Below are 71938 nucleotides of genomic sequence, written 5' to 3' on the forward strand. Positions count from 1 at the left end.
GAGGGGCAGGAACAGGCCGGGCCGGGCTGGCGACGCGCACCATTAGCTTGGTGCGTGGAGCAGGAACGGGCCGGACCGGGCTGACGATGCGCACCCCTGGCTTGGTGCGTGGAGCAGGAACGGGCCGTACCGGGCTGACGACTCGCACCCCTGGCTTGGTGCGAGTGGCAGGAACAGGCCGGGCCGGGCCGGGCTGGCGATGCGCACCGTAGGCTTGGTGCGAGGGGCAGGAACAGGCCGGGCCGGGCTGGCGACGCGCACCATTAGCTTGGTGCGGGGGGCAGGAACAGGCCGGACCGGGCTGGCGACGCGCACCATTAGCTTGGTGCGGGGAGCAGGAACAGGCCGGGCCGGGCTGGCAACGCGCACCATTAGCTTGGTGCGGGGGGCAGGAACAGGCCGGGCCGGGCTGGCGACGCGCACCATTAGCTTGGTGCGGGGAGCAGGAACAGGCCGGGCCGGGCTGGCGACGCGCACCATTAGCTTAGTGCGGGGAGCAGGAACGGGCCGTACCGGGCTGGCGACGCGCACCGTAGGCTTGGTGCGAGGGGCAGGAACAGGCCGGGCCGGGCTGGCGACGCGCACCATCAACTTAGTGCGGGGAGCAGGAACGGGCCGGACCGGACTGGTGACACACACCACTTGCTTGGTGTGAGGAGCGGGACTGGGTTTCTTCATAACCCTCCGCTCCCTCAGCTGCCTACACAGTTCCTCTCGCCGTGCCTCTACTCTCTCCCTCTCCCTTATCGCCTCCAGTAGCTCCTCCCTCTGAACCCCTAACTCCTGCTCCCTCTGGACCAATAGCCCCCTTAACCTGGTGGCCTCCTCACCTAACCTCCCAATACGCCCTGTAGCTGCCTCCTGCTGCCCCGTCGCCCATGCCGTGTGCCCCCCCCTAAAATTTTTTTGGGGTTGCCTCTCGTCTGTCCGACGACGACACTGTTGACGCCGTTGCTCCTCTCTCCGGCGCGCCTCCACCGTCTCCTCCCACGGACGGCGATCCATCCCGGTCTGGATTTCCTCCCAGGTCCAGGACCCCTGCCCGTCCAAGATCTGCTCCCACGTCCAGGCTGTCTGCTCCTGGGCACGCTGCTTGGTCCTGTTTTGGTGGGATCTTCTGTCACGATCGTCGAAGGAGGAGGACCAAGGCGCAGCGTGATATTCGTACATACTTATTTTTATTTAATGAATACACGAACAACAAAACAACAAACGATAACGTGACGTCCTAGGTCTAACACAACCTACTTGGAACAAGATCCCACAACTACTGTGGGAAAACAGCCTGTCTAAATGTGGTTCCCAATCAGAGACAACCAGCAACAGCTGACACTCGTTGCCTCTGATTGAGAACCACTCTGGCCAACATAGAAATACACCAACTAGAAACTACAACACAGAACACAAACACATAGAATCTACACACCCTGGCTCAACATATAGAGTCCCCAGAGCCAGGGTGTGACAGTAAGCATTTCACTGTAAGGTCTACACCTATTGTATTCGGCGCATGTGGCAAATAAAATGTGATTTGATTTGATTTGAAACAAGCCACTTATGATTCCCCACGTATCTTGTCATTCTTGGTAGCCATCTGGCCATCCAGATTCACAACAACACGCTGACGCTGACACGCACATCATTTTCGTGACGATGTCAGCTAACCCATCTATGCAAACCTGCTGATTAGAAGGTCCTGTGTAGATTATATTTTCAACCAGCAACTATCAGGAAATAACACTGATCAAATGTTTTCACGCTTTCAGTACTAGTTTAATCAGCTGTTGTACAATATGAAACATAAAACACTGGACAAACAGAATTTTGACTGCACTGGGCCTTTAAGACATTTTTTGTTGGTCCAGTGGCCTTGCTTATTTCTGCAAAATATGATCGGAATAGCTTCTGTAAATGCTGAGATAAATAACCACTTTTTTTAACCAGGTTGGTCTCTTGAGATAAAAATCTAATTTTCAAGACAGACCTGGACCAAGACAGCAGCCCAGCATCAATACATCAGTTACAGACAAACAGACACATGACATCAACAAGACGCAGAAACATGAATACAAAAAGCAGCACGGTTGTACATTACACAAGTCAGAAAAATTATATTAAAGTGCAATATGTCAAATCAGGGCCATTACAGTATCAAATATCAAATAGTATCAAATACTTCAACGTTTCAACGCCAACTAGTGACAGGGTGACAACTAGAAACAACTACATGCCTCAACAACCTGTTAATCTATTTGTCCTTTGAACACCTCTAGGGACACCAGGGCCTGGAGTTTTAGGTTGGCTTGGAGTGAATTCCAAGACCAGAGGGCTGAGTAATGAAAATACTAATTTACATTTACATCATTTAGCAGACGCTCTTATTAAGAGCGACTTACACATTGGTGCATTCAACTTAAGATAGCCTGTGGGACAACCACTTTTTATTTATTTAATTTTTTATGGGGGGTGGGGGAAGAAGGATTACTTTATACTATTCCAGGTATTCCTTAAAGAGGTAGGGTTTCAAATGTCTCCAGAAGGTGGTCAGTGACTCCGCTGTCCTGGCGTCGTGGGGGACCTTGTTCCACCATTGGGGTGCCAGAGCAGCGAATAGCTTTGACTGGGCTGAGCGGGAACTGTGCTTCCGTAGAGGTAGGGGAGCTAGCAGGCCAGAGGTGGATGAACGTAGTGCCCTCGTTTGGGTGTAGGATCAGAGCCTGAAGGTAAGGAGGTGCCGTTCCCCTCACAGCTCCGTAGGCAAGCACCATGGTCTTGTAGTAGATGCGAGCCTCAACTGGAAGCCAGTGGAGTGTGCGGAGGAGCGGGGTGACATGAGAGAACTTGGGAAGGTTGAACACCAGACGGGCTGCAGCGTTCTGGATAAATTATAGGGGTTTAATGGCACAGGCAGGGAGCCCAGCCAACAGCGAGTTGCAGTAATCCAGACGGGAGATGACAAGTGCCTGGATTAGGACCTGTGCCGCTTTTTGTGTAAGGTAGGGTCGTACTCTGCAAATGTTGTAGAGCATGAACCTGCAGGATCTGGTCACCGCTTTGATGTTAGCCGAGAACGACAGGGTGTTGTCCAGGGTCACGCCAAGGTTCTTTGCACTCTGGGAGGAGGACACAATGGAGTTGTCAACCGTGATGGCGAGATCATGGAGCGGGCATTCCTTCCCTGGGAGGAAGAGCAGCTCCGTCTTGCCGAGGTTCAGCTTGAGGTGGTGATCCGACATCCACACTGATATGTCTGCCAGACATGCAGAGATGCGATTCACCACCTGGGGGAAAGGAGAAAATTAATTGTGTGTCGTCTGCGTAGCAATGATAGGAGAGACCATGTGAGGATATGACAGAGCCAAGTGAGTTGGTGTATAGAGAGAATAGGAGAGGGCCTAGAACTGAGTCCTGGGGGACACCAGTGGTGAGAGCATGTGGTGCGGAGACAGATTCTCGCCACGCCACCTGGTAGGAGCGACCTGTCAGGTAGGACGCAATCCAAGAGTGAGCAGCGCCGGAGATGCCCAACTCGGAGAGGGTGGAGAGGAGGATCTGATGGTTCACAGTATCAAAGGCAGCGGATAGGTCTAGAAGGATTAGAGCAGAGGAGAGAGAGTTAGCTTTAGCAGTGCGGAGAGCCTCCGTGACACAGAGAAGAGCAGTCTCAGTTGAATGACCAGCCTTGAAACCTGACTGGTTTGGATCAAGAAGGTCATTCTGAGAGAGATAGCAGGAGAGTTGGCTAGAGACGGCACGCTCAAGAGTTTTGGAGAGAAAAGAAAGAAGGGATACTGGTCTGTAGTTGTTGACATCGGAGGGATCGAGTGTAGGTTTTTTGAGGAGGGGTGCAACTCTCGCTCTCTTGAAGACGGAAGGGACATGGCCAGCGGTCAAGGATGAGTTGATGAGCGAGGTGAGGTAAGGGAGAAGGTCTCCGGAAATGGTCTGGAGAAGAGAGGAGGGGATAGGGTCAAGCGGGCAGGTTGTTGGGCGGCCGGCCGTCACAAGTCGCAAGATTTCATCTGGAGAGAGAGGGGAGAAAGAAGTCAAAGCATAGGGTAGGGTAGTGTGAGCAGGACCAGCGGTGTCATTTGACTAAATAAATGAGGATCGGATGTCGTCAACCTTCTTTTCAAAATGGTTGACGAAGTCATCCACAGAGAGGGAGGAGGGAGGGGGAGGAGTAGGAGGATTCAGCAGGGAGGAGAAGGTGGGAAAGAGCTTCCTAGGGTTAGAGGCAGAGGCTTGAAATTTTGAGTGGTAGAAAGTGTCTTTAGCAGCGGAAACAGAGGAAGAGAATGTAGAGAGGAGGGAGTGAAAAGATGACAGGTCCGCAGGGAGTCTAGTTTTCCTCCATTTCCGCTCGGCTGCCCGGAGCCCTCTTCTGTGAGCTCGCAATGAGTCATCAAGCCACGGAGCAGGAGGGGAGGACCGAGCCGGCCGGGAGGATAGGGGACATAGAGAGTCAAAAGATGCAGAAAGGGAGGAGAGGAGGGTTGAAAATACTCCTCTTTTTTTTCCATGTGCTGTTCTAATTTTCGGGACTGTTAGCATACTCAGACATTTTTTTCCAGTCACCAATTATTCAATATTTCAGTGTGTCCTAGGCCATATAATTTTACATACGACTATTTGAGCCAATCATTATAAAAATTACTTGAGTTAGGTAGATGCTAAGATGCATTTTTTTTTATCTCCGAAAATGCCATCCAGATGCTGTAGGCTAATATTAACAAAAGGTCAAGGTCACAGTGATTGAACATGTTCAGTAGGTCCCATACACCCTTACATATTGGTGAAGATGCTGAAAAAGCATTTTGATTGAAATTGGTTCAGTGGGTACTGAGGGAACATAGGGCTGAGGGAACAAAGGGTTGAGGGAACAAATGGTTGAGGGATCAAAGGGTTGAGGGATCAAAGGGTTGAGGGAACAAAGGGTTGAGGGAACATATGGCTGAGGGATGGGACCACCCATACGTAAAAATGTATGCACGCATGACTGTAAGTCGCTTTGGATAAAAGCGTCTGCTAAATGGCATATTTATTTATTATATTTAACATATGGCTGCAGGAACACAGGGTTGAGGGAACATAGGCCTGAGGAAACATAGGATTGAGGGATTTTGGGCTGAGGTAACATAGGGTTGAGGGAACACAGGGTTGAGGGAACATAGGGTTGAGGGAACATAGGGTTGAGGGATAATAGGGCAGAGGGACAATAGGGCAGAGGGAGAATAGGGTTGACAGATCATAGGGTGTGAGGAGCACACCCACTTTTTCCGGCGTAACGGCTACGTGCACATCACGTGGTAGACGCCGCTGCACGGAGACAGTTAAGAACAGCCGCTGAAGTAGCAGATTGCGGGAGGCGAGTTTCTTGCTAGGGTGTAACGAACAAAATGGGAGTCGAAATTGAGACAATAACCCCGGGCGATGGTAAAATATTTTTTATGCATATCTTCGCTTAAGATTTATGATGGATTTCCGTTCTTTCAAATTAATTAATAATCGTTTCTGACTTCTTCTCATGCCCGTTATCCTGTTTTTCTAAGCGCTTTTTCTTCCACAGGAAGGACTTTCCCTAAAAAAGGACAGACGTGTGTCGTGCATTATGTTGGTGAGTTTGGGAGATTTTCTGAGGTTTATGCATGTACCACTGCAAATTCCAAACGTTTCTTTGATTCATTCATTATTTTGATAGGCCGCATGTTGTATCAGTAGCCTTGGCGAATGGGTGTATTTTTGTCTCGGGCTCTATTGGCTGTGTAGGAATACTATATTTTTTAATTCAAGGGAATTTCATTAGGATGCAATTGCAAATACAACTGTAGCTGGCCACCCATCCATGTGTTGCATTAAAGCTTTTTGTACAGGGAGGCTGCTTCTTTGTATTGGAATGCAGTTATAGGAACATTGGAACATCGCGTGCGAGAAGTCTCTACTACTTTGTTACATTGTTGCCGCCTGTCACCATCGGTGGTTGTAGTATGGTAAAAGCAATTTAATGTGTCTGTCTTGAAAGCCTTCAGACGTCGGCCGACGCAGAGTTAAGTCCGAGACACCGACAAGACGGTGAGGGATTTAAACCATGTCTGATTTCCTGCCTAAATTTGATAGAACGGATTATCGCAGTCTGGAGTGACTCGTTTCCTTTTAATTGTTTACTAATTAGTTTAATGGAACAATCCCAATAGGATAATAGGTGCAGTGGTTGATTTATTTTTTTCAGTTAGATTGACATTGCCATTTGATAAGAGCGTCTTCTAAATGACTTAAATGTAAATGTTATGTTAAAGGTAGACTCAGTGATGCTCATCTGATACATATCTGCTGTGCTGGTCATGGCAACGTCATGTCGCTGAGTCTACTTTTAAGACCGTCTCCTATTTGCACAGTCTACTCAATGAAAGGGGCATTTAGGCTAGTTGTTACATTCAACAACCATACTGTTTAACCTCAAAGAAATACAACTGAAAATGTTATTGAATTCCATCCCTAATAGATAATTAAATAGAGAGACGTGCAGCAGGGTCATTGAATCTGGCCACTGTACAGCACGCCAGCGATTAGCGCCCTCCCGGCCTGATTGGCGTTAATAACAGTACATAGCGGATGGCTCCTTGGATGTACAGTATGCCTGTCTGCAGACGCCCAGTTATGGCCCCATTTTCCAGTCTTTTTTTCCCACCTCAGAGACCGCTGCAGGGGCTATTTCTGCAATCCTTGGAATCCCTTATTCTGACTTGATTAGATTAGTTTATCAGTCGCATGCACAGGGTCGCAGATGTAATTGCAGGGTACAGCTCCAACAGTGCAGGTCAAAAAGAGACGTGAATAAAACAATAATTATAATAATCTATACATATTTACAACTGTAACAATGATGTATGTCCATTGGGGGACAGTATTTGTCTGTCTGCTTGAGCTCAAGTTCATTTTGGTTTTAGTACAGGACTTGCACCCCCAGTTCAGTCCTGAAATTATTGCTTTAAAACATAGACAGACCATCTCTGTTACAGATTGTCAAAATAAATCCTTTCTGCTCTGTTCTCATTTCCTCCTTCCTGTTCAGGCTCCCTGACAGATGGACGCAAGTTTGACTCCTCCCGTGACCGGGACAAGCCCTTTAGGTTTAAAATAGGAAAACAGGAAGTGATCCGTGGCTGGGAAGAGGGAATGGTGCAGGTGGGTGTACTGTGCAGATGTCTCTGGTGTCTATCTGCCTCTAATTCTAGGAAGTACATGAGAAGGGTTTTGCATTGAAATTACCACATCTCCTTGTAACTGAGAGGTTGCAATTTAGACATGCAGTAACACAGAAAATCCCATCTGTGTATGAGGGAATGTATATGTATTTGCAGTGCAGTCACTTACAGTGCCTTCAAAGTATTCACACCCCTTAGCTTCTTCCACATTTTATCTTACAAGGTGGGATTATAATTGATTGATTTGTAGTTTTTTTTTAAACGTTCTACACAAAATACTGTCTACACAAAATAAAGTGAAAGAAATTCTAACATTTTGTAAGAAATTCATGAAAAATAAAACACTCTTGATTTTACATACGTATTCAACCCCCTGAGTCAATACATATTAGAATCACCTTAGGCAGTGACTACAGCTGTGAGTCTTTCTGGGTAAGTCTCTAAGAGTTTTGCACACCTGGATTGTACAATATTTGCACATTATTCTTTTAAAATGTCAAGCTCTGTCAAATTGGTTGTTGATCATTGCTAGACAACCATTTTCAGGTCTTGCCATAGATTTTCATGCAGATTTAAATCAAAACTGTAACTCGGCCACTCAGGAACATTCACTGTCTTCTTGGTAAGCAACTCCGGTGTAGATTTGGCCTTGTGTTTTAGGTTATTGCCCTACTGAAAGGTGAATACATCTCCCAGTCTCTGGTGGGAAGCAGACTGAACCAGGTTTTCCTCTAGGATTTTGCCTGTGCTTAGCTCCATTCCATTTATTTTTATCCTGGAAAAACTCCCCAGTCCTTAACAATTACAAGCATACCCATAACATGATGCAGCCACTAGTATGCTTGAAAATATGGAGAGTGGTCCAATACAACACTTTTGTATTCATGACAAAAAGGGAATTGCTTTGCCATATTTTTGTGTAGTTTTACTTTAATGTCTTGTTGCAAACAGGATGCATGTTTTGGAATATTTTTTATTTTGTACAGGCATCATTCTTTTCCCTTCTATCATTTAGGTTAGTATTTTGGAGTAACTACAATGTTGTTGATCCATTCTCAGTTTTCTCCTATCACAGCCATTAAACTCTGTAACTGTTTGTTTTAAAGTTCTCATTGGCCTCATTGTGAAATCCCTGAGTGGATTCCTTCTTCTCCGGCAACTGAGTTAGGAAGGACGCCTTAATAACTTCACTATGCTCAAAGGGATATTTAATGTTTTATTTTTTACCCATCTACCAATAGGTGCCCTTTGCGAGGCATTGGAAAACCTCCCTGGTCTTTTGTGTTTGAAATTCACTGCTCGACTGAGGGACCGTGCAATTATCTGTATGTGTGGGGTACAGAGATGAGACAGTCATTCATGATAAACACTATTTCACACAGTGACTCCTGAATTTATTTAGGCTTGCCATAACAAAGGTGTTGAATACTTATTGACTCAAGACATTTCATGTTTTCATTTGTAATGAATTTATAAACATTTCTACAAACATACAGTGAGGGGAAAAAAGTATTTGATCCCTTGCTGATTTTGTACGTTTGCCCACTGACAAAGAAATGACAGGCTATAATTTTAATGGTAGGTTTATTTGAACAGTGAGAGACAGAATAACAACAAAAAAATCCAGAAAAACGCATGTCAAAAATGTTATAAATTGATTTGCATTTTAATGAGGGAAATAAGTATTTGACCCCCTCTCAATCAGAAAGATTTCTGGCTCCCAGGTGTCTTTTATACAGGTAACGAGCTGAGATTAGGAGCACACTCTTAAAGGGAGTGCTCCTAATCTCAGCTTGTTACCTGTATAAAAGGCACCTGTCCACAGAAGCAATCAATCAATCAGATTCCAAACTCTCCACCATGGCCAAGACCAAAGAGCTCTCCAATGATGTCAGGGACCTACACAAGGCTGGAATGGGCTACAAGACCATCGCCAAGCAGCTTGGTGAGAAGGTGACAACAGTTGGTGCGATTATTCGCAAATGGAAGAAACACAAAATAACTGTCAATCTCCCCGGCCTGGGGCTCCATGCAAGATCTTACATCGTGGAGTTGCAATGATCATGAGAACGGTCAGGAACCAGCCCAGAACTACACAGGAGGATATTGTCAATGATCTCAAGGCAGCTGGGACCATAGTCACCAAGAAAACAATTGGTAACACACTACGCCGTGAAGGACTGAAATCCTGCAGCGCCCGCAAGGTCCCCCTGCTCAAGAAAGCACATATACATGCCCGTCTGAAGTTTGCCAATGAACATCTGAATGATTCAGAAGAGAACTGGGTGAAAGTGTTGTGGTCAGATGAGACCAAAATGGAGCTCTTTGGCATCAACTCAACTCACCGTGTTTGGAGGAGGAGGAATGCTGCCTATGACCCCAAGAACACCATCCCCACTGTCAAACATGGAGGTGGAAACATTATGCTTTGGGGGTGTTTTTCTGCTAAGGGGACAGGACAACTTCACTGCATCAAAGGGACGATGGACGGGGCCATGTACCGTCAAATCTTGGGTGAGAACCTCCTTCCCTCAGCCAGGGCATTGAAAATGGGTCGTGGATGGGTATTCCAGCATGACAATGACCCAAAACACACGGCCAAGGCAACAAAGGAGTGGCTCAAGAAGAAGCACATTAAGGTCCTGGAGTAGCCTAGCCAGTCTCCAGACCTTAATCCCATAGAAAATCTGTGGAGGGAACTGAAGGTTCGAGTTGCCAAACGTCAGCCTCGAAACCTTTATGACTTGGAGAAGATCTGCAAAGAGGAGTGGGACAAAATCCCTCCTGAGATGTGTGCAAACCTGGTGGCCAACTACAAGAAACGTCTGACCTCTGTGATTGCCAACAAGGGTTTTGCCACCAAGTACTAAGTCATGTTTTGCAGAGGGGTCAAATACTTATTTCCCTCATTAAAATGCAATGTGTTTTTCTGGATTTTTTTGTTGTTATTCTGTCTCTCACTGTTCAAATAAACCTACCATTAAAATTATAGACTGATCATTTCTTTGTCAGTGGGCAAACGTACAAAATCAGCAGGGGATCAAATACTTTTTTCCCTCACTGTAAGCAGCAATTGACCCAAGCCCAGATGCTCACTATTTGAATACTAAACAGAGGATGGTGTGTGTAGGGGAGTTGTTTGTCATGTTTTTTTTTTTTTCACCTTTATTTAACCAGGTAAACCAGTTGAGAACAAGTTCTCATTTACAACTGCGACCTGGCCAAGATAAAGCAAAGCAGTGCGATAAAAACAACAACACAGAGTTACATATGGGGTAAAACAAAGTCAAAAATACAACAGAAATACATATAATATACAGTGTGTGCAAATTTAGCAAGTTATGGAGGTAAGGCAATAAAATAGGCTATAGTGCAAAATAATTACAATTAGTATTAACACTGGAATGATAGATGTGCAAGAGATGACGTGCAAATAGAGATACTGGGGTACAAATGAGCAAAATAAATAACAATATAGGGATGAGGTAGTTGGGCGGGCTAATTTCAGATGGGCTGTGTACAGGTGCAGTGATCGGTAAGGTGCTCTGACAACTGATGCTTAAAGTTAGTGAGGGAGATAAGTGTCTCCAGCTTCAGAGATTTTTGCAATTTGTTCCAGTCATTGGCAGCAGAGAACTGGAAGGAATTGCGGCCAAAGGAGGTGTTGGCTTTGGGGATGACCAGTGAGATATACCCGCTGGAGTGCAGACTACGGGTGGGTGTTGCTATGGTGACCAATGAGCTAAGATAAGGCGGGGATTTGCCTAGCAGTGATTTATAGATGGCCTGGAGCCAGTGGGTTTGGCGACGAATATGTAGTGAGGACCAGCCAACAAGAGCGTACAGGTCACAGTGGTGGGTATTATATGGGGCTTTGGAGACAAAACGGATGGCACTGTGATAGACTACATCCAATTTGCTGAGTAGAGTGTTGGAGGCTATTTTGTAAATGACATCGCCGAAGTCAAGGATCGGTAGGATAGTCAGTTTTACGAGGGCATGTTTGGCAGCATGAGTGAAGGAGGCTTTGTTGCGAAATAGGAAACCGATTCTAGATTTAACTTTGGATTGGAGATTCTTAATGTGAGTCTGGAAGGAGAGTTTACAGTCTAACCAGACACCTAGATATTTGTAGTTGTCCACATACTCTAGGTCAGACCCGTCGAGAGTAGTGATTCTAGTCGGGTGGGCGGGTGCAAGCAGCGTTCGGTTGAAGAGCATGCATTTAGTTGTTGTAAGTGTGGGGACTCTGATGAAAATGCTGAGGGCTCTTGTGGAGTGCCATTAGCTGGGAGAATACCTAGCCCACACAACAAGACTAATACGGGCACATCTGAATCTGTTGCACTAACCAATTGCCTGTCAATAGCCCAGACAAAATGCTTTGAGGTACACAAGGTCTCAGTTCTCTCCCTCCTGTTGCACACATCTCCCTTTTAATCTTCTGCAGCTACACTTCACATGGCTGTAAAACAAAGAGGGCAGACTGTGTGCACTGCCCCATGCAACTACTTCAGTGTTTTATAGACCCCACCAAGCATGTCATATGTTCAGATAACACCATGTATCAGTGGTGGAAAAAGTACCCAATTGTCATACTTGAGTAAAAGTACCTTAATAGAAAATTAAGTAAAAGTCAGCCAGTAAAATGCTACTTGAGTAAAAGTCTAAAAGTATTTGTTTTTAAATATACTTAAATATCAAAAGTATAAATCATTTCAAATGCCTTATTAAGCAAACCAGACTGCACCATTTTTTATTTATTTACAGATAGCCAGGGGCACACTGCAACATCATTTACATGACAGACAAAATTAGATTTTTTCTCTCCAAAAAATCACATTTGTAGGATTTTTAATGAATTTATTTGCAAATTATGGTGGAAAATAAGTATTTGGTCAATAACAAAAGTTTCTCAGTACTTTGTTATATACCCTTTGTTGGCAATGACACAGGTCAAACATTTTCTGTAAGTCTTCACAAGGTTTTCACACACTGTTGCTGGTATTTTGGCCCATTCCTCCATGCAGATCTCCTCTAGAGCAGTGATGTTTTGGGGCTGTCGCTGGGCAACACGGACTTTCAACTCCCTCCAAAGATTTTCTATGGGGTTGAGATCTGGAGACTGGCTAGGCCACTCCAGGACCTTGAAATGCTTCTTACGAAGCCACTCCTTCGTTGCCCGGGCGGTGTGTTTGGGATCATTGTCATGCTGAAAGACCCAGCCACGTTTCATCTTCAATGCCCTTGCTGATGGAAGGAGGTTTTCACTCAAAATCTCACGATACATGGCCCCATTCATTCTTTCCTTTACACGGATCAGTCGTCCTGGTCCCTTTGCAGAAAAACAGCCCCAAAGCATGATGTTTCCACCCTTATGCTTCACAGTAGGTATGGTGTTCTTTGGATGCAACTCAGCATTCTTTGTTCTCCAAACACGACGAGTTGAGTTTTTACCAAAAAGTTATATTTTGGTTTCATATGCCCATATGCCATTCTCCCAATCCTCTTCTGGATCATCCAAATGCACTCTAGCAAACTTCAGACGGGCCTGGACATGTACTGGCTTAAGCAGGGGGACACGTCTGGCACTGCAGGATTTGAGTCCCTGGCGGTGTAGTGTGTTACTGATGGTAGGCTTTGTTACTTTGGTCCCAGCTCTCTGCAGGTCATTCACTAGGTGAGATCTTGCGTGGAGCCCCAGATCGAGGGAGATTATCAGTGGTCTTGTATGTCTTCCATTTCCTAATAATTGCTCCCACAGTTGATTTCTTCAAACCAAGCTGCTTACCTATTGCAGATTCAGTCTTCCCAGCCTGGTGCAGGTCTACCATTTTGTTTCTGGTGTCCTTTGACAGCTCTTTAGTCTTGGCCATAGTGGAGTTTGGAGTGTGACTGTTTGAGGTTGTGGACAGGTGTCTTTTATACTGATAACAAGTGCAAACATGTGCCATTAATACAGGTAACGAGTGGAAGACAGAGGAGCCTATTAAAGAATTTGTTACAGGTCTGTGAGAGCCAGAAATCTTGCTTGTTTGTAGGTGACCAAATAATTATTTTGCAAATAAATTCATAAAAAATCCTACAATGTGATTTTCTGGATTTTTTTTCTCAATTTGTCTGTCATAGTTGACGTGTACCTATGATGAAAATTACAGGCCTCTCTCATCTTTTTAAGTGGGAGAACTTGCACAATTGGTGGCTGACTAAATACTTTTTTTTCCCCACTGTACCCCAAAAAACGACTTAGGTAAAAGTAAAACTTAAGTACTTTACACCACTGCTATGCATGAAGACCATTTTCCTGTACCTGGAACAGTGAAATTCATTAAACAATTTAAATGCATTTCCTCTGGATAATCTTGACCAAGGGTATCATATACAGTGCCTTCAGAAAGTATTCACACCACTTTACCTTTTCCACATTTTGTTGTTAACAGCCAGAATTTTAAATGGATAAATTACAATTTTTGTCGTCACTGGCCTACACACACACACAATACCCCATAATGTCAAAGTGGAATTACAGCGAGGGGAAAAAAGTATTTGATCCCCTGCTGATTTTGTACTTTTGCCCACTGACAAAGAAATTATCAGTCTATAATTTTAATGGTAGGTTTATTTGAACAGTGAGAGACAGAATAACAACAAAAAAATCCAGAAAAACGCATGTCAAAAATGTTATAAATTGATTTGCATTTTAATGAGGGAAATAAGTATTTAACCCCTCTGCAAAACATGACTTAGTACTTGGTGGCAAAACCCTTGTTGGCAATCACAGAGGTCAGACGTTTCTTGTAGTTGGCCACCAGGTTTGCACACATCTCAGGAGGGATTTTGTCCCACTCCTCTTTGCAGATCTTCTCCAAGTCATTAAGGTTTCGAGGCTGACATTTGGCAACTCGAACCTTCAGCTCCCTCCACAGATTTTCTATGGGATTAAGGTCTGGAGACTGGCTACTCCAGGACCTTAATGTGCTTCTTCTTGAGACACTCCTTTGTTGCCTTGGCCGTGTGTTTTGGGTCATTGTCATGCTGGAATACCCATCCACGACCCATTTTCAATGCCCTGGCTGAGGGAAGGAGGTTCTCACCCAAGATTTGACGGTACATGGCCCCGTCCATCGTCCCTTTGATGCGGTGAAGTTGTCCTGTCCCCTTAGCAGAAAAACACCCCCAAAGCATAATGTTTCCACCTCCATGTTTGACAGTGGGGATGGTGTTCTTGGGGTCATAGGCAGCATTCCTCCTCCTCCAAACACGGCGAGTTGAGTTGATGCCAAAGAGCTCCATTTTGGTCTCATCTGACCACAACACTTTCACCCAGTTCTCTTCTGAATCATTCAGATGTTCATTGGCAAACGTCAGACGGGCATGTATATGTGCTTTCTTGAGCAGGGGGACCTTGCGGGCGCTGCAGGATTTCAGTCCTTCACGGCGTAGTGTGTTACCAATTGTTTTCTTGGTGACTATGGTCCCAGCTGCCTTGAGATCATTGACAAGATCCTCCTGTGTAGTTCTGGGCTGATTCCTGACCGTTCTCATGATCATTGCAACTCCACGAGGTGAGATCTTGCATGGAGCCCCAGGCCGGGGGAGATTGACAGTTATTTTGTGTTTCTTCCATTTGCGAATAATCGCACCAACTGTTGTCACTTTCTCACCAAGCTGCTTGGCGATGGTCTTGTAGCCCATTCCAGCCTTGTGTAGGTCCCTGACATCATTGGAGAGCTCTTTGGTCTTGGCCATGGTGGAGAGTTTGGAATCTGATTGATTGATTGCTTCTGTGGATAGGTGTCTTTTATACAGGTAACAAGCTGAGATTAGGAGCACTCCCTTTAAGAGTGTGCTCCTAATCTCAGCTCGTTACCTGTATAAAAGACACCTGGGAGCCAGAAATCTTTCTGATTGAGAGGGGGTCAAATACTTATTTCCCTCATTAAAATGCAAATCAATTTATAACATTTTTGACATGTGTTTTTCTGGATTTTTTTGTTGTTATTCTGTCTCTCACTGTTCAAATAAACCTACCATTAAAATTATAGACTGATCATTTCTTTGTCAGTGGGCAAACGTACAAAATCAGCAGGGGATCAAATACTTTTTTCCCTCACTGTAAGTCTAACCAAAAAGTGATGCATAATTAATAAGATTTTAGCAACAAAGTTGTCAACAGTTTCAATGAATGCTTCTCTCAAAAATGAACCATAGGTCAGGCACAGATACGCTGAGATAAGCTATGTCCTCTCTCCCTTTCTTGTCCTGCAGATGAGTGTCGGTCAGAGGGCCAAGCTGACCTGCTCGCCTGACTTTGCTTACGGGGCGAAGGGTCACCCGGGGATCATCCCACCCAACGCCACCCTCATCTTTGATGTTGAGCTACTAAGCCTTGAATGAAGCATCTCCACTGCCTTTTATTTCATTTTTTTGTAAGTACTTTTTGAAGAATTTCAAAGTATTTTGTTATTCTCAGTTGAAGTAATAGTACAAATGCATCTGGTTTGCGTAGTTCAGTCCTGTATATGTCACCTACAAGTCTGGTATGGTTTTAGCAATGGTTTTGATCTAATTCCTTTCTCCTCCTCTTTGTGTCTTTTGCAGGTCACTTCCTACATTGGAAACATATAGAGAAGCTAGGAGAGTCTGCACTTGATTCTATAAGAAGATTGAGTCTATAGTTCCAACACTTTGGTCAATATTTTATCCATGAATACAATATCTGTGTTTTTGTCAGTAGCTAGGTTTCCATCCAATTGTCGACAGATTTTCATGCGAATATTCTAAATGTACATTTTCCCACCGAGATGTTTTCATCAAATTGACTTGTTGCAGATAAATGGTTGTGCGTGATGATGTATTGCACATAAAAATAACCTTTGCAGTTACATTTCCATATACTGATTTATATGGGTTTTCATTACATTTTCAACTCTACTGATGTTTTTTTCACCAAAAATGTTGCGTTATAGCAAATGTGCCCACTGGTATTGGCACGTGTGCTCTAGCCAACAGCTCGCAGATACAGTGCGGGTATAGCCTACAAAAGAGCGAGATTATATATTTTTTGTCAAACGGCAGCCAAGCATCGATCTTCATGTCACCAGAATAAGACCCTCGATATTTATTGAAAGGAGCATCAAGCTCATCACCGTGCACTTTCACCACCCTGTGAAGGTCATTATAACAGCCTAATAAACTGCATGCTTTCCTGAGTCGTAGTGGGAGGACCACACAACATATCATCGCGTGACTTCAAGTTTACTTCGAGATGATAGTTATCAATATTTGCGCATAAAAGCAGAATTAATTTGACCGACACAAAAAGATCCCACCTTGTGTAGCTTATTTTGTTTAGTCGACATTTGGAAAGTTCACAGACAAATTTGCTGTTTCCATCAGGCCTGTGACATGTACTTTACTCGCATAAAAAGTTTGGATGGAAACCTGGTTACTGACTCAGTAATTTTTTCTTCTTCTTTCAATTCATCCTGTTAACACCTATGGACCATAACCTTACAAATCTCGATGTTCTTAATCTTGAATTTTTGAATTGTGCTTTACTTTTGCTTTGTTTCTCAAATTATTGGTTGTGCATGGTTATGAATAATACAAAATACCAATGAAATATTAGCATCGACATTAATATATTTGTAAGAGTACCTATCACTAACATGGACGGCTGGTGCTTGAGTGAATCTTAAAGGGAAAATGCACTCAAACAATCTTTTGGTATTTTTTTTTCATTAGTCCATTGTTGATTCAGTCCCAAAATGTTTTGCATGTCAGCAGTCAAGATATTGGACTTTCAAGAAGCAAAGTGTCACCGGCCACATCATGATGATGAAAATGCTTAGAATGTTTTTGAGTGGATTTTCCCTTTTTAACCGAGGAACAAACATTTAAAAGAATATGAAAAGCACATATTTGCATCCACACCTCTCCCAGCTGAAAGTAGAACAAATATGAATTGATTTTGTTTTGTGTAATGTTGAGTGGCATAGGTGTAGTAAAATATTGAGTCATGGGATACCTTACCTATCAAACAAAATTCTTATTTTATACTGTTAAGTTATCTAGACCTTTCATAGATAGTGATATTTTCTTTCATTTTCATTGTTAATTTTATTAGGAACTAGTACAGTAGAGAATTGTTGTATCACCACCTAGCCCAGTCTGCTTGTTAATAATATCCTGATCTATAGGTGTTTAATGCTTGCATTTGAATAACTTATTATAGTTTTTTCTTTCCAAGTCAAATCTTTAACCCCATTGAGAGCTTTAAACGTGTTATTATTAGTGTAAAGATGGGGGAACCGTATAGATCCAGTTCTCGGGCGCACGCAGTTCGAAGAGAAACTTCTTAGTTTACTTAGCAGTGGATATGATCACATGCAACTTCAAATGCAGCTAGTGCAAGTTAACAAACACGTAATCAGATGGTTATCATCTATAACATTGCAGATGTCATCTGGAGGATTGAATACCTAGTCAGTGAGGCAAGGTCAAATATCACAAATAGAGCTAGATAAAGCCAGAAGAATAATATACTTGTTAAACATGGCTATAACCATTGTGTGTTTTCATGGTCATCACTCACTCACTGTTAAGTTTGCCAAGGTCCCGACATCGGCGTTAGCTATTCTGCTACAGAGTTTTTTTTAATGTCGGGAAAGTGACTTTTGATGGTAAACAGAAAATGGCTCTGTAGTATACTCTCATAAATTGGAGTAGTGATGATGCCTTTCTTAGAAGTGAAATGCTTGAAATTCAGGGTTGTGGAATCGATTCAATTGTGACCTCCCCACCTTATTTTGTTTCACAACTTGCCATTATATTTTTCAGATGCTAACTTTCTAACTAAGAATGACTTATACTGTACTGTACCTGTAATGTAAGGGTAAATATTTTGTCAGTGTCATTAAGATTGACCACACTGCCTAAATGAAATGCTGTGTTGTTGTATTCAGGTGACCGAGGCATCCATGTTTTGTATCACATTAAATCAAATCTGTTGAAATAGAGTCAATTATAATGCAGAAAGAACCTTTTCAGATGCTGGCCATCGTTGCTCTTGATGTTACAATTTTCTAGGCGTGTGGCACAAAAAACAGTCTTATGTAATGTCTATTTGTGTGCTGAGTTACATACGCAGGCAAAACCAATTATGAACTGCTTTGGGAAGAAAAAAAGAAAATCCCTCTCTGCTCTACCATTAACCTAGAGGACATTGGGTATCTGGGTGTCGTAAAAAGTAGGACATTGGTGGTAGACTATACTGTTGCACTGATATTGGTGGGTATATGGGTATGCATACATTTGATTTATCCTGACTAGGTGAATTAATGGATTATCTGGCATCAAGGATGAAACAATTTTAAAGTATCTGGGTGTTGAATTAGTCTATTTTGCTATAGAAGCTGAATCTGTGGAATAGCTAAACCTTAAGAGTGACCATTCATGTTCATATAGATTAGAACAGGGGTATTCAACTCTTCCCCAACAAGGTCTGGAGCCTGCTGGTTTTCTGTTCTACCTGATAGTTAAGTGCACACACCTGGTGTGCCAGGTCTAAATCAGTCCCTGATTAGAGGGGGACAATGGCTTCATTACATTACATTTTAGTCATTTAGCAGACGCTCTTATCCAGAGCGACTTACAGTTAGTGAGTGCATAAATCTTTTCATACTGGCCCCCAGTGGGAATCGAACCCACAACCCTGGCGTTGCAAAAGCCATGCTCTACCAACTGAGCTACACGGGGCCTTCGAGGTCCAGAGTTGAGTTTGAGGGGATTAGAATATACAGGTAACTTCTAAAATACAGGAAACACTTGAGTAAATGAGGGAAACAAAGTATATTGAAAGCAGGTGCTTCCACATAGGTGTGGTTCCTGAGTTAATTAAGCAATTAACATCCCATCATGCTTAGGGTCATGTATAAAAATGCCCAGTTGCCCATTGTGTGCGTGTGTGCGTGCGTGCGCATTCATTCATTCTGGATCCCCATTAGCTGCTGCCTTGTGTGTGTGACCACATCTCAACCCTATTGAACACTTATGGTATATTCTGGAGCAGTGCCTGAGACAGTGTTTTCCATCAACAAAACACCAAATGATAGAATTTCTTGTGGAAGAATGGTGTCGCATCCTTCCAATAGCTACAGACACTTGTCAAATCTATACCAAGGTGCATTGAAGCTGTTCTGGTGTCTCATGGTGGCCCAATGCCCTATTAAGGCACATTGTGTTGTTGTTTCCTTTATTTTGGCAGTTACCTGTATATGAACCATAAGTCATAGCAAGCCTAAGGCTACACAGGCAGCCCAAATCTGATCTTTTGCCCAATTATTGGCAAAATATCTGATCTGATTGGTCAAAAGACCAATTATTGGCAAAATATCAGAATTAGACTGCCTGTGTAAACGCAGCCATAGAGGAGTGGCATAATTGTTCCACCGTCTGCACTACTCAATTGTCATACTTGAGTAAAAGTAAAGATACCTTAATAGAAAATTACTAAAGTAAAAGTGAAAGTCATCCAGTAAAGTATTACTTGAGTAAAAGTAGGCTATCTGGTTTTAAATGTACTTAAGTACAGTGGTGGAAAAAGTACTCAATTGGCATACTTGAGTAAAAGTAAATGCTATACATCAAATTCCTTATATTAAGCAAACCAGACGGCACATTTAAAAAAAAAAATTATATACACTCCAACACTCAGACATAATTGACAAACGCAGTATTTCTGTAAAGTGAGTGTGCCAGATTGGAGGCAGTAGGGATGGCAATGTATTATATAGATAGGTGTGTGAATTGGACCATATTGCTGTCCTGCCTAAGTGTTCGAAATGCAGCAAGTACTTTTGCGTGTCAGGGAAAATGTATGGGAGTAAAACGTATATATATTCTTTAGGAATGTAGTGGAGTAAAAGTTAATGTTGTCAAAAATATAAATAGTAAAGTTAACTACAGAAACCCCTAAAAACTACTTAAGTAGTACTTCAAAGTATTTTTGCGTAGTTAGTTACTTTACACCACTGACTACTAGCCTATGCTCATATTTTTCACCCATTTACAGTTCCTGTCTGAGCGAACTAAATGCACATATTCTGTCTATAACCACCCCAGATTTCTCAATTTCAACAGTGTACTTGCAAAGATATTCATCATGCATTCATTATGTAGCTAGCTATGCGTTGAGTAAGTAATATTCTTGTGACAACTTCAACAACAGCAGCTGATAGGCCGTCATTGGTTTACGTCACCAGTGATTGAGTTGCGTTTGTCGACCAGGAAATTAGCGGTTAGGTGACTCAGAATATCACTCTATAGCTCAGTAATATCATTTCTCAGCAGCAGTGGTGTCGTCCAAAGTACGAAGCAGAAAAAGAGAAGTGTATTCGAACTAATATATTGACAACCAAAACTTTTAAGGTGAGTTTACATATTTCCAAAAACATCTCCCGTTAGCTAGCTAATATAATTGAAATCGAATGTAAATCATGAATAAGGGCTAATAGCTAGCTACCTATCTAACTGTTAGCGAAGCAAGGTTGTGATTGGTTAAACCAAGTTAGTGTTCACCAGCGATGTGTTAGTCGAGATTAGATGAACAAAGAAAGTGTTGTCTTGATACATTGATTAAGCTAGCTAACTGTCGAACCTAACTAGCTAGCTACTACTAATTATCGCTTATCGTTTAGCAACAACTTCGTTTTCTTAGCTGATTAAATCATATAGTTTAGCTAGTATATAACGTGAACAGTTAGTTAACTAACTAAACACGTTTGCTAACTAAGTAGTTAATATATGTACCGTCCAATGGTGTCATTGTTAGTCATAGTAAGTAAGGCTATTAAAGTTAGCCTAGCCAGTGAAGTAGCTAACTAGCTAGCTAACGTTAACTGTCGTTGTTTACAGCTGTTTAACTCAATGTTTGAAATCCCTGACTCATGATATTATCTGCTTTCTTGACACATTCTGGAGAATGTAAAATGTCACACTAGAGATCTGTGTAGAGCTATCAACTGTAACCTAGCTCCAGGGACATAGATTTAACGTTAGAGAGTTAGGCAAACTTTTAGAATGTTGAATATTGTTCAAATTCTAGACATTCAGTTACATAGCATTGTTGAAATATTCCCCATGTAATGTTGATGGGGAGCTAACATGGCTGGCATAGAATGTTGAAATGTATCATCCAGAAACCGCATTGGTCCAACTCTCTAAATATCCATATAATTTATTACAGGTGTCTAACTAGAACTAGCTGTAACCAGGCTTAGGAAAATGTGGTTAATAGGTTAATGTTTGGCACAATATCAACCTTCTGTTTTAGAATCGTATAGTGTGGGTGAACCTCTAGACACTGATCAGCACTGAAACGGGTTCATTAATATGTTTATAGTATTGTGCAGTAGGACTTCGAAGGAGAAGATTCTGAATGGGCAGCTAGGCCTATATCTTTAAAAACTTGGTATATACTGGTTGAAAAAGAGGAGGGTGAGTGCTGCCATAGTGGTGCGCTGGACATAAAACAGTACATACATAAGTTATAACAGACCTTGTGATCATTGTCATAGTTTTCCTCCTCCCCCACCATCCCTGCTCTCTGGCCATGATTACCACAGCCCCCTTTCTCAACCATGTCAATAGACCAGAATACGTTGCCAAGGGGATAACATTCCTCATGTATCTAGCTAATTCGTTCAGGCTCAAGGAAGTGCTGAAGTTTGCCCCTCTGTAGCTGCTGCTGGACATGTCGGGGTAGTGGCTAGACCAAAACCCAGTTTACAAAAATGGACGTTAGTATTTCCTACAGAGCGACTGAAGTTGCATTTCTCAGGATATTCTTGTCAGAAGCACATTGTGCAAGACACACATCTTGTGTCCCTATTTGAGTCTTAAAGTTAATATATTCTTGCTAAGGAATTCCACCCAACTCAGTCCTAAAAGAAAACTTGTAGTTCCTAGTTGAGGACGAAAATAAGGTTATTTTCCAAGCTTACCCGGGAATAACCCAGCCCATGTTTCTGAATGGTGAATGAGATAAAAGGAACAGTTTAAATGAAAACCTGGAAAGTGCCTTGGTGCTCAATGACATAATGGAGTGTTTGTCTCCCTGGTCTGTGAATGGGATGCGTAGTCTGGGCCTGAGCGGGAAATTCCTCAGTAATGTGATTGTGGTCGGCATGTTTAGCTTGGCTCTGGGATTGTGCAGAATGTTCACATTATTATGCTTATTTTTATCCGTATTACTGTGTAGTAGTGTCAACTTGTTAGTAGGGTTATGTCTTTTCACAAGTGTGTGGTTGTCTTGTACAGTGGGGGAAAAAAGTATTTAGTCAGCCACCAATTGTGCAAGTTCTCCCACTTAAAAAGATGAGAGAGGCCTGTAATTTTCATCATAGGTACACGTCAACTATGACAGACAAAATGAGAAAAAAAATCCAGAAAATCACATTGTAGGATTTTTTATGAATTTATTTGCAAATTATGGTGGAAAATAAGTATTTGGTCAATAACAAAAGTTTCTCAATACTTTGTTATATACCCTTTGTTGGCAATGACAAAGGTCAAACGTTTTCTGTAAGTCTTCACAAGGTTTTCACACACTGTTGCTGGTATTTTGGCCCATTCCTCCATGCAGATCTCCTCTAGAGCAGTGATGTTTTGGGGCTGTCGCTGGGCAACACGGACTTTCAACTCCCTCCAAAGATTTTCTATGGGGTTGAGATCTGGAGACTGGCTAGGCCACTCCAGGACCTTGAAATGCTTCTTACGAAGCCACTCCTTTGTTGCCCGGGCGGTGTGTTTGGGATCATTGTCATGCTGAAAGACCCAGCCACGTTTCATCTTCAATGCCCTTGTTGATGGAAGGAGGTTTTCACTCAAAATCTCACGATACATGGCCCCATTCATTCTTTCCTTTACACGGATCAGTCGTCCTGGTCCCTTTGCAGAAAAACAGCCCCAAAGCATGATGTTTCCACCCCCATGCTTCACAGTAGGTATGGTGTTCTTTGGATGCAACTCAGCATTCTTTGTCCTCCAAACACGACGTGTTGAGTTTTTACCAAAAAGTTATATTTTGGTTTCATCTGACCATATGACATTCTCCCAATCCTCTTCTGGATCATCCAAATGCACTTTAGCAAACTTCAGACGGGCCTGGACATGTACTGGCTTAAGCAGGGGGGACACGTCTGGCACTGCAGGATTTGTGTCCCTGGCGGCGTAGTGTGTTACTGATGGTAGGCTTTGTTACTTTGGTCCCAGCTCTCTGCAGGTCATTCACTAGGTCCCCCCGTGTGGTTCTGGAATTTTTGCTCACCATTCTTGTGATCATTTTGACCCCACTGTGTGAGATCTTGCGTGGAGCCCCAGATCGAGGGAGATTATCAGTGGTCTTGTATGTCTTCCATTTCCTAATAATTGCTCCCACAGTTGATTTCTTCAAACCAAGCTGCTTACCTATTGCAGATTCAGTCTTCCCAGCCTGGTGCAGGTCTACAATTTTGTTTCTGGTGTCCTTTGACAGCTCTTTGGTCTTGGCCATAGTGGAGTTTGGAGTGTGACTGTTTGAGGTTGTGGACAGGTGTCTTTTATACTGATAACAAGTTCAAACAGGTGCCATTAATACAGGTAACGAGTGGAGGACAGAGGAGCCTCTTAAAGAAGAAGTTACAGGTCTGTGAGAGCCAGAAATCTTGCTTGTTTGTAGGTGACCAAATACTTATTTTCCACCATAATTTGCAAATAAATTCATAAAAAATCCTACAATGTGATTTTCTGGATTTTTTTCCCTCAATTTGTCTGTCATAGTTGACGTGTACCTATGATGAAAATTACAGGCCTCTCTCATCTTTTTAAGTGGGAGAACGTGCACAATTGGTGGCTGACTAAATACTTTTTTCCCCCACTGTATGTTGGTCTTTTAGCGGAACAAGGATTTGGTTGTATTCAGGATTTGGTTCTATTCATTTGGCAGTATTATGCATTTAGGAGTAAGTGTAATTTTCATCAATGTTGTGGGATAGGGTTTATACATGTGTAGAAGTGTTTTTCCTTCTAAGTAAGCTGTGTGTTGTATAGTTCATTTAGTCGTGTGTTCTGTAGTGTTTCATTGCCTACCTCTAAGTTCCTATTTCCTGTTCCTAGCGTACAGCAGATCTTGTGATCTTTTCACAAAATATGGTGTCACTGTCAGTAATAGAGAAGTGACAAAGGAACAGCACTTCTTGGACTTTTCCTTTCTCAACCATATTCTAAAGAATAAGTTGTTGTGGGTCACCAACTTATAAACCTATTATTGACAGTGATTGATTCTGATCTTGTACTGGAAATGTGAGCATACCAGTTCATGTCTTCCTGGAATGACCCCCGTATGGCTCAGGTGACGTCATAACCATCGGTCCTAAACTCCACCTGTGAATTCAATGTACGCATACACCAACACCATCAGAAAAGCACAATGGTGAAAGCCCTTGTCCTTAAAGGCAAGGTGTGTATGTTTAAGTTGCATAATGATTAGTCATTCATAAGTGACAGGGCTCACACTCTTGGGCATGGTATCTACTGTATCAGGTTTCGTTGAGTTTCTGCTACGCCCTGTGCTACAGCTGATCTCTATTTACTCTGTATAATGAAAGTGTGTACTCTGTCGTGATGAACTGTCATTCCCTCTCCCTCCCTCTTTCTCTGTTTCATGTCCTACATTTCCTTCTCTTTCTCTGTTTCATGTCCTACCTTTCCTCTTTCTATGTTTCATGTCCTACCTTTCCTTCTCTTTCTGTTTCATGTCCTACCTTTCCTTCTCTTTCTGTTTCATGTCCTACCTTTCCTTCTCTTTCTATGTTTCATGTCCTACCTTTCCTTCTCTTTCTATGTTTCATGTTCTACCTTTCCTTCTCTTTCTATGTTTCATGTCCTACCTTTCCTTCTCTTTCTATGTTTCATGTCCTACCTTTCCCTTTCTTTCTAATGAGTGTAATATAAGTGAGCCCTTAGTTGCTTATTACCTCTGGCTGTACCACTTCCAGTAAAAGGGAATTTGCACTGTCATCCTGTTTGTCTCTTGCTATTCAATTAGGCCTAGATCCATTAGTTTTGCTCTGTCTTCCTCAGCCATATGATGATAGTTTCCCATGATCACTTCTGTGCTTTTGTTTACCAGCTTTGAGAGCGCAAGTACTTGTCTGTATTCACCCTCAGTACGTTGCACCACAGATCAAATCAGGCCTGCCACATACCAGGCAGATGCCACAACAAGCTTCCTCATATTTTTCAGTGTTTGCTAATAGGTTTCAGTTTAACTTTCTTGGTTTTAGTACAGTTGCTAGCAACTTTTTTTATGTCCGTCAGTGTTTTCTTCTTGATAGTAGACGACCGGATATCAAAAGTGGCTCATTGAGATATTTTGGCTGTGTGCTCGTTCAGTGGCTGGGGACAAGGCAGAAAGCAGGTTGAGGCTGCATAACATGTTTTATAACCAATGAAGTGCCTGGGGGATGGCTGTGTGTGAACGATGACACATTCTGCCTGCTGTGTATGTTTTGACTGTTAGCTTAAGCCTTAGTCTATAGGCTACAGTCAGTTTCTAAATGGTTAGTTCTAGAACTAGCTCAGCCTATGTGGATAATAAGGGTTCCTCTGACTTGTTTGTTTGGTCTTGTAGGGTGTGAGGTTTCTGACCACCCACCCACTCCTTAGCCTACATCACATCTTTCTGTTGCCATTAGCTACCTTTCTCTCTCTTTTTCGTCTCCCAATAATGAAACGATGAGCAATGATGAAGGAAGGGGGCTTGATGTGCAGAAACGGATCATGGTGGATTAGTGGTGAAACACTTAATTGAAAAACAGGAATGTCATTAAGAGCATTATGGTTCTGGAGTCTCAATGCCATGCCATGTCTGTCACACTGTCATAGCTGATTATGGTCACGGTCTATCGACAGACAGACCAACTGCTGTGTACTCCAACCAGCTGTCTGTGTGGTCGAAACTCCATCATTCCCCCTCTTTGGACCTGTCCTCACCCTCAGTTTCAGCTAGTGATTCTCATCAAAGGTTAGCAGTTGATGGGTGAGATCTCCTTTGTATTGATGCAGATTTTACTCCTCGCATGCCAACTCTTAAACGGTTTATTTTGTTTTTATCCCCCACAGAATGTCGCTGTATCCATCCCTCGAGGACCTTAAGGTGGACAAGGTCATGAAAGTAAGGCAAACCCAGTAGCGGACAGAATATTCAACCATTTTGAAGTAGGCTACTCAGAGCTCCTCTCGGCTGATCAAGTACTCTTCCTGATAACAATGAAGCTAGAGGGAGGCTAAAACCAAAATAAACATTTCAATGAAATTGGCCTTGCTCTTTGTTAAATAGAGTGTAAGAAAAATTTGAGCAGTACTCTGAAGCTTACGCCATAGTGTTCTAGGGTCCATTACACTCTCTAGTAACATTTTGTCTTCTAAATAAATGTTGTAATGCATATCAGTCCAGCTGCATATTATTGTAAGGTGTGACAACCTTTTTCCCTTTCCTGTTTTTTTCCCTTCCAATAAGAATGAGGTGGCTGTTCTTACACATATTTGTACTTATTTGCATGTGCTAGCTTAATGGTATTGTGTATATAGGCGGGGGAGAAGTCCTCTTATACTATAGGAGTCGTATTGAGTTTCAGTATGGCAACTTAATACACTGCTCTACTGTCTTTCTCCCTAGGCCCAAGCCCAATTTGCCCATACCACTGCTACCCCAGTTATTGCTGAGGGGACCTACCCAACCATCACTGAGGGGACCTACCAGCCACAGGCTGCTGGGCTGGGGATGCCATCAACAAGTAGGTCCCTGGGTCTGTGAGGCCTTTACCAAGATCACATACCATATTTTATAGATTCCCTGTTTGTTGCCCACTTCCAGACCAGGACCCATATTCACCAAGCATCTCAGAGTAGGAGTGCTTATTTAGGATCTGTTTTGTCTTTTAAATCATAATAAGAGAGGGGACCGGATTCTAGATCAGCACTCTGAGATGCCTTGTGAACACAGGCCCTGATCTCTCACTCTCTCCCTCTCCAACTTTGTCTCTTCTCAGTCTATTCTTAGATGGGAAAGGCCTTCCTGCTCTATCGTGTGCTGTGGTATTGAGGGGAGATAAATACATGCGTAGAGAGAGGATGGGAGTGAGTGGGGGTATGGGCTCTTAGGCATACCAGGGGAGTGAATGTCATTTCCCTCAGCTCAGCCTCAGCTCCTACTCAGTGGCTCTCACTCTCCTCTCAGCCTCAGGGTCTTTCTTTGAGTGAGGGTGAAATGGGCAGGGAGACTGCAGTGAGCAGTCCCTCAATGCAGGGAGTCCAATGGAGGGAGGGAGGATGCAGAGGTACAAGATAAAAGGAAGGTAGAAGATGGACAGGGGGCCCAGGGGAGGAAAATATGTGGTTTTCTGCTCTTTCTCACTCGTTCTCCTCTTTCACTCTTGCTCTCTCTGTCTCACTCTCTCCGGTTCTCTCTCAGGATGGGATGTCCTCTGGGCTTTTGTTTTCTTCCAGTGGAGCTAGCTTAGGGTTGCCATGGAGAAGGCTGGCCTGGCAGCAGGGCTGAGGATGGGGGATGGGAGTTTTTTCCTCAGGCCTGAAGGGGACAGACCGGAAAGGAGGTGAAGGAAATGGCCCTGACATCATCACTAGACTATACAGCCCAAACACAGCTCCCACTCCTGCCCTCTTCCCTCCCCCTTCTTCTCTCCCCCTCTTCCCCAGCTACCCTCCTTTCCTCACTTCCTCCTGTCATTCTTCATGTCTCATCTCTGCATCCCTTCTTGTTCCTCTCCCTTCATTTCCTCATATCCCTCTTTCAGCCTTCATATCCTTTCTTCTTTTTATATATATTCCTTCTCTTAATTCTTCTTCTTACCATCTCTCAAATATCCCTCTGTCTGATTCCCTGTATTTAGCCTCTTATAGTTTAGTTATTTGTGGTAGTAAATTATGCATACTTACGGATGTTACTACAGTTCTGGTAAAGCAGTGTTGAGGTCAGGCTTAGCCCTGGTGATCCACAGAGGCCAGTGTTGCGGTCAGGAGAAAGTGAAAGAGTGACACTGAGACAGTATTTAATCCCTGGGGTTGGCAGAACGCTGCAGCTCTGGGAGGTATAACAGATTATACCAGGCAAAAGTGTGTTTATATCCTCTATTAGCGGAGTGGGATTGCATGTATGTGTGAGTTACATTAGTAACTGAGTATGCATGTTAACCAAGCCAATGCATAGACTGAGCAGTGTGGGTGGGTTGGTGTTATAGTTTTTACTGGGTGGAAGAGGTTCTAATGATGCGTGTAGGTGGTGGTTGGGTGAATCACTGTCTGCAAATCCTTCTCACATACAGCATCTGTGGTCCGTGTGGGTGGTGTTCTCTGTGTGTCAATCATGTGTATTCGTTTGCTTGAACCAAAAATAGTGCCCTATAGCCTGTATGACTTTTATGTTTATTGCTTGTGTACTGTTTGACTGTCTCTGTCTTATCATATCAGTCTACCATGTCTTTGCATCTATCTGTGTACCTTTTGTATGCATGTGTCCTTTTCCTTTCCACCCTTCCCACTGTGCTCCGAGTGTGGGTGTGACATAGCACAGGTCTCCTGTTCACTGGGCAGGTGCAATACTCTGAGGGCAAGAGCCAAAACATGTTGGTTTTACTTAATAAATAAGATTTTTATTGACTTCCATTGTCCTCCGAGAGTTGCTGAATCTCCTCAAGGTTTTCTCCTCAAGTCATGCACCTTGTTTGGAGAGTGAGGTAGCGGCAGTGCTCCCTTCCCTTTGTACTGTGAGGGCACTCCAGCCCAGCCTCCTCCTGCCAGAGAAGTGGAACATGGAAACATGGCCTTTTCTCTCAGAGCTAGGAAGAGAGGGAGTCATGTCAGGAAACGATAACTGTGCTAAAGCACAGCAGCCAGGTTAGCAGCATTCCTCCTGAGCAGAGCAGAGCAGTTCAAGACTAACCCTGCTCTAATGGTCAGTGTGACTGTGAATAGAACCCATGATGTACTCCCCTGGACCCCACCCATCACAATGTATGGGAATTCAATGTGTCTTATTACTTATTGTGTAAATATTGTAACACACACCGACTGAAGAGACTTACAGTAATGTGGGAGTGTCAGTATTGTTATGTTCTGATTTGTTGACTCTTCTGAATGCTGCATATTTGTTTTAAGGGGATAGTTAATGCAAAATGTATGTTTGGGTCAAATTCCCCTTACCTTGAGTTGTCTGAAGGCCCATAGTGACTGAATCCACAATAATCCATTGTTTACTTTTGCCTCAGCCAGGAGTCATAATTAGTATCGTCCAAATTCATCATTGTATTAATGTGTTGTTCTCTTCTAGCCCTGTACCCTAACCTGGAGGATCTGGGAGAGTACATGGGCCTGAGCCTCAACAGTGATGAGGTTCAGAGGAACATGGCCCTGGTGCCCATGGCAGACAATGTAAGTATTGTGGGTGGTGTTAATCCACCAAGCACTATGAGAGAGAGCCTACCTCTTGTTGTTGGTGTATGTCAGATGGTGTCCCTGTGCATTTGTGTGAAGGATGTCAGTCGTGATCTCAGTCAGAGGTGTTTTCTCCTGGGGGATAAGAGGAGGAGTCTGTGGATGACTGAATATTATGTAAGGTCTATTTTTACTGTGTGATATTGCTTCTATCTATCTGATGCTTAGATGTCAGACAGCAGACCCCAGTGCAATCAGGCCAGCTAACAACACATCCTGTTTGTCTCTAGTGAAGACCACACAGCCCTGACTGAAGCTTCCTCTGCCTCACAGAATAGGTTGCATTCAAAAGGGTATTCTGAAGTGCAGCTAGTAATTCAGCGGATGTAGCTAGTGAATGCAAACCACAAGGCTTCAACAAGAGATATACTCGAGCGTGTTTTGGTACGATTTCCTCATCTCTCCATTCGTACATATCTTGTCAAGCGTGGTACAAGAATGAGACATGGAGCCTAGTTTTTTTTGGGGGGGGGAGGCAGGAGGGACAGTGGTTTTGGAGGAGCTATGAGGCTGAGTCAAAGAAGACTCTCTTTAGAAACCAAAGTGCCGTATAGCACTGTGTTCCTAGACTGCTACTGACTCACTCACCAGCAGCCTGGAGTGTGAGTGAGTGTATGTGAGGCCTCTGCTCCCCCTCAGTGTGTAGGCCAGTGTGTATGGGTGAGCTCTCATACTGCCCTGTATCATGTCCACTCACATTTAGTTATCTCATTCACTTTAGAACACCAAAAAGAAGATTCAAGAAAATGCCAAATAAACAACGCAGATTCTAACATAGGAGTGAGAAATAAAAAGCAATGTCAAAAGCACGTCTTAAGTTCTCGGGGCCTAAGCCTCCTGGCTTAGCAAGTGGAAGTTTTCCAGGTGATGCTGGGAATTTAATCTACACTAAACAAAAATATAAAAGCAACATGTAAAGTGTTGGTCCCATGTTTCATGAGCTGAAATAAAAGATCCCCAAAATCTTCCATACGCGCACAACTTATTTCTCTCAAAGTTTGTGCACAAAATCTACATTTTAGTTTACATCCCTGTTAGTGAGCATTTCTCCTTTGCCAAGATAATCCATCCACCTGACAGGTGTGGCATATCAAGAAGTAGATTAAACTGCACGATCATAACACAGGTGCACCTTGTGCTGGGGACAATAAAAGGCCACCTTAAAATGTGCAGTTTTGTCACACAACACAATGCCATAGATGTCTCAAGTTTTGAGGGAGCGTGCAATTTGTATGCTGAATGCAGGAATGGCCACCAGAGCTGTTGCCAGAGAATTTCATGTTAATTTCTCTACCATGAGCCGCCTCCAACGTCATTTTAGAGAATTTGGCAGTATGTCCAACCGGCCTCACAACCGCAGACCGCGTGTATGGCGTCGTGTGGGCGAGTGGTTTGCTGATGTCAACGTTGTGAACAGAGTTCCCCATGGTGGCGGTGGGGTTATGGTATGGGCGGGCATAAGCTACAGACAACGAACACAATTGCATTTTATCAATGGCAATTTGAATGCACAGAGATACCGTGACGAGATCCTGAGGCCCATTGTCGTGCCGTTCATCTGCCACCATCACATCATGATTCAGCATGATAATGCACGGCCCCATGTTGCAAGGATCTGTACACAATTCCTGGAAGCTGAAAATGTCCCAGTTCTTCCATGGCCTGCATACTCACCAGACATGTCAACCATTGAGCATGTTTGGAATGCTTTGGGTGTTCCAGTTCCCGCCAATATCCAGCAACTTCACACAGCCATTGAAGAGGAGTGGGACAATATTCCACAGGCCACAATCAACAGCCTGATCGATTCTATGCGAAGGAGATTTGTCGCTCTGCATGAGGCAAATGGTGGTCACACCAGATACTGACTGGTTTTCTGATCCACGCCCCTACTTTTTTTTTTTTTTAAGGTATCTCTCTGACCAACAGATGCATATCTGAATTCCCAGTCATGTGAAATCAGATATTTATTTCAATAGACTGATTTCCGTATATGAACTGCAACTCAGTAAAATCTTGTAAATTGTTGAGTGTTGCGTTTTATATTTTTGTTCAGTATACCGCATCCCATGGACATTCCATTCTATCTCCAACTACTTATTAATGTAACATTCCAACTGCTTATTAATGTAACATTCAATTCCAACTGCTTATTCATGTAGCATTCCATTCCACCGCTCCAATCTCTGCCCTCTCTCTCTCAATTGTATCTGTCCGTCTCTCTCCCCTCCCTCTACAGCAGGTGGCGGTGCCCTCATGCATGGGCATCGGTGGCATGGTGAGTCCTGTGACGGGTTCAGATGTGGGAATCAGGAGGGCAGAGATCCGGCCAGGCCTGCGTGAGATCATTCTCTGTAAGGACCAGGATAAGAAGGTCGGCCTGAGGCTGAGAGCCATTGACAATGTGAGTCATCATGATAGCCTTACTACCACCAGACTACAGATTAGGGTTATCTATCTATCCTCAGGCCAGTCTATATCTGGGGCGCAGGCACTTGTTCTAAATCTGTCTAAGAAACTTAAATCCCCCCCCCTCCTAAAGCATAGCTGCATATCTATTAAATAAGCAGTCTAGCCTATATAAATGTACATTGCATTCGGAAAGTATTCAGACCACTTGACTTTTTCCACATTTTGTTAGGTTACAGCCTTATTCTAAAATGGATTAAATTGTTTTTTCCCCCCCTCAGCAATCTACACACTATACCCCATAATGACAAAGCAAAAACTGTTTTTTTGAAATATCACATTTAAGTATTCAAACCCTTCACTCAGTACTTTGTTGGAGCACCTTTGGCAGCGATTACAGCCTTGAGTCTTCTTGGGTATGACGCTACAAGCTTGGCACCTGTATTTGGGGAGTTTCACCCATTCTTCTCTGCAGATCCTCTCAAGCTCTGTCAGGTTGGATGGGGAGCGTCGCTGCACAGCTATTTTCAGGTCTCTCTAGAGATGTTAGATCGGGTTCAAGTCCGGGCTCTGGCTGGGCCACTCAAGAACATTCAGAGACTTGTCCCGAAGCCACTCCTGCGTTGTCTTGGCTGTGTGCTTAGGGTCGTTGTCCTGTTGGAAGGTGAACCTTCGCCCCAGTCTGAGGTCCTGAGCGCTGTGGAGCAGGTTTTCATCAAGGATCTCTCTGTACTTTGCTCCGTTCATCTTTCCCTCGATCCTGACTAGTCTCCCAGTCCCAGCCACTGAAAAACATCCCTACAGCATGATGCTGCCAACACCATGCTTCACCATAGGTATGGTGTCAGGTTTCCTCCAGACGTGACTCTTGGCATTTAGGCCAAAGAGTTGAATCTTGGATTCATCAGACCAGAGAATTGTGTGCCTCGACACAATTCCTTCGACCACATGGCTTGGTTTTTGCTCTGACATGCACTGTCAACTGTGGGACCTTGTATAGACAGGTGTGTGCCTTTCCAAATCATGTCCAATCAATTGAATTTACCACAGGTTGACTCCAATCAAGTTGTAGAAACATTTCAAGGATGATCAATGGAAACAGAATGCACCTGAGCTCAATTTCGAGTCTCATAGCAAAGGGTCTGAATACTTATGTAAATAAGGTATTTATATTTTTTATTTGAAAAACATTTGCTAACATTTCTAAAAACCTATTTTTGCTTTGTCATTATGAGGTATTGTGTGTAGGATGATGAGGAACATGTTTTATTTAATCCATTTTAGAATAAGGCTGTAACATAACAATGTGAGTAAAGGAAAGGGGTCTGAATACTTCACGAATGCATTGTATCTCATTTCCACTGTGGACTTAAGAGGAATATCTGTTATTCCAGCAGGGGAGACTAAGCACAGTGTGTTGATAATAACTCCAGTGGAACATGTTGTATTTCCTCTCCTCCTCAGGGCGTGTTTATCCAGCTGGTTCAGGCCAACTCCCCGGCCGCCCTGGGGGGCCTGCGCTTCGGGGACCAAGTCCTCCAGATCAATGGGCAGAACTGTGCTGGCTGGAGCCTGGACAAGGCCCACAAAGTCCTGAAGGTCGCTGCCGAGACCCGCATCGAGCTCATCGTCCGGGACCGGTAAGGAGATGAAGCAGCACGTATTTCACTTAGATGTAGACGGAGGGAAAGTGTCAGTAATATATATGCATGTTAGTCTCTCCTGGCTCAAAGTTGAGGAGAGATTGACTGCATCACTATTGGTCTTTGTGCGTGGTATTGATGTGTTGAAGGTACCAAACTGTCTGTTCAAGCAGTTGGCACACAGTTCGGACACTCATCGGTACAACACAAGACATGCAACCAGAGGTCTCTTCACAGTCCCCAGGTCCAGAACAGAGGCTGGGAAACGCACAGTATTAACTACATGGAACTCTCTGCCACCCTGGGTAACTCAAGCTAGCAATAAAACCAGTTTCAAAAAACAGATAAAAGAACACCTTACTGCACAAAGGGGACTGCGAAGAGACACAGCCATTTTATATATATTGTATTGTAATTTCCACTGTACTACAGTACCAGTCAAAAGTTTGGACACACCTACTCAATCAAGGGTTTTTCTTTATTTTTACTATTTTCAACATTGTAGAATAATAGTGAAGACATCAGAACTATGAAATAACACATATGGAATCATGTGGTAACCAAAACATTGTTAAACAAATCAAAATATATTTTATATTTGAGGTTCTTCAAAGTAGCCACCCTTTGCCTTGATGACAGCTTTGCACACTCTTGGCATTCTCTCGACCAGCTTCATGAGGAATGCTTTTCCAACAGTCTTGAAGGAGTTCCCACATGTGCTGAGCACTTGTTAGCTGCTTTTCCTTCACTCTGCGGTCCAACTCATCCCAAACCATCTTAATTGGGTTGAGGTCGGTGATTGTGGAGGCCAGGTCATCTGATGCAGCACTCCATCACTCTCCTTGATGAAATAGCCCTTACACATCCTGGAGGTCTGTTTTGGGTCATTGTCCTATTGAAAAACAAATGATAGTCCCACTAAGCGCAAACCAGATGGGATGTGGTATCGCTGCAGAATGCTGTGGTAGCCGTGCTGGTTAAGTGTGTCACCAGCAAAGCACCATCACACCACCTCCTCCATGCTTCACGGTGGGAACCAGACATGCAGAGATCATCCGTTCACCTACTCTGCGTCTCACAAAGACACGGCGGTTTTGGACTCATCAGACCAAAGGACAGATTTCCACCGGTCTAATGTCCATTGCTTGTGTTTCTTGTCCCAAGCAAGCCTCTTCTTCTTATTGGTGTCCTTTAGTGGTGGTTTCTTTGCAGCAATTCGACCATGAAGGACTGATTCACGCAGTCTCCTCTGAACAGTTGATGTTGAGATGTCTGTTACTTGAACTCTGTAAGCATTTAAAAAGCATTTATTTGGGCTGCAATCTGAGGTGCAGTTCACTCTAATGAACTTATCCTCTGCAGCAGAGGTAACTCTGGGTCTTCATTTCCTGTGGCGGTACTCATGAGAGCCAGTTTCATCATAGCGCTTGATGGTTTCTGTCAAAGTTCTTGACATTTTCCGGATTGACTGACCTTCATGTCTTAAAGTAATGATGGACTGTCGTTTCTCTTTGCTTATTTGAGCTGTTCTTGCCATAATATGGACTTGGTCTTTTACCAAATAGGGCTGTCTTCTGTATACCACCCCTACCTTGTCACAAAACAACTGATTGGCTCAAACACATTAAGAAGGAATGTGTGGAATTTCTTTAACTTTTAAGAAGGTACACCTGTTAATTGAAATGCATTCTAGGTGACTACCTCATGAAGCTGGTTTAGAGAATGCCAAGAGTGTGCAAAGCTGTCAAAGGCAAAGGGTGGCTACTTTGAAGAATCTCAAATCTAAAATATATTTAGATTTGTTTAACAATTTTTTTGGTTACTACATGATTCCATATGTGTTATTTCATAGTTTTGATGTCTTCACTAAAACCCTGGAATGAGTAGGCGTCCAAACCTTTGACAGGTACTGTATGTATTAGACCTAGATGTTGTATGTACTGATATGTAGGCTATGTGTGACGTTTTTAAATGTATGTATTTCAGTCCTTGACTAATAATGTTCTGTACTATGTCATGTTTCATGTGGACCCCAGGAAGAGTAGCTGACGCTTTTGCAGCGGCTAATGGGGATCCTAATAAATACCAAATTAATGTTTTAGTCAACATTATTTAATCAATCGATCACATTCATTTTTTTAAGCTCTATTTACATCAGGAGTTGTCACAAATTGCTTTACAGATACCCAGCCTAAAACAATGCAGAGACAGAGGCACAATGGCTAGGAAAAACTCTCTAGAAAGCAGGAATCTAGGAATACATCTAGAGAGGAACCAGTGTAGTCCAGTTTGATCAGCTTTGTGTAGTTTCCTGGATTATGTCATGAGGTTTTGATGTTTATCAGTATGTCTGGCCATTAGAGGGAATGCTAAAAGATGAGTAGATGGAGTGTAAAATGTCCTTAGTTGCTCTGTACTTTGAAAATCTGACACACTGTAGCTCTGGCTCCTCCTGCTGGTCATATCACAACACTAGATGTACTTTTTTTGCTGTTAGATCAGAGGCTAATTTGTATGCAGTTTCTCAAAATATCATTCTGATCAAAGGACATGGTCAAAAAAAGTCTAAAGCAGGAAAATAAAAGAATGGGCCTTAATAGAAAAACAGCTTTAGGCCACTACCAACCCTAACCCATTTTAGGGGAAGTGGACTGCACTACTACTAAGTGCCCTTCTTGAGTATTGAGTACCTCATTTGTCTTTGTTTGTGGTCTGACTTCAGGCCGTTCCAGCGTACTGTCACCATGCACAAAGATAGCTCAGGCCACGTTGGGTTTATCTTCAAGTCGGGCAATATCACTTCACTGGTCAAGGATGGTTCGGCCGCTCGCAACGGCCTTCTGACCGACCACTACATCTGTGAGATCAACGGCCAGAATGTTATCGGCCTCAAGGTGAGCTTTGACTTATTACTGTTGACGGAGACTTCTCCCTAACGATGAATGTGTCTAATGTATGCTAATACTGTTTATGTGCAGGACGCTCAGATCAAGGACATCCTGACCACCTCCCCTACAGCCATGACCATCACCATCATGCCCAAGTTCATCTACGAACACATGATCAAGAGGTAACCAGTCAGGAGCGGAGTGTCTAAGGAATAGCATTACACTGTTTCATCAGGTCAGCAATGCTGGTAAAATACTTAGTCATTTAGATTCATAGAATGTGTTTAATGTTTTTAGAATGTCCAGCGGTCTCCTGCGATCAGCCATGGACCACTCTGTGCCAGAGGTGTGAGGACCAGAACGTGACTACGTTCTCCTGCAGGATGCCTACAATCTCCAGAGTTCCCATTGGCCCCTAAATGTCCAATGGGGTTCTTTCTCGCTTTTGAAAAACCTCTTGTATCACAATCACCTTCATCGTAACATAAAAGATGCCTTTCTTTCTATGTTTCAAATATTGTTATTCCATGTAGTTCCTTTTCTACTTCCATCCCTTTGTCTATATTTACATTTAGTATTTTTATATGATAATTCTTGTAGTCAAGTATTACATTTATGTATGTGGCATTGCATTGAGTACACCTTTATTTTAATGACATGAATGCTACCATGAGTCCAGAGCTTCCTCATAAAGAGTATGGTTCATTGGCTCGTGACCTTTCACCTTTTGTGTCAAAATGCTGTAAAAGCCAATGACTTCCATGGTTGTTGATCATAACCCTGTTCCCCTATGCAGCTGGGGTATTACGCTGGGCGGACCCACTAAGTGCACTTTTCACTTCCTGTTAGAGGTAGTCTTTCCTCTAACCATTTGTGTTTTTGTTATTGTTCAAGTGGAGTCAAAATTAACTAGGAAATATGTCAAGTATGTAGAAGTTAACTCTGGGAATTGATTTGTTTGATGCACAAAGTAATCAACAAATAATATACACATCTAGGGTTCAATCAATCATTTCCTGTGTGGGTTCTATTATGTTTAGAAGATATTCTGTGATGTGCACAGCGAGACTGAAAGCGTTTCTCTGAATGTTCCTTTATTGCTGTTCTTGTTTGGATTAATTTTTGTTTGTAACATTTGATATTCACACAGCCATCATTCTGAAAATGCTAGAATCTAAAAGTTTATATACAAAATGTAACCAAGATAATTGTAAAACAAATAAATAATCCTTCTGTTCACATTCATTCAGCTATATCAGTGTGTGTGTGTGTGTCCCCTCCCTTTACTCAGAGGATATGTCCTTCACCATATCAACTAAATGTCTACTCTAGAACACCCATCTTCTACCTTGGACTACTGGAGGGATTGATTCACCTAAAATTATTCAATTAAATGTACAAAGGCCAACTTAATTACCTAAGCACTATATGGCTGATTATCTTGACAGTATTGCTGTAAAGCATGGGTGGACTCAGGGGCCACATTCCTGCATATACAGTTTCATACTTTCTCAACAGGCGACGTTATCTTTTAGAAGGCTGCCAGAACACAATAGTGGAATGCCAATGAGGCCCAACAAAAACCTAAAACTCATTCCACAACAACTAGATTAAATTCCTTTTCCACAGCTATTTTAAATTACCTCCATTTAGTGAAAACATTTAAAAGCACTTGGTGGATAACTGAACAGAGACAAAAAGGAGACGACGGTCAGTTTTACTCCATGCGATTTAATATGGGGTCTTTTGGTTTTGCTTTATACAGTATGGTGGGAGTGAAAATGCATCTGTACTCATGAACAGTGATGTCTACTATACACACACTGCCATTAAAATGTAATTTACATTAACAATTGATCTATAGCTATTAATAATGATGGCTACTTGATACCCATACAAGGCATTTAAGAGGGGAAATGTCCTTCAGGTAAAATATAGGTCTCATAACCATCTTTGATATAGATCCCATTACATCAGACAATTAGACAAATAAAAACTAAAAATAAGATACTGCACATTCAATACAATACCTCAAAGAGAAAATGTCAAATGATTTCCCCCAAGATTGTACTGTATATCCCAGAGAAACCCACACAATCTCAAATATGATTATATGCTCACACATCCCACGTTAATGCACATGTACACTGACACAACCTGTCTCAGACCAACACTACAGTGCACCTGGTCTCCTTGGACTGAATGTATAAAACAGAATATTTCTGAGGTGCTAAGATATCTTCCAATCATATTGTAAAATAAAGATCAAGAGTGACATGGATGTAGGATACAGTAACGACCCTGTTTAAAGACTATGCTTTCCACACAACACACTCTAGACTCCCTCTTTATCAATGTCACAACATTTAAAAAATAATTTCCTAAAACATTAGCAATGACCTACAGGTATGTCCTAAAGCAAGCTCCAATGACTCCCAATGACCTACAGGTATGTCCTAACTCAAGCTCCAATGACTCCCAATGACCTACAGGTATGTCCTAAAGCAAGCTCCAATGACTCCCAATGACCTACAGGTATGTCCTAACTCAAGCTCCAATGACTCCCAATGACCTACAGGTATGTCCTAAAGCAAGCTCCAATGACCTACAGGTATGTCCTAAAGCAAGCTCCAATGACTCCCAATGACCTACAGGTATGTCCTAACTCAAGCTCCAATGACTCCCAATGACCTACAGGTATGTCCTAAAGCAAGCTCCAATGACTCCCAATGACCTACAGGTATGTCCTAACTCAAGCTCCAATGACTCCCAATGACCTACAGGTATGTCCTAAAGCAAGCTCCAATGACCTACAGGTATGTCCTAAAGCAAGCTCCAATGACTCCCAATGACCTACAGGTATGTCCTAACTCAAGCTCCAATGACTCCCAATGACCTACAGGTATGTCCTAAAGCAAGCTCCAATGACCTACAGGTATGTCCTAAAGCAAGCTCCAATGACTCCCAATGACCTACAGGTATGTCCTAACTCAAGCTCCAATGACTCCAAATGACCTACAGGTATGTCCTAACTCAAGCTCCAATGACTCCCAATGACCTACAGGTATGTCCTAAAGCAAGCTCCAATGACTCCCAATAACCTACAGGTATGTCCTAAAGCAAGCTCCAATGACTCCCAATGACCTACAGGTATGTCCTAAAGCAAGCTCCAATGACTCCCAATGACCTACAGGTATGTCCTAAAGCAAGCTCCAATGACTCCCAATGACCTACAGGTATGTCCTAACTCAAGCTCCAATGACCTATAGGTATGTCCTAATACAAACTCCAATGACTCCCAATGTGATTTGGGTAGTTATTTTGAGCTATAAATAAACCCATCACCCTGATCATCTTTGTTGATGCTTAAAGCCTTTCACATACAACCAGTACACAGTGGGGAAAGGGAATTATCCCCAAAATAAAATGTCAAAGGACAGATACACTATGTGACATCATAGCAGTGCATGATCAAATCAAGCATCAGAGCAACGGGTGGAGAGAACTGGGCATGTTCAAGTGCTATGGTGGCAAGACCAGAACATCAGAAATGTAATTATGCTTCAAAACCCAGAAAAATACAAAGACGTGGGGCAATAACAAACAATTAGCAGATGGTAACTATAACACGAGCATGACCTGTTAGCCTTTAGTAATTCACTTAACACCACAGACACAAACGTTGCTGTTAAGCTTGATTTGTTGTGCATAGAGGTACATAATGAAGGGGCATTGTTTTACTGTTAAAACACCAATTAATTGCTTGATAAATATAAAATAGTCCAGTACAGGTTTAACAAGCCACAGTAGCTGTGTTTACACAGGTAGCCAATTCTGATCTTTTGCCACTATATTGTATTTTGACCAATCAGATCAGATATTTTTTCAATTATTGGCCAAAACATCAGAATTGGGATGCCTGTGTAAATACAGCGACAAACACTCCTGGGGGGGGTCGTGGACCTACACGCCATGTATTGTTGAGGAGACTTCAGATGAGTCATCTATAAATGCATATCAATATGATTATTATCAATCACACTATACTTTCATCATTGTGTTTCTGCTAGAGACATTCTCAAACACATTCACCTTACAAGAAGGAATATGGCTTCCTGAACTACTTACACAAAGCAGGCTTTTTCAAACGGCAGGGGGGCCATTCACAGGTCATGATGATGAAACATGAAGGGGAAGAAATTACAGCAACGCAGAATATCAAGTCACATTACAAATTCCAACAGGGTTGTGGAAAGTGTTAATATCTAAAGTACATGACAACAGTGAAAGGTGTGTAAGAGAACTCCAAGCATTTCATTCATTCACCAGTCAATCTATTTTGTCAGTGCTGCTCGTGTGTTTCACTACTCATAAGTGCTGGAAGTCATCGTGAAGAGGTTAAATAAGCAAAAACATGCACAGCAGGGATTGTCAAGCAGCAGAAATGGAAAGGAATAGAGAAACATCAACAACAAACGCACATCCAGCGCACTTTCCAGAAAGCAGCAAAACATTTAGAGAAGGATATTCCCTATTGTGTACAGGAAAAGAAAGTCATGGACGGAAGGCAACTGTTTTTCAGTGTTCAAAGGAAAATGGCATCTTTGCTTTGAAACATATTCCATAATACAGTTACATCTGTTTGAAAGTATATTGAACACAAAAAAAAACCCAGAAGCAAAACTGTGGCCGCATTAGACCATGGAAACATACAATCTTGACTTCAAGTAATTGCTTAATAACCTCATAAAGTGAATAATAGTGCAAAACATTGTTAATAAATTACTACAGAAATAAGATCTATCCCGTTTCTTCTGTAAAGAACTCAATATACTTCAACAAAGGACTGTTCTTGTTGGTTGCATCACAATCTCCAGGACATCATTTAGCGCTTGTTTGGCTCATAAGTCCCTAACAAAGACTACTATTAAAACGTTACAGTACAGTCTGCTTGCTCAGCCTCAATGACTTTCCATCCATTACAGCCCCAAACAATCAGACACTCAGATTCTTCCATCTCAGTCATAACACTGCAAACACCCCAATAACAACAAATTACCATGACAATCCTCACAAAGTTCATAATCCCTTTCCTATTTTTGAAAGAAAAATAAACCTAGTTTCAATTATTATATGTCTATTTGCTTCCTTCTTGAGATGTTTCCGGTTCATGGATCTGGAATGACTAACTAACTCTTGGACGATGGACATGGACTTAATGCTACAAGAGTGATTGTTAATCTGGACACCAGTGGCAGGAAGCAGAAATGTACAGCAGCAGCTTGCCTGGTACCTTTAGGGGAGAACTGCCATGTGTCAAGACTCCAGTCATTCACTCGTAAATGAGTATACCAACTACTGAACAGCTATGGCTGTGATTGCCTCCAGACATCTAGGAGCATTGGCTACACAATGTACGTACTTGGCTACACAACACAGAGAAGAACACACATGCTGCACACTCAGACAACACACACATTGTGTGAGCACGCATGTCGTGTGAGCATACACACACTTACACACAAGTTAAAATGGAACTGGACCAATAAAGAGAGCCACAGTGACGGACAGACCTTTCAGTCTCCCTGCACACAAGAGAGAGCGGTTACAATCACCATCAGTCACACTCAGGTCATTCATTGTCCATTCAATCATTCAGTTCTACCATTCAGTGTCAGTTCGACACATCCTGGCGTCCCTTCTCAGTCCAGCAGAAGAGGTGGAAGAGGCCACCACGGGAGAGGGTTATACGGTTTGCTGGGGCTTTCCTGTCTTCAGAATCATTTATTCAAAATCATCGCTCCCCTCCTTTCTTTACCCAGTACTTCAGGTGGAGGATGAACCCAGGACCAGAGAGGGCAGTGCTGTGTGTGTGTGCAGTTCCCAGGCTGTCATGTGGCCTGTCTCAGATCTCTGTGCCCCCCATGGCTCCGCCACCCGTGCCCGCGGGGTAGTGCCTGACTCCCCCACCCCTGCGCAGGGAGGAGAGGGCCACTGTGCAGCAGCCACGCAGCAGGGAGCCGAAGTGGTAAATTGGCAGTCCATCGCGCCGTGCCCCCTGGCACAGCCATGCCACCGTGGGCACCACGGGCACTGCCACTGCCAGCAGGTCCACAAGGAAGTGGCGGCTCCAGTAGCTCTTCACTGCGGGTCCAGACCCAGAAGAGGTAGACTCCTCTGCTCCCCGAACCTCAGCCTCTTCATCATCATCATTACCCTCCACCACTGTCACCCCAGCTATCTCCTGCTGTAGCGAGCTGCTCCTGGGCTGGGAGGTGTGGGGCCGCTCCTCCACCTCCAATGACCTCGCCTCCTCAACCTCTCCCTGATTCCTCACCTCCAAAAGCTCCTCCACTTCCTCCCTCTGATTATCTAGATCTAACTCCCTGACCGCCCCCTGCTTCCCCTCCCCCTCCCCCACCAACCCCAGCACCTTTACCTCCGCCTGCTTACACAACTGTACCAATCCCACATCCTCCTCCTGCTGCTTGCCTACCATCCCCACCGCGCCCTCCCCCACTACCTCCATATGCCTCTCCAACTCTCCCACCATCTCCCCATTCTCCTTCACTGAGAGGGAGGGCATATCCACTGCACAGGAGACAGAGGCAGAGCTGGGTAAAGGAGTGCCAGGAGCGGGCTCAGCTGTTGTAGCTGTGAGGGTTGTCATGGTGACTGACGTCATGGTAACCGAGTCCAGGTCGTCGCCCTCGTCTGAGACCCAGGTGGAGGTGGGGCTGCAGGCCTGAGAGCGGAAGGTGCGCTCAGCGATGGTGTCCAGGTCAGATGCGTAGCCCAATCCCACGGGGATGGGGCAGCTCTCTGTCTGGACGGCCTGCTCCCTGAGGTGGTGCAGGTACAGGTGGTGGTGGGACAGACAGGAGTGGCTGGTGCTGCCCGCCCCACCCATGGCACAGCGCAGGGGCACCACCCTGTCCTGCCCGGTGCACAGCTTCTCGTAGGTGGAGGAGTGCGGCAGGTGGGAGTAGGTGCTGAGCAGTGAGGCTGTCTCCTCAGATAGGAAGGCTGCCTCCAGGAGCAAGTCTGCCCTGTGACTGCTGGCTGCACTGTGACTGTGATTCTCCCCACAACACACAAAGCCGCTGTCATGGTTCTCCTCCCCTGACAGGCCATTCCCGTTCTTATCCGCCAGTGCATGGTCGCTCAGCTTGGTGTAGGTGGAGCTATGGGTCAGAGAACGGGAGGGGGAGCCGTCACAGGACCCACACAGACTCTTCGAGCCACCCCCTCCAGTCCCTGATGCAGCGGGACTACTCCCGGGCCATGACCCCGCAGTCCCAGGCCTCCCAGCCCGAGACCCCCCTGCCACTCCTCTTGCTGCAGCAGCAGCCTCCTGCTCCTTGGCCACCCCGTTCTGAGCCTGCTCCATGCTGAGCAGCAGGGTCTCCAGCTTGTGGTTCTGGACGTTGATGTCCTGGAAGTATTTCTGGACACCGGTGTCGGTGGAGTCGCTGGAGCTGAGGTTGGTGCGCACCACGTCCACCACCTCCTTGAGCTGCTGGATCTCCCTGCGCGCCTCCTTCAGAGCCAGCTGGGCCTCCACGCGGTGACACTCCTCCTCAACCCAGTCCTCCTGCATCCGACACAGCTGGGTCTTCAACGCATCGATCTCAGAGTCCCTGAGACAGACAGAGAGGAAGAGGAGGGAGTGAACAAGGGAGGTTTTAAGAGAGATTTAGTAATAATGTTTGGCGATTTAGTAATTTGCCTCCAAACAATTATGTTTATATATCAACATAATTACAAATTGAAAGAGTTATGAGGGTCATTTAATGGAAATGGGGTAACAGTTGACATTCAAATCTATATTTCAAAGAGCATAATATTTCCAAAACAAAAAAATGCTCAAATGAAAAATGTACTTGTTTGAATGAGACCAGAGTAAATGGGAAAATGTAATTGAGTCGAGATCTTCCCTTTGGCTAGAGAATAATTCCAGTGTGTGTCCTTTTGTGTGTCTCACCTGTCCTGCAGCCTGTCGACCGTCTCCTTAAGGCGGCCTCGCAGGTGTCTGATACACACCTCCTTTTGCTGCAGGGGTGTGAGGTACTGCTCGGGGGGAGGGGGGCGGATGCCATGGTTATCTGTACATGAGGTGTATGCCTTCATGTGACGCCTTGGAGAGAGAGAGGAAACAGGAGAGAGATCTATTAGAATCCATTATCTTCTATAAACTTTATTATAATATTATTAAAACCCCTTACACGCTGCTGGCCTATATGAATAGGGCTAAATTGAAATGTTTCTTACAGAAGAAATGTGGAAAGCATATGCATACCCATGGTAGCAATTAAAAGGGAACAGTTTAGAGATTATGGGAAAATTATTAGACTAAATGTGAGGACACAACAGTTCACCTGACACGACTGAATCCAAACATTACACTGTTGATTTTATGTGCATTTTACATTTACTGTACTTTTCACCACATTTGTTGATAATGAAATCTGAAAATACTTTGGATACATTCAATAACATGATAAGAATATTTTTGGGAAAATTTGGGATAGGTGCAACATCAGACAAAAAAATGACAAGGGTTTGAGTGAGATGACTAACTGGTGTTTCCAAGTGGCCACACACCTCTCCAAAGTGTGCACAGTTCTTAAGTAATTTTCAATGCACTTTTATGACTCAAAGAAGAGTCTTCAACTAAAAGGTGTTATTTTTTTACTCTCCTAGCTGTGCTATTGAGGAACTAGAGCAAGCAGACTTGTATTAGTTTTGTTTGGAACACAGCCCTGCGTCCCAGACTTTACACAATTACTGTTGTTGTTTACACAATCCAACATTTTTCCATTATAAATCACAATCTGGGTCAGGTGGGCATAATTTGAAATCTTATTCTATTGCCAACATGATTTTCTCAATTATAAAATACAATCTTACAGTGTTAGGTTTTCACAAGGCAATTCAGAGAAGCAGATCGTAATTTTGGTGTGCATAGAAAGGAGTCATGAGTGTATTCAGATGCTTGGTCCACGGCAGATTTTCTTCACAATACAACAAACATAGGCTCATTCTGTTCAGGACAACCCAGGGTATGACACCATGTCATCTTGTAACTGTACATCAAACATAGTGATCATAAACGTTGACACTGTATATGACATGAGTTTTATGATATGTAAATGTGAAGTGCACATTTGGACTCACGGGTGTTTGGCTTGCTTGTATGACATCAAGCGTTATTTATTATAATCTTCAACATCTCATCTTTCAAAATACAGAGAGTCCTCATAATGTACACCTTTTCTCTCACTCAGACAAAAAATGTGCTAAAGATGCCCAATTAGCGGGAGGGATGGGGCAACATCTTGTCACGCACGGTCCTCAAGTTCAGAATAACTGTCAGTCAAAACCCATACAGAACTGTGAGCCTGAGCTCTGATGTCATGTATAGCGTGTTACTGTACAGCCACTGCGCTCCAATTTAGGTGCTGATCAGTGTCCAAATCTGCCATTTTCAACCCGTAAATGGGTAAAAGTGAAAAGGGCTACGGCTCATACATTCTTATAACAAATTATAAGGCCTTTTAATAACATGTCCTTATAATACAACATTTAACACTTTGTAGGCTACTTTGCAGTAGGCACTCATTCTCCCATGTAGGAGAATGATACTGACATGGGGCATAGCTGGCTTGGCATAGGGTTCTATTAAAGCTGTATCGCTGAAGAAATGTAAAGGTAAGTTCCTATTAAGCGGAAATCTGCAGCGTTTACCTTGAATGCAGTCTCCGCTAATGCGGGAAAATTGCCTTTAAATTTAAATCACGCTGGAACGCTGAATTTCCTCAATACAGATTGAATAGAGCCCTTAGTCTTATAGATTGATGGGGTAGCCAATTTTTGTCTTACCCCTTGGTGGGGCTGCAATCACTGCCCTTGCAGGAGCCAGAGTTAGTGCTGCTGCTGCTGAGAGAGGCATTGCCATAGGGATCTCTGTTGCTGACTGGGGCAGCTGTCCGTCTGCACCAGTGTGAGAGGGACATAGTTACTACATCATGCAATATAGGCAGACAGAGTAATATTAACTGACATTATCAAACACCAGGACAAATCCTGCCTCAATAAAACTCTTAACCAACATTAATCATGCCCAAAACTCACCCACAACATGCCCACAAAAAAAACACAGACTCAAAACTTGCCAAGACATACACATACATTAAAAGGCTATCATGAAGGCGGACATACAGTATGCTCTGTAACACAGATGATATTACACGATGGCTCAAAGATGTCATGCGTTTGAGTAGATGAAAGCTGCCAAGAAAACCAAAAGCCAAAACAAAGTAGAACTTCAATAATGTCAGCAACGCCTATCAATAAATGAGAACGGCAAAAGCAAAAGTGAAAGGTTACTACCAGCCAACAACAGATCAGCTTGCATGTGATGGTTTAGAAAGTACCTGGATTCAATCTACATGCCATGGACTTTAATGCTCTAACACCCCACATCTAGTGATGCTCAATAACAGAACAATTTATCAAAAGTTCCAATTAAGACTTTAAAATGCATATTGAATGACAAAGCATCTTGGCATTAAGACTAAATACACTGCATTCGGAAAGTAATCAGACCCCTTGAATTTTTCCACATTGTTACGTTACAGCCTTATTCTAACATTTATTAAATTGTTTTTTTCCCCCTCATCCATCTACACAGAATACCCCATAATGACAAAGCAAACATTTTTTTTAAATATCACATTTACATAAGTATTCAGATCCTTTACTCAGTACTTCGTTGAAGCACTTTTGGCAGCGATTACAGCCTCGAGTCTTCTTGGGTATGATGCTACAAGCTTGGCACACCTGTATTTGGGGATGTTTCTCCACTTCTTCTCTGCAGATCCTCTCAAGCTCTTGTCAGGTTAGATGGGGAGTGTTGCTGCACTGCTATTTTCAGGTCTCCCCAGAGATGTTCGATCGGGTTCAAGTCCAGGCTCTGGCTGGGCCACTCAAGGACATTGAGACTTGTCCCGAAGCCACTCCTGCTTTGTCTTGTCTGTGTGCTTAGGGTCGTTGTCCTGTTGGACGGTGAACCTTCGCCCCAGTCTGAGGTCCTGAGCGCTGTGGAGCAGGTTTTCATCAAGGATCTCTTTGTACATTGCTCCGTTCATCTTTCCATCGATCCTAACTAGTCTCCCAGTCCCTGCTGCTGAAAAACATCCCCACAGCATGATGCTGCCACTACCATGCTTTACCGTAGGGATGGTGCCAGGTTTCCTCCAGATTGATCTCTTTGGCCTGAATGCCAAGCGTCACATCTTGGTTTCATCAGACCAGAGAATCTTGTTTGTCATGGTCTGAGGGTGCTTTATGTGCCTTTTGGCAAACGTCAAGCGGGCTGTCATGTGCCTTTTACTGAGGAGTTGCTTCCGTCTGGCCACTCGACCATAAAGGCCTGATTGGTGGAGTGCTGCAGAGATGGATGTCCTTCTGGAAGGTTCTCTCATCTCCACAGAGCTCAGTCCAGAGTGACCATTGATTCTTGGTCACCTCCCAAACCAAGGCCCTCCTCCCCCGATTGCTCAGTTTGGCCGGGCGGCCAGCTCTAGGAAGAGTCTTGGTGGTTCCAAACTTCTTCAATTTAGGAATGATGGAGGCCACTGTGTTCTTAGGGGCCTTCAATGCTGCAGAAATGTTTTGGTACCCTTCCCCAAATCTGTGCCTCGACACAATACTGTCTCGGAGCTCTACGGACAATTCCTTCGACCTCATGGCTTGGTTTTTGCTCTGACATGCACTGTCAACTGTGGGACCTTATATAGAAAGGTGTGTGCCTTTCCAAATCATGTCCAATTAATTGAATTCACCACAGGTGGACTCCAATTAAGTTGTAGAAACATCTTAAGGATGATCAATGGTAACAGGATGCACCTGAGCTCAATTTCGAGTCTCGTAGCAAAGGGTCTGAATACTTATGTAAATAAGGTATTTCTGTTTTTATTTTTAATACATTTGCAAAAACTTCTAAAAACCTGTTTTTGCTTTGTCATTATGGGGTATTGTGTGTAGATTGATGAGGGAAAAAACAATTTAATCCATTTTAGAATAAGGCTGTAACCTAACAAAATGTGGAAAAAGGGAAGGGGTCTGAATACTTTCCGAATGCACTGTACATGCCTGGGGAACGAAGTCAGAGAGAGATAACAAAAAAAAGAGACGGAGTGAGAGGGATAAAGGGAGAGTTGTGCTAACCGACAGTGCCGCTCCGGAGACTTGGTAGTGAGATATCCTCGATCCGTTGGGCGCATTGAAACCATAAAGCCTGTCTCCATTGGAATGTAGTCTAGCTCTATGAACCTGCAATAGTCAAACCTAACCAAAGACAACAGGCTATTACAGTGAGGAGATAGTGATAGTGGTGTCTGTGAGACGGAGATGCAGGCTAAAACCAAGTGACAAACATCAATAGTACTTAGGGCTTATACCCTGTGTTGGCCAAATACATCGACCATGGTCATCATGGGATAAGTAAAGTGAGCACCTATCTAGTTTGATAGTGAGAACCTTTAAAGTAAAATAAAGACCATAGCCTGGATTGTTTAGAGCAGAAACACTGGCTAATAATGAATGAGAAATTATTTTGGAATGAAAGATTAAAGCATTACATCTCCTTTAAAACTGGCTCATTATAATTTCATTATTGGCTCTGGGAGATTCCTCTACACTGATGTGTGTAAATACAGCAGCTTTGTTCTTTAATGAGAGAGATCATAGGCAGAGAACAACTACTAACGAGACATGAACTTGCCCTATTGAGGTCTGTTATGACTTCATCTAAACATTAGTCTCCTAAACGAAGAAATGATTAAACAATGATTAAGATGCCGACATGTGTACCAGACACATTTCTGCCTTCTTACTCTGTTCGTACATGTCCACCTCAGGACGAAAGGTGAGCAGTGGCATCAGAGCCCACACCAAAAATATGCACAATTACAGCCTGCAATATCTGGGGAAATTCCTACCTCACATAACCCTTAACAAAAACAACATCAGAGCAAGAAACCAAAAAAGTCATCAGAATTAACAACAGGGAAGAGAAGAAAACAAAATAAATAAAAATCTCCCCAAAACATAGGAAGTAGAATGAAGTTAGTTCTGTTGAAATCATATTCATGTAGTTTCTACATTCTATTAGTGAAGGAATGGGGAAGGGGCACTGTGATGGGCAACTCCTGTCCTGTACTAGTCTGTTACTGTTGACAAATTGGTAAATGTACTAATGACAGGCAATTAAACAAAGCAATCAAATACTGGACAGGAGTTTTGCCCAATCACTGGCTTCCAGACTGGGTGGAAGGAGATAAGCAGTGCCAAACAGATAGAACCAGCTGTTGGGAGCAGTTTTATTTTAGGAAGGGTTATGTCAGGTTATGACAAAGGCCAACAGCATACAAACAGAAAAGGGTCAAGCTGAGAAATGCAGCGGAAGCAAGCTTGGAAAGAAAGGTCTAGAAAATGTAAAATATGTGGGCTAAATAGGGTTTGGCACAATTTGAGTCCATCATTACATCTCTTCTCCTTTGAGATGGACCCTGGTGTGTAAGTGCCTGGTGTGGGGCAAGCTGGGATATGATGTGTATGCAGGCTGTGCTGACGCTGTGTGAGGAATACTCCTATACAGAGTGGTTGCAAGAAGTGATATGAGAATATGGTGGGACAGAGACATTGCTCTAATAACTACCACACAATAACTACGGTCCTGTTTGAAGATGGTTTGAGAGATTGTCCAGCATGACTGACCAGCCAACACTATTACTTTAACAGCTGTACTCTTCAGTAAATGTACTGTTAATCAATCAATCACCTATTAAACAGTCAATCACCTTATCAAGCTATCGGCTATAATGTACTGTAAATCAATCAATCGATCACCTGTTAATCAGTCAATCACCTCATCAAGCTATTGGCTATAATATCGTCAATATCGTCTGAGGGTTTATCAGTGGATCTCTGTCTGTGCCTGTCTATCCAGCTATGACTACGGCACATGAGCATCTCCTCCTCTTCATCTACTATTCATTCTAGTGGTGCACCAACTACGGCTACAGAGCATGCTCTCTGGGACAGTATAACTGAAGTGTGTCTCACACAGGGGGCACGGGTACGGGCACAGGCACGGGCGAGGAGGAGGACGACAGCATTTGCTGCAAGCGCCGTTTGGGCTGCAGAGCCTTCAGAGGGTTGAATCTAGGGAGAGAGACAACAGAAAGGACCAGAGCTGGGTTCCATCTTTGCTCCAGTTTTCCAAGCGCAGTAGAGTTCATGCTACTCTTGCGCTGTAGCTAGGACATTGGACATTAGTAATTAATCAATGTAAAGACAATAACTTTAAATAGACAGAGTGCAAGTTCACAATATAGTTGCAGTATGTAAAATAAACTAACTGACCACGAGATCCCATCATTCACTCTATTTATATCAACTCTCACCATAATCCCAACACACCACTGCATTCATTTTAGCTGACAAAGCAGTTACATGGTCAAATCAATGATTGTTGGAAGAAAAAAAAAAGAGAGAAAAGCAAAGCTCTGAAGTGCTGACGCAATTGTGACTGGAGAGAGAGAGAGAGAGAGCGCGCATTGGCCTGTAACCGCTTATGGAGCTCAGCAGCTGATGGGACTGAAGCAAAGCTGAGCCTCAGCTCTCCCAGGAGATTATGAGCCCCTGTAGCAGTATAGGCAAACAAGTTCACACACAACATTCAATACTCAAGGAGACATCACATCATTATACATGGTCTCTGGGAGGGACATATCCACATTCTTCACCACTGACCATTTCTTGTGGGTGATGATAAGATGACAAAATGGATGAGGTAGGTTGAACAAAATAGAGAGAGAGAGAGAGAGAGAGAGAGAGAGAGAGAGAGAGAGAGAGAGAGAGAGAGAGAGAGAGAGAGAGAGAGAGAGAGAGAGAGAGAGAGAGAGAGAGAGAGAGAGAGAGAGAGAGAGAGAGAGAGAGAGAGAGAGAGAGAGAGAGAGAGAGAGAGAGAGAGAGAGAGAGAGAGAGAGAGAGAGAGAGAGAGAGAGAGGTTGACTAAGATGTTGACTGAAAAAGTTAAAGAGAGAAGGATTTAGAGGAAAATAGGACTGTTCAAGTGCCTGGAGGGAGATTAGTAAAACGGAGTACAAGGGATTTTAAAAGGATGAGTCAAAAACAAGTTAAGGAGTACTGATATAGGAGATGGGGTTAAGAGGAGAACATAAGAGTGTGAAGGTAATCTAAAAAGGTGAAAGGAGAACGACAGACCCACTGGTTGAATCAACATTGTTTCCACGTCATTTCAGTTATGTTTTTTACTATCATATACACCACATAGGTGCTGTAAAATTGGTTGTTTTACAGGATCAGCCATAGTAGTACGGCGCCCCTGGAGCAAATGAGGGTTAAGTGCCTTGCTTAAGGACACGTCGGCAGATTTTTCACCTTGACGGTTTGGGTATTCCAACCAGCAACCTTTCGGTTATTGGCCCAACACTCTTAACTGCTAGGCTACCTGCTGCCCATGTTGAACCAACGTGGAATAGACGTTGAATTGAGGTCTGTGCCCAGTAGGAACAGAATAGGAGTTTCAGATGGGTAGGTGTGCATGCAGTGTTGTACCTGCGTGAGCCTGACGCAGACCTCCGGGTGGAAGGGGCAGGGGCAGACATGGAGCCAGACAGCCTCTCTCGCCCTCTCTTTTCGTATTTCTCCGTGACTCTCTCTCTCTGCAGCTTCAGCTCTGCAGTGACAGCCAGCATGAGAGAGGAAAACAGACAAATGAACACAGTGAGTTCTAAACAAACACACAAACAGGCACTGACTCTGTGGCACTGTGGACCAGGCATGACATGACACACTGTTTTGAACAAACAAAACAAGCAATTATATTCAAGTATGAATAAGTCAGTGAGGTCACACACACACACACACACACACACACACGTTTTGTTCTTCTATCCTCGTGTGGACCCTTACCATAACCCTAACCACTAACCCCTTACCCTAACCCCTAAGCTTAAAATAGCCTTTGTCCTCATGGGAATGTGGGAATTGTCCCCACGAGGGAGAATTTTCCTTGTTTTACTAACCTTGTGGATAGTAAATCACACACACACACACACACACACACTTCTGCTGACTTCCTTGGTGAGAACTATTGATGTTTCAGCATCGTGCTGAGTGCTGACAAGCTGGATGGGATGGCACAGATCTGGGATCAGCCCAGCCAGACAGCGCACCAGGGAATCAGCCAATCACCACTCATTAGTCTGGCCACAGGCCTGAGACGGGAGAGAGCAGTGTTTGTGCTTCAACAGCAAATGGTTTATGGATTTGATTCAGTGATAAATATCAATCTAAGTCAGTCAAGCCCTGTGACAGTTGTTGGGGTCTTTCGATATGACCTAATAAACATGCTATCAAAGCTCAAGTTTAAATGTACTGCAATGTTGCGCAAATGCCGATTGCAAAATAAGATATGGGTCTCAAGGTTAACAATGTGCCAAGGATGTCTATTCCTCATAATCTCTTGGCCATGCACAGTCAGTGGAGATAAGCAGTGATGATTGAGAGAGACAGACCTGATTGGGGAGGTAGAAAGGGAGAGATCAGCAGCAGGTATGATAAGAGAGGTAAATGAGACGAGAGAGAGAGAGAGAGTACATGGAGGGAAAGAGGAGATTAATCCCATTAATAATAGAACACATGACCTAGTGAGCTAGGGAGCCATAAGCCTGGCCCCTAAACCTCCCTCAGGCTTCTCCATAAACCCACCCATCCTCCTGTCTGTGTGGACACAGAGCTACCTCTCATTATTGGTCTGGACCTCCTCCTCATCTCTCATCCCATATAGTTATTCATTTTCTTTTCCATTTTCCTTTCCTCTGTAGCATGTCCCTCTGCCTTGTGTTTCTGATCATGAAAAAGGACCCTACTGTCATGTGAGCAAAGCCAGTCCATCAGACTCTCAAAAGACAATGCTACACTGTACACACTGTAGTTTATGTTGTCCCCATTTCCTCTGTCCTTGCCTGACAGGGTTGAGCAGCAGTGTACTGTTTGTCCCAACCCTGCAGTGTAGAGTGAGTAACCATGCTGAATCACCCCTCAGCAGCCAGCCAGCCAGCTGGCCAGACAGACACCCACTCAGCCTGCACTGCTATAGACAGAGAGAGCCAGCCACCCAGAGAGACAGACAGATACCCACTCAGCCTCCACTGCTACAGACAGACAGACAGACAGACACCTGGCTCACTGCTACATAGAGACAGAGAGACTGCTACAGAGAGAGACCCAGCTGGATGTCACCCACAGGGTGTGACATAGCATGGTTAAAACAGCTGTTAACTCTCATGAATACAGTTACTACACACGTAGGAGAGCAGCACGCAACATAGAAAGAAGACAACAATTTCACCTACTCTGCGGCCTAACCAGGTACAGTTGAAGTCGGAAGTTTACATACAACTCGTTTTTCAACCACTCCACAAATTTCTTGTTAAACTATAGTTTTGGCAAGTCGGTTAGGACATTTACTTTGTGCATGACACAAGTAATTTTTCCAACAATTGTTTACAGACAGATTATTTCACTTATAATTCACTGTATCACAATTCCAGTGGGTCAGAAGTTTACATACACTACGTTGACTGTGCCTTTAAATAGCTTGGAAAATTCCAGAAAATGATGTCATGGCTTTAGAAGCTTCTGATAGGCTAATTGACATAATTTGAGTCAATTGGAGGTGTACCTGTGGGTGTATTTCAAGGCCTACCTTCAAACTCAGTGCCTCTTTGCTTGACATCATGGGAAAATGAAAATAAATCAGCCAAGACCTCAGAAAAAAATTGTAGACCTCCACAAGTCTGGTTCATCCTTGGGAGCAATTTCCAAACGCCTGAAGGTACCACGTTCATCTGTACAAACAATAGTACGCAAGTATAAACACCATGGGACCACGCAGCCGTCATACCGCTCAGGAAGGAGACGCGTTCTGTCTCCTAGAGATGAACGTACATTGGTGCGAAAAGTGCAAATCAATCCCAGAACAACAGCAAAGGACCTTGTGAAGATGCTGGAGGAAACAGGTACAAAAGTATCTATATCCACAGTCAAACGAGTCCTATATCGACATGAAAGGCCGCTCAGCAAGGAAGAAGCCACTGCTCCAAAATGGTCTGATGAAACAAAAATATAACTGTTTGGCCATAATGACCATTGTTATGTTTGGAGGAAAAAGGGGGTCTTGCAAGCCGAAGAACACCATCCCAACCATGAAGCACGGGGGTGGCAGCATCATGCTGTGGGGGTGCTTTGCTGCAGGAGGGACTGGTGCACTTCACAAAATAGATGGCATCATGAGGAAGGAAAATTATGTGGATATATTGAAGCAACATCTCAAGACATCAGTCAGGAAGTAAAAGCTTGGTCGCTAATGGGTCTTCCAAATGGACAATGACCCCAAGCATACTTCCAAAGTTGTGGCAAAATGGCTTAAGGACAACAAAGTCAAGGTATTGGAGTGGCCATCACAAAGCCCTGACTTCAATCCTATAGAACATTTGTGGGCAGAACTGAAAAAGCGTGTGCGAGCAAGGAGGGCTACAAACCTGACTCAGTTACACCAGCTCTGTCAGGAGGAATGGGCCAAAATTCACCCAACTTATTGTGGGAAGCTTGTGGAAGGCTACCCCAAACGTTTGACCCAAGTTAAACAATTTAAAGGCAATGCTACCAAATACTAATTGAGTGTATGTAAACGTGTCTCCTGAGTGGCGCAGTGGTCTAAGGCACTGCATCGCAGTGCTAACTGTGCCACTAGAGATCCTGGTTCGAATCCAGGCTCTGTCGCAGCCGGCCGCGACCGGGAGACTCATGGGCGGCGCACAATTGGCCCAGCGTCGTCCAGGGTAGGGGAGGGAATGGCCGGCAGGGATGTAGCTCAGTTGATAGAGCATGGCGTTTGCAACGCCAGGGTTGCGGGTTCGATTCCCACGGGGGGGCAGTATAAAAAAAAGATGTATTCACTAACTGTAAGTCGCTCTGGATAAGAGCGTCTGCTAAATGACTAAAATGTAAATGTAATGTAAAATGTAAACTTCTGACCCACTGGGAATGTGATGAATGAAATAAAAGCTGAAATAAATCATTCTCTCTACTATTATTCTGACATTTCACATTCTTAAAATAAAGTGGTGATCCTAACTGATTTAAGACAGGGAATTTTTACTAGGATTAAATGTCAGGAATTGTGAAAAACTGAGTTTAAATGTATTTGGCTAAGGTGTATGTAAACTTACGACTTCAACTGTACTTACAGTGCAGTTACGGCAAACATTTCTATTACATTTTAGTCATTTAGCAGACACTCTTATCCAGAGCAACTTACAGGATAAATTAGGGTTAAGTGTCATGCTCAAGGGCACAGACTGATTTTTCACCTAGTCTGCTCGGGGATTCAAACCAGTGACCTTTTGGTTACTGGCCTAATGCTCGGATGTGATGCATTTGAATTCTCTGTTGCACCAAGCATTGATCTAAGAAGGTCCTTGTATCACATGTTAATTATGTGGCATTCAATAGAGAACTACAAATCACTATTTCATCCATTCATTTGTTGTGTAAATAAGAGTAGCCCAACAAAAGTAAAGCTGATATGAAAACAACAGACAAACAACAATCACACAATCAAAGATTGTGGAAACAAAGGAAGAAATAAATCAGTGCCACCCAGAAAACTAGAAGGAAGACACACCTGTGCCCATGATGGCTTTCCTGTTAATGGCTGTCACTAAGCAACATCAAACCCTCTGGGCCAATCAAGGCCTTTTGATGTGGAAAACAGGGGAACATGATTAAATACAAAAATAAATACTCTTACCTAACACACACACACACACACGGGCAGGCACTCAAGCACGTACACACACATGCACTCACATAAAATCATAAAGTAAATAACAGAGCAAAGATAAGAACAATAGGAACTCTGTGGAATGTTTACAGACAATGGAAATGCCTTTCCCATCCTCTTCCTCTCTGCTACGGCCTAGACCTATCCCTGGTTTGACAGGAGCAGGCAGACAGGGAGGAATGCAGAAGCAATATTTCCTACTACAGATGTATGATCTTAATTGTACCAGCCTGTTGAACGTGATATTTCCTGCAATGCAGGAAATTAAAAACTTGTAGTGAATTTGAGGTTGAAAAAAGGCTTCTGAAGTTTGTAATTTCCACTTTGAAATTTCAGACTGGATTTTCCCTTACAAAAGATGTATCAACCCCTACGAAAATGTCCGTTAATTATAATTTCACATAATAATTCACATTTCCTGTTGCTGCAGGATTATTTTCCTGCTGTAGCAAACTGGGTCAAATTAAGATCCTACACTACATGACCAAAAGTATGTGGACACCTGCTCGCCTTCCCAAAATCATGGGCATTAATATGGACTTGGTCCCCCCTTTGCTGCTATAACAGCCCACTCTTTTGGGTAGACTTTCCACTAGATGTTGGAACATTGCTGTGGGGACTTGCTTCCATTCAGCCACTAGAGCATTAGTGAGCGCGGGCACGGATGTTGGGCGATTAGGCCTGGCTGGACGTCAGCGTTCCAACTTATCCCAAAGGTGTTTGATGGGGTTGAGGTCAGGGCTCTGTGCAGGCCAGTCAAGTTCTTCCACACTGATCTCGACAAATCATTTCTGTATGGACCTCGCTTTGTGCATGGGGGCATTGTCATGCTGAAACAGGAAAGGGCCTTCCCCAAACTGTTGCTACAAAGTTGGAAGCACAGAATCGTTCTCCTGGCATCCGCCAAACCCAGATTTGTCCATTGGACTGCCAGATGGTGAAACGTGATTCATCACTCCAGAGAACTCGTTTCCACTGCTCCAGAGTCCAATGGCGGCAAACTTTACACCACTCCAGCCGACGCTGTGCATTGCACATGGTGATCTTAGGCTTGTGTGCGGCTGCTTGGCCATGGAAACACATTTCATGACGCTCCCGATGAACAGTTCTTGTGCTGATGTTGCAGAGGCAGTTTGGAACTCGGTAGTGACGGTTGCAACCGAGGACAGACGATTTTTATGTGCTTCAACACTCGGCGGTCCCGTTCTGTGAGCTTGTGTGGCCTACCACTTCGCGGCTGAGCAGTTGTTGCTCCTAGACGTTTCCACTTCACAATCACAGCACTTACAATTGACCGGGGCAGCTATAGCAGGGCAGAAATTTGACAAACTGACTTGTTGGAAAGATGGCATCCTATGACGGTGCCACGCAATGTTCCTTCTAATTTTCTGCATCACTGAGCAAATTTCAGGTATGCTGAGCGCAAACTTGAACATTATGAAAATTCTGTGCAACTTCCGGCGTGCGTTTACTGTGAACACTGAGGCTGTACCTGCTTTAAGTTAGTTTTAACAGTGGTCAAGTAGGCTACTGTGGCTATTTGATTATAATGTATGCCTACCAGATTGGCCTACCATCAAAAACAATGGAGAAAATGCATCCCATAACATTTTAACATGGAAATAGCTTTTCTATTGTTCAGCCTACAGTAGCAGCCAATGTGTGGTGTTCAATGGAGGCCTACATTCCATGAGACTTTTGAAAAAAACATGCAGGGCTTGACATTAACCTGTTCATCCACTTGTCCTTCAGACAAGGAGGTGACTGAAAATGTTGTTGTGTTGTTTGATGCAAGAAACCACTTTACAAAATAAAATGCATCATTATTCCCATACCATTATTACAGAGAATCAGACAAATTATGCTACCCTCTGCCTATTGGTTACTTTGCTTATTCAAGCCTGTCTCAAAATACAACACTGCCCCTTCAAGACAAAAAAAGCTCTTTACCTGACTCACTTTTCAAAGATGTCTAGAAATACACACGTTTTGTGCTCTTGTAGGAAGCAATCACTCCCCCATTGCTGACTACAAATGATCTATAACTGGGCTAAAAACTAACTAGCAAAGGGTATGAACAAATGTACACACATCACTATATGTAGCTCTAGCTTTGATCTCAAAACAAGTGCATCAACTCAAGACCGCTCATGCTGTAAAAACAGTCCAGTTCAAAGTGAATGGTACAGATCCATATATGGCAATGGTCTAGTTGCATATACAGTAGGCCTACTTTGGCTCTGATTGGTTATGGCGCACCGGTCTGTGTAGAGTACGGGCCTGAGTTATGCCTGTCAATGCAATAGAATCCTACTCCGATCCATTCTGCCTACAACATAATATCTTGCATAGTTAGTTTTGCATATTAAGTCTGGCATTGTTTGTTTTGTTTCAGTATGTTGCATTGAAAGTGGCTAATATTGTGTTGATTTGATCACAATTCCCACTGTAAAGGGAAATGTTGATAGTGTTGATTAACGGGGAAAACTCTAGAAATTGAGTGAAATACAATCTTGTGCTTCTCTGCGTGAGCTGATATTTATTCTGCATGGCTGTCCCGCACGCGCGCAGTTTAGATGGAACACTGGTGCCACGTTGAAAGTCACTGAGCTCTACAGCAAGGCCATTCTACTGGCAATGTTTGTCTATGGAGATTGCATGACTGTGTGCTCAGTTTTATACACCTGTCAGCAACGGTTTGGCTGAAACAGATGAATCCACTAATTTGAAGGGGTGTCCACATACTTTTTTGTATATATATATATATATATATATATATATAGTGTATATCTGTATGTACATCACAAGACATTCATACAGGATTTATTAAACCCTCTTATGTAACAGCATCCCCAGCCAAAACTACTGGCACCATCAGACAGGTACAGCAGCACGCAAGCAGCTTCAAAGCTGATGAAAGAGACAATGACGTACCGCAATTTCATGAGGTCCCCCTGCAAGGTACCAGCAAGTCCCCCCCACCCCCCAATAATTCTACAAATCTTGCCATGGGGCAAAGAGAAAATATTGCAGTTTTAAAGCTAATTTCCTGCAATTCTACACACTTTGCCATCGGGAAGAGAGACAATTTTGCAGTTTTTAAGCTAATTTTTCCATGGCATATGATGTGTTAATTTGCTATCTGAGCCCCCCAGAGCTCATGGGTGTGATACACCAGTGGACAGAGACATGTGGACAGAGGGGGAAGAGAGGGAGAAAGGGAGGGCAGAGATGGAGTGTGAGCGAGGGAGGAAGCTAGACAGAGAAGTAGGGAAAACCTTAAATCAATCATCAAGCCTCATATGCTTCTCTATCCTTCTCATGTCTAGCATCTGTAGTGACCGCCTGTCTACATTTGCACCTCATGTTGGAGACACAGTAAAAGCTCTTTACATCCTTGATGGAATCTAACACCGTGGACACACACCCCATGGTTATGTTTATCACGCACACACCGGTGCGTACGCACAGTTGCACATGCACAGGTGCACACTGTCACACCTCAGCATGGTCACTCTCTCGTCATCACTCATGCACATTGTGTGCTTCTCTAACTGTGCCACTGCTGTCTGTGCTCCAGAGGAGAGTAAACAGAACGTCCCTGCTCTCTCAGGGAAAGGTGACCTTGACTAATCTCAAATACACCCAGGAATTCCATGTACAGGACACTGCAGCATGTGTTCAAGGAAGAAAGATAAAAGGGTGTTTTTCCTGTGTCACTCACTAGTATGTATGTTGTTCTACATCGAGTGAGAGTCTGAGAAGTGTTAAAAGTGTGTGCTGCTGAGCATACAAACATGCGTATATTAATGTATTTGAACAATAAACAGTGAAACACTCTGGGCTTCTGACTCACACCCTACGGATGGGATAGAGACACAGAATGAGAGTCACACCAGTTCAGTGACACTAACAATGTCCATGGGCACATGCATACACACACACAAAATAAATCACTAGAAGTCTTACAGTCAATGCCTCCTTCAAGCTCTCTCCAGCACTATCTTCCTTTCTCAATCACTGTCTAAATACTCATAAGCATAGTGTTAAGAATTTGATTCTGGTATTTATGAACCTGTATGAATGTACTTTATTATATTTATTTTTAAATGTGCCAGTTTTAAAACATTCAGAATTGAGTATGGCTGGTTTCTGAATATTTGAGCAGTGGTGGCTGCAACATCTGCTGTGGAATAGGTTATTTGCATATTAGGCCCAATGGTTGATCTGACAGTTTTTCTGCATTGCCATGGAATCTCTAAAGCAGTTTGTATACAGTGCCTTCAGAAAGTATTCACACCCTTGACTTTTTCAGCATTTGTTGTGTTGCAGCCTGAATTTATACCCCATAATGTTAAAGTGGAATTATGTTTTTTGAAAAAAATGAAAAGCTGAAATGTCTTGAGTCAATAAGTATTCAATCCCTTTGTTATGGCAAGCCTAAATGAGTTAAGGAGTAAAAATGTTGCTTAACAAGTCACATAAAAACTTACATGGACTCACTCTGTGTGCAATAATAGTGTTTAACATGATTTTTGAATGACTACCTCATCTCTGTACCCAACACATACAATTATCTGTAATGTCCCTCAGTCAAGCAGTGAATTTCAAACACAGGAATCCGCTCAGGGATTTCACCGTGAGGCCAATGGTGACTTTAAAACAGTTATAGAGTTTAATGGCTGTCATAGGAGAAAACTGAGGATGGATCAACAACATTGTAGTTACTCCACAATGCTAACCTAATTGAAGGAAGCCTGTACAGAATAAAACTATTCCAAAACATGCATCCTATTTGAATAAAGGCACTAAAGTAATACAGCAAAAAAGTGTGGCAAAGCAATTAACTTTTTGTCCTGAATACAAAGCATTATGTTTGGGGTAAATCCAACAACACATCACTGAGTACCACTGTTCATATTTTCAAGCATTGTGGTGGCTGCATCATGTTATGGGTATGCTTGTAATCATTAATTACTGGGGAGTTTTTCAGGATAAATAATAATCGTAATGGAGCTAAGCACAGGCAAAATCCTAGGAAAAACTGTTTCAGTCTGCTTTTCACCAGACACTGGGAGATGAATTCACCTTTCAGCAGGACAATAACCTAAAACACAAGGCCAAATCTACACTGCAGTTGCTTAACAAGAAGACAGAGTATGTTCCTGAGTGGCCGAGTTACATATTTTACTTAAATCTACTTTAAAATCTATAGCAAAGACCTGAAAATGTTTGTCTAGCAATGATCAACAACCAATTTGACAGAGCTTGAAGAATTTTGAAAAGAATAATGGGAAAATCTTGCACAATCCAGGTGTGGAAAGCTCTTAGAGACTTACCCAGAAAGATTCACAGCTGTAATCACTGCCAACGGTGAATACTTATGTAAATGAGATATTTCTGTATTTTATTTTCAATAAATTTGTTAAAATGTCTAAAAACATATATTCACTTTGTCATTATGGGGTATTGTGTGTAGATGGGTGAGAAAAAAAATCATATTTAATCAATTTTGAATGTAGTCTGAAACGCAACAAAATGTGAAATAAGTCAAGGGGTATGAATACTTTCTGACGGCACTGTATCTTGTAACAGTATCTCTACAACAGTATGTACAGCATCCAAGGCCCTAGATGTCCTCCCATTCCCCATGAACAGCACAGTGGAATAATTATTCACTGAGTTAGTTAAATAATAGATCTATGAGTCTGTTGGTTTGCAGCAGCTTATGACTCACACTCTCTTATCAGGCCAGCCCGCTCAGTCAGAAGCTAGAGAAATGGCCCCATGCACTCACAACCCCAGCCCAGAACTGCTCATAATGCGACAAATACTAATATTATTATCACACTGACAAAATTGATAAATGTGTGAGAGGAGAGTATACTCCTAACCAAAATATCAAACAACTTTAAGAAGGACCCCCATCCCCACTACAATCCTACAGGCAAGGTTCAGCACTGACAGTATGACTGCACAGGACACAGTTCCAATGCAGTACTTGTAACTGGTTCCAGGTAGCCTTTTCCTGTATGCCCAAGGGGACCATGTATGCTCTGAGGCCAAAAGGGAAGTAGCAATGCGGTACGTGACAGGACTAGAGCACGACCGTTATGGGATTTTTGGGTCCAATACCGATTTTAGGGAGGCAAAAGTCACCGATTACCAATATCTGCTTTTTTTTTATGTCATGAAAAATATTTTTTTTCCACAAATTGTGCTCCAAAGGGTTAACAAATACTCTAAATGATGATTTATTAACTAAATATTCAAATTAACATTATTTAAGAAAAAAAATTGGTTTACATGATAACCACCAAAAAGCAACTACAGTGGGGGAAAAAAGTATTTAGTCAGCCACCAATTGTGCAAGTTCTCCCACTTAAAAAGATGAGAGAGGCCTGTAATTTTCATCATAGGTACACGTCAACTATGACAGACAAAATGAGAAAAAAAAATCCAGAAAATCACATTGTAGGATTTTTAATGAATTTATTGGCATATGATGGTGGAAAATAAGTATTTGGTCAATAACAAAAGTTTCTCAATACTTTGTTATATACCCTTTGTTGGCAATGACACAGGTCAAACGTTTTCTGTAAGTCTTCACAAGGTTTTCACACACTGTTGCTGGTATTTTGGCCCATTCCTCCATGCAGATCTCCTCTAGAGCAGTGATGTTTTGGGGCTGTCGCTGGGCAACACAGACTTTCAACTCCCTCCAAAGATTTTCTATGGGGTTGAGATCTGGAGACTGGCTAGGCCACTCCAGGACCTTGAAATGCTTCTTACGAAGCCACTCCTTCGTTGCCGGGCGGTGTGTTTGGGATCATTGTCATGCTGAAAGACCCAGCCACGTTTCATCTTCAATGCCCTTGCTGATGGAAGGAGGGTTTCACTCAAAATCTCACGATACATGGCCCCATTCATTCTTTCCTTTACACGGATCAGTCGTCCTGGTCCCTTTGCAGAAAAACAGCCCCAAAGCATGATGTTTCCAACCCCATGCTTCACAGTAGGTATGGTGTTCTTTGGATGCAACTCAGCATTCTTTGTCCTCCAAACATGACGAGTTGAGTTTTTACCAAAAAGTTATATTTTGGTTTCATCTGACCATATGACATTCTCCCAATCCTCTTCTGGATCATCCAAATGCACTTCAGACGGGCCTGGACATGTACTGGCTTAAGCAGGGGGACACGTCTCGCACTGCAGGATTTGAGTCCCTGGCGGCGTAGTGTGTTACTGATGGTTGGCTTTGTTACTTTGGTCCCAGCTCTCTGCAGGTCATTCACTAGGTCCCCCCGTGTGGTTCTGGGATTTTTGCTCACCGTTCTTGTGATCATTTTGACTCCCACGGGGTGAGATCTTGCGTGGAGCCCCAGATCGAGGGAGATTATCAGTGGTCTTGTATGTCTTCCATTTCCTAATAATTGCTCCCACAGTTGATTTCTTCAAACCAAGCTGCTTACCTATTGCAGATTCAGTCTTCCCAGCCTGGTGCAGGTCTACAATTTTGTTTTTGGTGTCCTTTGACAGCTCTTTGGTCTTGGCCATTGTGAAGTTTGGAGTGTGACTGTTTGAGGTTGTGGACAGGTGTATTTTATACTGATAACAAGTTCAAACAGGTGCCATTAATACAGGTAACGAGTGGAGGACAGAGGAGCCTCTGAAAGAAGAAGTTACAGGTCTGTGAGAGCCAGAAATCTTGCTTGTTTGTAGGTGACCAAATACTTATTTTCCACCATAATTTGCAAATAAATTCATTAAAAATCCTACAATGGGATTTTCTGGATTTTTTTTCCTCAATTTGTCTGTCATAGTTGACGTGTACCTATGATGAAAATTACAGGCCTCTCTCATCTTTTTAAGTGGGAGAACTTGCACAATTGGTGGCTGACTAAATACTTTTTTTCCCCACTGTATATGCTCTATAGATACAAAAGTAAATACAAACACTTGTTCAGTTTACCTTCTTAGGTACAACTTAAACATGTGTCTTAGGTACAACTTAAACAGTGGATAAGAATGCAGAAGTGTTTGTGCTGAAGCACCACAAGCACACTGATAAACAAGAAGGGCTGAATGAATTAAATAAAGTAAATCTGAAACTGCATTGTTCACAAGTTCACAAACTATGCAGTTTAAATGCAGTAAAATGCAGTTTGTAATGTCACCACTAGATGTCAGCGTCAGTATTTAACTGTATCAAGGATGAGTCAGTGTTTACTTTGGCGCCAGTCCAGTGTTCGCACAAAAGTAGCACAGATTGCTAGCTAGCTAGCTACCTTGCTGGCTAGATAGAGCCTAACTACATTGCTAGCTAGCCAGCAAACGTTAACTAAGTGAGCATGTGATGAGGACAGGGCTGCTTGCTTGGTAAAGTGTAGTTTAGATTATCGACTTATTCAAATATGCTGTCACTGGCTGTGGCAAGCTACTCACTGTCAAACCACCATGCCCACTCTCTCACGCTGTGACTTACGGGCTGAATGATGTTCAATAAGCAGCTTGCAGAGCGCCCTCCTCAGGCAATCATTTAAAAATTAAAAAATGACCAAAAATGAGCAGACAGCGCTTTATCTGTGAAATAAAATATTTATGTGAAAGGCTAATATCAGCCGATAATATCAGTCAACTGATTTATCGTTGGGCTCTAAACAGGACAACACATTTCATTACCAAGAATCTCAAAATCCTGCCTAGTCACTGCACTGCAGAGCAGCTTACAACAGCAGAGCTCTGTCCATTTAATCAATCAGTCCAACCATCCACAGAATCCTCAGAAAGGAGAGAGAGCGAGAGAGAGAGAGAGAGAGGGAGAGGGAGAGGGAGGGTGGGATACAGAAGCAGAGCACTGCATCTGCCACAACACTAAGCAGTGAGGATCTCTGATGCTTCCTTCACAAGATGGGTCCACAGGCAAAGGCTGTGAAATCTAGAGGACAAGCTACCAAATAGATATTGTACTAGGCCTAGGGGCCTGAAAGGGTCACAGAGGCATCTATAATTACCTCACTAACGACAATACCATTATCAAAGTCTTTAACATAGTCATTAACCATTCATAACCAGGCCAAAGGCCTAGTTTCAGCACCACAACTGCGACAACATCACCATCATCATCAAAAACATTATCGTCATTATGACCTTTCATGTCAGAAAACTGCAGCATCATCTCCACTGTCCTAGGCAGTGGTGGTGTCCTTAACAGAGGGCCTTTACCCGGGAGCGTGAGGGGAGGAGAGGGGAAGGCATGCTGGACTGACATCTGGATATCACAGGTCCGGAGCCAGCACCCGTCCCGCTCCCCTCCTGAGAAGCAGCAAGAGCACCTCCACTTTAGCTACCTGACGAGCTAAATACCTTCTTTGCCGTCTTCGTGGAAAACAACAGAGCCGCCGACGCGGGCCCCCGACGCTCATGAGGACTGTGTGCTCTCGTTCTCTGTAGCCGACGTAAGAAAGTCATTTAAGCATGTTAACCCTCGCAAGGCTGCCAGCCCAGATGGCATCCCAAGCCGTGTCCTCAGAGCATGTGCAGACCAGCTGGCTATAGTGTTTAGGGACATATTCAATCTCTCCATTTCCCAGTCTGCTGTCCCCACATGCTTCAAGATGGCCACCATTGTTCCTGTACCCAAGAATGCAAAGGTAACTGAACTAAATGACTCACTTCTGTCATCATTAAGTGTTTTGAGAGGCTAGTTAAGGACCATTTCACCTCCACCTTACCCGACACGCTAGACCCACTACAGTTCACATATCGCCTCAACAGATCCTAGGACGACACAATCGCAATTGCAATTGCACTGCACCCTGCCCTATCCCACCTGGACAAGATAAATACCTATGTAAGAATGCTGTTCATTGACTACAGCTCAGCCTTCAACACCATAGTGCCCTTCAAGCTCATCACTAGGCTCAGGGCCCTGGGTCTGAACCCCTCCCTCTGCAACTGGATCCTGGACTTCCTGACGGGCTGACCTCAAGTGATGAAGGTGGCAACAACACCTCCGCCACACTGATCCTCAACATAGGGGCCCCACAAGGGTGCGTGCTCAGCCCCTTCCAGTACTCCCTGTTCACCCATGACTGCGTGACCACCCACGTCTCCAACTCAATCATCAAGTTTGCTGACGTCACAACAGAGATAGGCCTGATTACCAACAACTAAAACAGCCTAAAGTTAAGTTAATGTCACGTGGACAGTACAGTGAAATACCTTTCTTGCAATCTCTAAACCCAACAAACGCAATAATCAATATAGTGAAAAAAATATTTACAAAAAATATTACAAGAAATAAAAATAAGAAGAACATGAAAAGTAAGTAAGCTATATACAGGTTCAGTTCCAATATCATATTTACAATGTGCAGGGATAATGGAATGATAGAGGTAGATATGTACAAGGGTAAGGTGACTAGGCACCAAGGTATATGATACACAGAGTAGCAGCAGTGTATATGATGATTGAATGTGAGTGTGCGTGTATGTAGAGTCAGTATGAATGTGTGTGCATGTTATGTGTGTATGAACAAATGGAGTGTGTGTGTGTGTGTGTGTGTGTTGGCGTGTCAGTGTGTGTGTGTGTGTGTGTGTAGAGTCCTGTGATTGTGCATTGAGACAGTGCAAAAAATATATAAAAATATAATACAGGGAGGAGGTGAGAGCCGTGGCGGAGTGGTGCCAGGAAAATAGCCTCTCCCTTAACGTCAACCAAACGAAGGAGCTGATCGTGGACTATAGGAGACAGCAGAGAGAGCATGCCCCCATCCACATTGACAGGGCTGCAATGGAGAGGGTCAAAAGCTTCAAGCCCTTCGGCGTGCACATCACTGACAACCTGAAATAGTCCCACAGCGCCTCTTACGACCTTAGGAGGCTCAATAAATTTGTCTTGGCCCCTAAGAACCTCACAAACGTCTACAGATGCACCATTGAGGGCATCCTGTCGGTACGGCAATTGCACCGTCTGCAACCGCAGGGCTCTCCAGAGGGTGGTGTGGTCAGTCTAACGCATCAACGGGGGCACACTGCCTGCCCTCCAGGACTTCAACAGCACCCGGTGTCACAGGAAGGCCAAGAAGATCATTAAGTACCTCATCCACCCAAGCCACGGTCTGTTCACCCAGCTACTATCTAGAAGACCTAGACAGTACATGTGGATCAAAGCTGGGACCGGGAGACTGAGAAACAGCATCTATCTCCAGGCCATCAGACTGTTAAACATTCAACACTAGCAGGCCTCCGCCCAGTACCCTGCCCTAAACCTTAGTCACTGTTACTAGCCAGCTACCACTCAGTAGCTGCTGCTGTATGTACATAGAGTCATTGAACACTGGTCACTTTAATAAATGTTTGCATACTGTTTCACCCATTTTATATGTATACAGTGCATTCAGAAAGTATTTTGACCAATTCACTTTTCCCACATTTTGTTACGTTACAGCCTTATTCTAAAATTGAATAAAAAACGTTGTTCCCTCAATCTACACACAAAAAAATACGTATATACATAAGTATTCAGACCCTTTGCTATGACTCGAAATTGAGCTCAGGTGCATCCTGTTTCCATTGATCATCCTTGAGATGTTTCTACAACTTGATTGGAGTCCACCTGTGGTAAATTTGGAAAGGCACACACCTGTCTATATAAGGTCCCACGGTTGACAGTGCATGTCAGAGCAAAAACCAAGCCATGAGGTCGAAGGAATTGTCCGTAGAGCTCTGACACAGGATTGTGTCGAGGCACAGATCTGGGGAAGGGTACCACAATTTTTTGCAGCATTGAAGGTCCCCAAGAACACAGTGGCCTCCATCATTCTTAAATGGAAGAAGTTTGGAACCACCAAGACTCTACCTAGAGCTGGCAGCCCGGCCAAACTGAGCAATCGGGGGAGAAGGGCCTTGGTCAGGGAGGTGACCAAGAACCCGATGGTCACTCTGACAGAGCTCCAGAGGTCCTCTGTGGAGATGGGAGAACCTTCCAGAACGACAACCATCTCTGCAGCACTCCACGAATCAGGCCTTTATGGTAGAGCAGCCAGACAGAAGCCACTCCTCTGTAAAAGGCACATGACAGCCCGCTTGGAGTTTGCCAAAAGGCAGCTAAAGTACTCTGACCATGACAAACAAGATTCTCTAGTCTGATGAAACCAAGATTGAACTCTTTAGCCTGAATGCCAAGTGTCACGTCTGGAGGAAACCTGGCACCATCCCTAAGGTGAAGCATGGTGATGCCAGCATCATGCTGTGGGTATGTTTTTCAGGGGCAGGGACTGGGAGACTAGTCAGGATCGAGGGAAAGATGAACAGAGCAAAGCACAGAGAGATCCTTGATGAAAACCTGCTCCAGAGCGCTCAGGATCTCAGACTGGGGCGAAGGTTCACCTTCCAACAGGACAACAACCCTAAGCACACAGCCAAGCCAACGCAGGAGTGACTTCGCGACAAGTCTCTGAATGTCCTTGAGTGGCCCAGCCAGAGCCCGGACTTGAATCCGATCTAATATTTCTGGAGACCTGAAAATAGCTGAGCAGCGACGCTCCCCATCCAACCTGACAGAGCATGAGAGGATCTGCAGAGAAGAATGGGAGAAACTCCCCAAATACAAGTATGCCAAGCTTGTAGCGTCATACCCAAGAAGAATCAAGGCTGTAATCGCTGCCAAAGGTGCTTCAACAAAGTACTGAGTAAAGGGTCTGAATACTTATGTAAATGTGATATTTCAGCTTTGGATTTTTTTATAAATGTGCAAAAATGTCTAAAAACCTGTTTTTTTTATTTGTCATTACGGGATATTGTGTGCACATTGATGAGGGGAAAAAAAAAATAAAAAATTATCCTCAAGGGGTCTGAATACTTTCCGAATGCACTGTATTCTAGTATTTTTTTTAAAATTCTGGATTATGTGTATATTTTTTTGTTGCAAGGTGTGAATGCCATTTGGCTGCAACTGCAATAACATCTGCAAATATGTGTACGCGACCAATAAACTTGAATTTTGATTTGACAAAGTTCATAACAAATGCAGCCACATGCAATATTTAACTGTGTTGCCATCTTTGTAAAGATATTCAGGAATTTGCATGTTCTTAGTTTACATTGTTCTATTTAAAGATGCATAAATGAACTCAAATTGTGGTTTAACCTCCCCCTGGAAATATGGTTATAGTAAGCAGGCTATGTAACAATGTATACCTACTCTAATTACATTATATGCCTATTTAACTTCTATATGTGTTTATTTTTTGTATTTTATTTACATTGAGGGAAAAAAGTGTTTGATCCCCTGCTGATTTTGTACGTTTGCCCACTGACAAAGACATGATCAGTTTATAATTTTAAATGGTAGGTTTATCTGAACAGTGAGAGACAGAATAACAACAACAAAAAATCCAGAAAAACGCATGTCAAAAATGTTATAAATTGATTTGCATTTTAATGAGGGAAATAAGTATTTGACCCCTCTGCAAAACATGACTTAGTACTTGGTGGCAAAACCCTTGTTGGCAATCACAGAGGTCAGACGTTTCTTGTAGTTGGCCACCAGGTTTGCACACATCTCAGGAGGGATTTTGTCCCACTCCTCTTTGCAGATCTTCTCCAAGTCATTAAGGTTTCGAGGCTGACGTTTGGCAACTCGAACCTTCAGCTCCCTCCACAGATTTTCTATGGGATTAAGGTCTGGAGACTGGCTAGGCCACTCCAGGACCTTAATGTGCTTCTTCTTGAGCCACTCCTTTGTTGCCTTGGCCGTGTGTTTTGGGTCATTGTCATGCTGGAATACCCATCCACGACCCATTTTCAATACCCTGGATGAGGGAAGGAGGTTCTCACCCAAGATTTGACGGTACATGGCCCCGTCCATCGTCCCTTTGATGCGGTGAAGTTGTCCTGTCCCCTTCGCAGAAAGACACCCCCAAAGCATAATGTTTCCACCTCCATGTTTGACGGTGGGGATGGTGTTCTTGGGGGTCATAGGCAGCATTCTTCCTCCTCCAAACACGGCGAGTTGAGTTGATGCCAAAGAGCTCCATTTTGGTCTCATCTGACCACAACACTTTCACCCAGTTCTCCTCTGAATCATTCAGATGTTTATTGGCAAACTTCAGACGGGCCTGTATATGTGCTTTCTTGAGCAGGGGGACCTTGCGGGCGCTGCAGGATTTCAGTCCTTTACGGCGTAGTGTGTTACCAATTTTTTTCTTGGTGACTATGGTCCCAGCTGCCTTGAGATCATTGACAAGATCCTCCTGTGTAGTTCTGGGCTAATTCCTCACCGTTCTCATGATCATTGCAACTCCACGAGGTGAGATCTTGCATGGAGCCCCAGGCCGAGGGAGATTGACAGTTCTTTTGTGTTTCTTCCATTTGCGAATAATCGCACCAACTGTTGTCACCTTCTCACCAAGCTGCTTGGCGATGGTCTTGTAGCCCATTCCAGCCTTGTGTAGGTCTACAATCTTGTCCCTGACATCCTTGGAGAGCTCTTTGGTCTTGGCCATGGTGGAGAGTTTGGAATCTGATTGATTGATTGCTTCCCTTTAAGAGTGTGCTCCTAATCTCAGCTCGTTACCTGTATAAAAGACACCTGGGAGCTAGAAATATTTCTGATTGAGAGGGGGTCAAATATTTATTTCCCTCATTAAAATGCAAATCAGTTTATAACATTGTTGACATGCGTTTTTCTGGATTTATTTGTTGTTATTCTGTCTCTCACTGTTCAAATAAACCTACCATTCAAATTATAGACTGATCATTTCTTTGTCAGTGGGCAAACGTACAAAATCAGCAGGGGATCAAATACTTTTTTCCCCTCACTGTACATAGGTTGTGTTTTGAAATCACCTAAAGCACTTTGGTTTGGAGAAGGAAATTACAACAATTGGACAGTGGAGAAGATCCTAAGCAGATGAGTCACAGCCAACATTTGTATTGCTAACTGTAAGAATTTTCGAATATAAATACATAACGCAGCAAATTAACGATCAGTGGAAATAGTTGTTTTCTGTAATGGGGAACTGAAGATTAATGGGTCAGGGACACGGGTTGTTTTGAAGTTCAACATCTGTTTAGAATCTGTGTAGGGGTTCCAGTCTGGGACTCATAGCTACATGTGGCAAGTTCTCATTGGTCCAAATTGTCTATACATTGAGCCTGAAACAGGATACTTGGTATTTGGCCATTGGCCCAATTTTATTGCAAGGAATTCTAATTGGTCAACCACAGGCTAGGCTTGGGTATAAACTACATGATTTGTTCTCTTTGAATAAATATATTTTTCTCCCCCCTG

The 71938-nt window shown here is 43.4% G+C and overlaps 3 protein-coding genes across 4 annotated transcripts; 2 read left to right on the forward strand and 1 right to left on the reverse strand.

Annotated features, from left to right (window-relative positions):
• The first annotated feature begins 5325 nt into the window (after positions 1–5325).
• Positions 5326–16100, forward strand: LOC121538316 (peptidyl-prolyl cis-trans isomerase FKBP1A). Its single transcript, XM_041846195.2, has 5 exons — positions 5326–5436; positions 5570–5617; positions 7073–7185; positions 15474–15634; positions 15807–16100. Exons 1-4 carry the CDS (start codon positions 5400–5402, stop codon positions 15600–15602), a joined length of 327 nt encoding a protein of 108 aa, XP_041702129.1. The 5' UTR covers positions 5326–5399; the 3' UTR covers positions 15603–15634; positions 15807–16100.
• Positions 16101–20466: 4366 nt separating this feature from the next.
• Positions 20467–37944, forward strand: LOC121538315 (syntenin-1). Of its 2 annotated transcripts, XM_041846193.2 has the most exons (10): positions 20467–20636; positions 26160–26271; positions 26370–26421; positions 26926–27043; positions 29596–29696; positions 31999–32163; positions 33633–33808; positions 36534–36705; positions 36790–36881; positions 36997–37944. In XM_041846193.2, the coding sequence occupies exons 3-10, from the start codon at positions 26371–26373 to the stop codon at positions 37049–37051; spliced, it is 930 nt and encodes a 309-aa protein (XP_041702127.1). In that variant the 5' UTR covers positions 20467–20636; positions 26160–26271; position 26370; the 3' UTR covers positions 37052–37944. The 2 variants fall into 2 exon arrangements, with proteins under 2 accessions (XP_041702127.1, XP_041702126.1); XM_041846192.2 differs by lacking the exon at positions 26160–26271 and having other exon boundaries at positions 20468–20636.
• Positions 37945–38410: 466 nt separating this feature from the next.
• Positions 38411–52465, reverse strand: LOC121537257 (syntaphilin-like). Its single transcript, XM_045206914.1, has 5 exons — positions 52348–52465; positions 46582–46692; positions 44684–44836; positions 39920–44339; positions 38411–39628 (listed from the first exon to the last, which is right to left on the reverse strand). Exons 1-4 carry the CDS (start codon positions 52395–52397, stop codon positions 42605–42607), a joined length of 2049 nt encoding a protein of 682 aa, XP_045062849.1. The 5' UTR covers positions 52398–52465; the 3' UTR covers positions 38411–39628; positions 39920–42604.
• Positions 52466–71938: the final 19473 nt, after the last annotated feature.

This window comes from Coregonus clupeaformis, chromosome 24, assembly GCF_020615455.1.
Source record: "Coregonus clupeaformis isolate EN_2021a chromosome 24, ASM2061545v1, whole genome shotgun sequence".
NCBI classification, from domain to species: Eukaryota; Metazoa; Chordata; class Actinopteri; order Salmoniformes; family Salmonidae; genus Coregonus; species Coregonus clupeaformis.

What these genes read in the sequence shown, in the direction of transcription:
- LOC121538316 (XM_041846195.2), top strand. Translation starts at nt 5,400, where the DNA reads ATGGGAGTCGAAATTGAGACAATAACCCCGGGCGATG. An exon ending in GTGTGTCGTGCATTATGTTG is followed by an intron (nt 5,618 to 7,072) that starts GTGAGTTTGGGA and finishes CTTCCTGTTCAG; the next exon opens with GCTCCCTGACAGATGGACGC. An exon ending in GGGAAGAGGGAATGGTGCAG is followed by an intron (nt 7,186 to 15,473) that starts GTGGGTGTACTG and finishes CTTGTCCTGCAG; the next exon opens with ATGAGTGTCGGTCAGAGGGC.
- LOC121538315 (XM_041846193.2), top strand. Translation starts at nt 26,371, where the DNA reads ATGTCGCTGTATCCATCCCTCGAGGACCTTAAGGTGGACAAGGTCATG. An exon ending in GCTGGGGATGCCATCAACAA is followed by an intron (nt 27,044 to 29,595) that starts GTAGGTCCCTGG and finishes GTTCTCTTCTAG; the next exon opens with CCCTGTACCCTAACCTGGAG. An exon ending in GGCTGAGAGCCATTGACAAT is followed by an intron (nt 32,164 to 33,632) that starts GTGAGTCATCAT and finishes TCTCCTCCTCAG; the next exon opens with GGCGTGTTTATCCAGCTGGT.
- LOC121537257 (XM_045206914.1), bottom strand. Translation starts at nt 52,397, where the DNA reads ATGTCTGCCCCTGCCCCTTCCACCCGGAGGTCTGCGTCAGGCTCACGC. An exon ending in GATTGCAGCCCCACCAAGGG is followed by an intron (nt 44,837 to 46,581) that starts GTAAGACAAAAA and finishes TCTCTCTCCAAG; the next exon opens with GCGTCACATGAAGGCATACA. An exon ending in GTCGACAGGCTGCAGGACAG is followed by an intron (nt 44,340 to 44,683) that starts GTGAGACACACA and finishes TGTCTGTCTCAG; the next exon opens with GGACTCTGAGATCGATGCGT.